The sequence below is a fragment of the Manacus vitellinus genome, unplaced genomic scaffold, assembly GCF_001715985.3.
Source record: "Manacus vitellinus isolate BGI_N305 unplaced genomic scaffold, ASM171598v3 scaffold_14_pilon, whole genome shotgun sequence".
NCBI classification, from domain to species: Eukaryota; Metazoa; Chordata; class Aves; order Passeriformes; family Pipridae; genus Manacus; species Manacus vitellinus.
The window spans coordinates 5,106,489-5,177,527 of record NW_021939063.1 but is presented as its reverse complement, the minus strand read 5'-3'; the positions used below and the strand labels follow the sequence as shown (position 1 = coordinate 5,177,527).

General features: G+C 41.0%; 4 protein-coding genes across 7 annotated transcripts in view; all 4 read right to left on the bottom strand.

Annotated features, from left to right (window-relative positions):
- TAFA4 (TAFA chemokine like family member 4) overlaps positions 1-5,952 on the bottom strand; it is a 77,716-nt gene extending 71,764 nt beyond the window's left edge. The window contains exons 1-2 of the mRNA XM_008925720.2: positions 5,941-5,952; positions 5,547-5,686 (exon numbers count right to left, since the gene is read on the bottom strand). The gene's annotated coding sequence lies outside the window, so the exon portion shown is untranslated. The remainder of the gene's footprint in view (positions 1-5,546; positions 5,687-5,940) is intronic.
- A 14,151-nt stretch (positions 5,953-20,103) lies between these two features.
- On the bottom strand, positions 20,104-39,323 carry EOGT (EGF domain specific O-linked N-acetylglucosamine transferase). Of its 4 annotated transcripts, XM_029958384.1 has the most exons (19): positions 39,297-39,323; positions 38,640-38,688; positions 37,566-37,790; positions 37,104-37,204; positions 36,446-36,554; positions 36,260-36,354; positions 35,061-35,165; positions 33,825-33,931; positions 32,398-32,501; positions 29,805-29,897; positions 29,022-29,093; positions 28,419-28,505; positions 27,254-27,322; positions 26,148-26,209; positions 24,958-25,077; positions 23,917-24,019; positions 23,410-23,535; positions 21,103-21,161; positions 20,104-20,438 (listed from the first exon to the last, which is right to left on the bottom strand). In XM_029958384.1, exons 3-18 carry the CDS (start codon positions 37,773-37,775, stop codon positions 21,105-21,107), a joined length of 1,620 nt encoding a protein of 539 aa, XP_029814244.1. In that variant the 5' UTR covers positions 37,776-37,790; positions 38,640-38,688; positions 39,297-39,323; the 3' UTR covers positions 20,104-20,438; positions 21,103-21,104. The 4 variants fall into 4 exon arrangements, with proteins under 4 accessions (XP_029814244.1, XP_029814245.1, XP_029814241.1 ...); XM_029958385.1 differs by lacking the exon at positions 21,103-21,161 and having other exon boundaries at positions 20,105-20,438; XM_029958381.1 differs by having other exon boundaries at positions 20,272-21,161.
- A 1,186-nt stretch (positions 39,324-40,509) lies between these two features.
- Positions 40,510-58,864, bottom strand: TMF1 (TATA element modulatory factor 1). The gene is made up of 17 exons (XM_008925719.4): positions 58,653-58,864; positions 54,997-56,234; positions 53,408-53,511; positions 52,398-52,524; positions 51,372-51,477; positions 50,593-50,735; positions 49,719-49,885; positions 49,406-49,562; positions 48,839-48,931; positions 48,065-48,221; positions 47,174-47,366; positions 46,846-46,915; positions 46,670-46,762; positions 45,529-45,639; positions 44,940-45,086; positions 44,433-44,558; positions 40,510-43,630 (listed from the first exon to the last, which is right to left on the bottom strand). Exons 1-17 carry the CDS (start codon positions 58,792-58,794, stop codon positions 43,487-43,489), a joined length of 3,318 nt encoding a protein of 1,105 aa, XP_008923967.3. The 5' UTR covers positions 58,795-58,864; the 3' UTR covers positions 40,510-43,486.
- A 785-nt stretch (positions 58,865-59,649) lies between these two features.
- Positions 59,650-68,425, bottom strand: UBA3 (ubiquitin like modifier activating enzyme 3). The gene is made up of 16 exons (XM_029958272.1): positions 68,287-68,425; positions 67,303-67,383; positions 66,456-66,538; positions 65,814-65,894; positions 65,104-65,147; positions 64,753-64,817; positions 63,790-63,945; positions 63,566-63,668; positions 62,968-63,081; positions 62,434-62,487; positions 61,963-61,999; positions 61,802-61,883; positions 61,205-61,305; positions 61,022-61,085; positions 60,862-60,916; positions 59,650-60,414 (listed from the first exon to the last, which is right to left on the bottom strand). The coding sequence occupies exons 1-16, from the start codon at positions 68,404-68,406 to the stop codon at positions 60,326-60,328; spliced, it is 1,329 nt and encodes a 442-aa protein (XP_029814132.1). The 5' UTR covers positions 68,407-68,425; the 3' UTR covers positions 59,650-60,325.
- Between the last annotated feature and the right edge of the window lie 2,614 nt (positions 68,426-71,039).

Sequence of the window (71,039 nt, the reverse complement as noted above, 5' to 3'; positions counted from 1 at the left end):
AGTGAAAAACAGTAAAAATCTCAGCAGCTTTCACACCACCATTCATTGTAAATTAATAATACAGGAGCAGACTCTCACATCCTGGATAAATTCATTTAGCCTGAAAGAAAGGGTCCATATCCCCTTAGCTCTCTATCATCTCATGTTAGCACAACTCAGCTATGCTCTTTTAATCAACAAGAGTTATGATACAGTTAAATATCCATCTCATTCCTTATATGAGGAGCTGTCACCTTCTTGCCTACTGCTCCTGGCATTTAACACCCCTCCAGACCTAGTGAGCCTAGAAAAGGGGACACAGAAAAGGCAGAGAGAGGAGGGAGCTCCAAGGTTGCATAAAGAAATGTGAGAAGTAGATCTGGGGGAAAGGGAGAGAACTGGATATACTAATGGGAAAGGGAATGATTTAGAGGACAGGAGACAGAAATCAGCAGAAAAAAGGTCTGGTCTTTCTGCCTGGAGTACAATTTGTTGAGACTGGTCAGGACATCAGACAGGGATTACACAAGATCAGCACCCCCTGGTATGTGGAGATGGAGCAGTTTACCAGCTGTGGGTGCTCTTACAAGTGGGCTGCTGAGCCACAGGGGACAGGAGTTCACAGCTCTCTCTGGCCTGGTGCTGTCCTGTGCTCACATTTCCTTCCACAACCGCCATCCCTTAGTCTCAGTTTTCCCATCCAGACAATGGAGGCAGCCACATTTCTTGTGCAGCATTGCTGTCAAAATGAATTAAGAGGTCCAAAGAGTACTTTGAAATGCAGATATTATGCTCACTGGTTTTAATGCCTCCAAAGCGGTCTCCAGATATCTCTAAATCCTCAGGATATCCCTGATCAATTCCTGTTTTACAGATGAGGAAGCCAAGCAGAGGGACGGATGCTTTAGTCCATCTCTTTTATGTCGGGTTCTGAGGGTCCCCCTGACCTTGCCGTGGCTCAGGTTCCCAGTTGTTGTCCCACAGTGTCCAATCCCCATCCAAAGCCACGTTTTGCTGATGACACAGAACAAGCACCATAGATGCAGAGCCTTCACACCTGGTTACTAACCCCCTATAAAGCTATTTCCTTTGAGAGGTCAATGCCCAGGCTTGAGCTCCCACTCCCTCCACCTGGTGTGACTCACATATTTATGGCATCCACTGTGCCCTGCAGGACACCCCTCCCAGAAAGCTCGGGCACTGTGGGGCTGAGCTGTATTCTCCTTGCCTTTGCAGGTGTACTGGGAAGGAGCAGGACACGGGAGCTTCTAGTCCCCAGGCCTGTGATCAAATTATCTCTCCCTCTGTCACACATCCTAATCATCACAGCTGGCAGTCATGCCAACAATATTAACGCTGCTGAGTAGCTTTCAGTTTTGCAATTAGCAGGGTTTTCTGCTTCCCTCAAATAAAAAATAGGCTTGTACTTCTTAACACTGCATGAACGATACAGATACATTCAAGGCCCGTGTTAGTGCCTTGTTGAGATGAACCGACATTAGAAGTGCTGGAGAGATTTTAAATCTTTTGGAGATTAAAACGGTTACAAAGCTTATTATTTCTAAACGTGTTTATCCTGCCTCTCTTTTTTGTTTGCAAAATTAGGTAAAGCACAGTTTAAATAAACAACTATTGTACTATTAAACATTGATTAAAGAAAAGGATTCCATTTAAATTATTAAATGGTAAGATAAAAAGCATCCCTTCTCTTTTGTACGCTACTTTATTCAGAAGTCAAACTTCTGTAGTCTCACTGAATGCTAATGAGCAGCATAATAATGCACAAGGGCAAGAGGGGGCTGAGTAATTAAAAACAGAGGCCAGAAATCAAAGGGCTTGAAATACACTTACCAAAATAATTCAATTATACATTAGAAACCTGGGATAATCAAGACACATCCCACAGTTTCATTCATCATTATGCCCCAATTTAATATCTCTACTGGTTTGCTGAACACAGGAAGCAGCAACTGGGACTTTCATGTGTGAGGCCTCAGATGAAGAGACAAAGACAACATGCACTTAGGTCCCATCCTCATCACTCTGCACCTTGAAAATGGCTTCACTTGACTGAGTATATTCTCAATTATCTGAGTTAGGGAAATATTTTTGGTCACCAGCTATTTCTGTACTTGTTGAATATTCCTATTTTCTCTGGGTTTGCAATTAATTAATACAAATCTCCACACCCACCGTTTTATCTTCCCTATAAGTCCACCTCCCACCTCTCTCCTTGGCTTCACCTTTTCCTGTGGCTTCAGGCTTTCCTGGTGGTCCACAAAAACCTCTGCCAAGCAAAGCAGTGGGCAGGTTTGTTCAGCAAACCATGTATTTAGCTGGGATGGCATCGTGGGACTCTGAGGTTTCCACGCAACACAAGCTGGGTCAAAAAATCCTGATGTAGCTTTGCAATGTCATCACTTTTATGAGCCAAGGAGTCCCAGAACAGCTTCTAGTCTCCAGGATAGCAAAGGGGACTGTAACATTTTTAGGAAATTCCAGTGGCATGTTATAAAACAAGGAAAAAAGAAAGTTTGATCTCGTTCAGTGACTTTGGAGATCGACAGAGGATTTATGTTATTTTGCCTTGATGCAATAAGCAATGATCAAACTTAGTCCCATTGCACTGGCAACAGCTTAATGGAGGGACCTGTAAGTGATGCATTGTCAAGAACCATGGAAAAATCAGAAGAACTGAACAGGAGGTTCCAGCTGACAAAGGAGAGTACTGTGTTCAAAAAGTTTGCAGATGCACAAATTGTTACCTCAGTTCTGGTACATAATTAAGGCAAAAACAGGGGGAAAATGTTGGAAACAACCCATTTCAGAAAAAAAAACCAAACAAAACAAAACAAAACAGAAATCTCAGCAAACCCAAGACTCAGTTTTCCTCAGCTTCCTGAGGAATGAGTCTCATTGTCTTATTATAATTTTTAAAGATTTAAGCACAGAGACTACTAGTTGTCTCTAATGAGCAATGAAGTCAAACTAAACACTGCTGTGCTCCACGAGGTGAGAGGGGACCATAGGCCAGCACAGGTCACAATATTAAATGGTGACAAAGGGAAACAAGATTCTCAGGTCAGGTTTTCCAAAACTAGGGGTCTTAATTAAAACAAAGGTTATGACTTCAGCAGTTGGGCGCTCTTTAGCACAGTCCCAGCTATTACTGAGCTTTGCTGCATCTTCCACTCAGAACAAAACAAAGGGCTGCACAGGAAGAGCGAGGGAGCTTCAGCCAGTGCATGACAGCAGCTAATGTGGATATCTCCAACTTTTCCCAGGCCTATCAGCCACATCTTCCTCAATCAGAAATAAAGCTCTTTTTGAGATGATTTGGCTTCCCCTCCCCCCAAAAAAAAACCAAAACCAAAAACAAACAAACAAAAAAACCCAAACAAACAAAAAACCAAAAAAAACCAAAAAACAAACAAACAAACAAAAAAAACCCCAAAAACACATTCCCTTGTTAAAAGGATGATCATTAAAACAAGCAAATCAGCCCATAATGTGAGTGGAGCAGTGTTTGCCAAAGGAGGAGAGGGAAATGTGCAAGTTAAGACAGATATAATTTCAACATACAGTGAGTTAGGAGCTCATTTTTTCCAATTTTTTCCCATTTTCCCAATGATGAATTCATTTTTAGAAGAGAAGACACTAACCTGCACATTTCTTGATTTTGCAGAGGGAGTGACTGAAAGGGGGGAGCTGTGCATGGGGGCAGAGCCTGAGCTACACCGGAGACCCACTGCTCAATATTCATTTCTCAAGTTTGTGGTTGAAATACTCTAATAGATATCTTAGTGACATCCTCTTCCGAGAAACAGTCCAGGGCAGTAATTCTGACAGGACAAGTCAGCTGTAATGAATCTTTTTCCTCAGCGCAGATGGGGCCTCGCTTTACTCACATGCATGGCTCCTTCCACTTCCTAAGACTACATGGAGACAAGAGAAAGTAGCTCTGGCCTCTTATCTTACCTGCCTTAAACAATATAGTGGAAATCAATACATGAACTACATTTTCTTTAAATATGCAATTACATGGAATAGATTACAGAAGTGACAAAACCCAGAACAACTCCACAAACACAGAGCTGGGCTCTGATTTCTATCAGTACAAGATGAAAGTTGTGTAGTTGCTCATTTACAGCTCAAAGCTGCGTTATTTTCCCTAACTCAGGCTATATTGGTAGTCATCTGAACTCTGTAAAGCAGAAATATCAAGCCATCTTGATATTCCTTCCCCAGTAAATAACGATTTACAAAGGAGGGGAGGAAATCTCCCTTCCCCTCCCTCTTTCAATTCATTAAGTTCAACTGTGATAACCAGTGAGGCATACAGGAAAGGGTTAGGTATCTCGGCCTCTGAATATTTAATTCAGGACTAAATGTAATGCACAGCATCCTCACTCCCTTGGGAGTTCAGCAGCCAATATGCCAATGAATATATCCTGACAATAGTGATTTTTTTCTGCACTTTGGAGGCATGAGTGACATTTGCTCACCACATATGTTGCATCGGATGCTGAGGTCTACACTTGTGAGAAATTAATCAGAATCCATCTGTTTCCTTCTCATCCTGGACAATTTCATTACAACTTAACCAAAGATTATAGGATTCCCATGTCTGTGTCCCCAGCCCCCAGCCCAGTCTTGGTGTTTCCACACTGAACGATTAAAGCTGCTTAGTTTAAGTAAGGTCAGAATCAATCTTCCTTCCTGCAGGGAAAAGCATAATGCTCATGAGCAGGGTCCAAAATCTGCTCTAAATTACATGTAGGTAAATCCAGAATATCCCTACTGAACCATGGGGGTTTAGATTTATCATGGAGAAGGATGTGGACCTTGATTTTTCAATGCATGTTTCTGGTGGCTGGTTTTGAACGACTTCAGGCTCAAAATGACATAAAGTCAATCACTGCAGGTCCTCTGTTATGTTTTCATTTACCTGCCCAGGTGGTGATCAGAGGGATGACTCAGCCCTTCTGTGGGGCTGGGAGATACTGTACCACTGTTGGGAAAAGTGCTCTGTCTTAAAATACTCCCTGTACTTAAATAGACAAGTTCCTTGCTTACTTCTTATTTACCAGTACTTCCTTCATTCAGTGTAATAGCAAGGGAGAACTGGACGTAAAAATTGCTTGGACTCTGGTTTACCATGCCAAATTTTGCACAATGATGGATGAATATCTTAAAAAGTGGGGTTTTCTGAGAGTTCTTTGGATAAGGCACAAATGGCACAGAAAGCTTCAAAAGCATAGACATCCATGGGAATCTGTTTCCCGATTGCTCGGTGACAGTTGCAGCCAAGTCTGTAAATGTGAGGTTTCTTGAGCGACAGAAAAGCCAAAACCATGAACCCAAAAGTGAGGTTTTCGTTACAGAAACCACGGACACAGAGATGTGGACTGGGATGTCTGGGAAAGCCCAGTAAAGAGGGAAATGAACTCCAGTGATAAGGAGCAGCTGTAGCACCCGGGGTCTACATGTCCGGGAGGCAAAACCTGATACAGGGGATCCAGACTGCACACAGGGATGGCAGGGCCCAAAAACTTTCTGCCACTTACCTATGAGTGCTTTGGCTGCTCAGCCTGTGTACTTTGAGGGTACTTGGAGACACGAGGTTTTCCACCAGCTTCAGCAGTTCCTCCTTGGAACACCTCTTCCAGTCGTGGCTGGTTCCACAGTGCCACTTGAGGTCCAGATCCTGTGCTGAGAGGTGGTAAAGAGCAGGTGCTGGTCCCTCTGAGCACTGAGCTGCTGGGCAGGAACAGCAGGACCCCAACAGGGTTAATGTGGTTGCCCTAAACTAGGCAGACACCCCCCAGCACTGCAGCTTCGTGGGGACCAACCCCAAAACCTGAGCGTGCTGGCAGAAGGAGAGGAAGGAGACAAGCAGGCAAAGCTGTGCAGGGCCGGCCAGAAAAAGCAGCTTTGAAAAAAAGCTTGTGGCAATGAGACCTCGAGCAAAGAAATTCATCCAGCTGTGGGGAGGTGGAAGCTGAAGGCAGATGAGATGTGCAAAGCAAAACACCACTCAGCAGCCTGAGATAGGAACCACACGAAGCTCCCTGACCCCGCTCGGAGCCGCGCTGCCTTCCCCACTTCTCACAGCCATTATTCCAGCTGACTTGCAGATACCCGAAAGTTATTTTTGAAATGAAGGTGCATTCAGATTGGGCTGTCACAGCCTGTCTTTTCAATCAGGAGCTACTTGATCAGATGCTTTTTTTGCTGTAACATAATCACATGATACCAAGGCTTTAAACAGGACCTAGATTCCAGCTCCAGTGATGGATACTTCCTTGCCAGAAAGATATCAACACATTGGGAGATAGCTATAAAAGAAAAGAGAGATCTTGCATAAATTATCTTATGCTATTTATAGACATGGATAGCAGTCTATCCATGGGACCATCTGCTAATCTATGTCCCATGGCAATTAAAGTCAACATTTCACCATATCTTCTCCATCAAGGGCTGAGATTATGCACTGAACTCTTTTTTTGTGCAACACCAACCTTACATCTGTGCTGCTTAGCATCTCTTTCCAACTTTCCATGCCACTTCCCGTATCCACTCTGTGAGTGCCTGCTACAAGAAAGGAAAAACTCAAATGGATTATTTGTATTAATATGTAGTAAAAGGGCCAGTAGGTGACAAAGGCTGTATTTAATCTGTTGGTTCTCAAGAACTTCTCTGTTTCAATAAAAAGAAAACAGACATTATGCACTAAATTAATGAATTTATATATTTGATACAAAGTGATCTTCATACAGCTTAGTCTTTTCAGTGCTCCTTGTTATAAATAAACCACATAGATTTTTAGAAGTGACTTATGATTTTAGACACTATGTTTTTAATCATCCAACCCAGGATGCTTCCAAAAATTATCCAAAACCTGTGAGAAGACCTCTCACAATCTCATTTTCTTCAAGGAAAGCTGGAAACCTAAAATAAATGGCATCCAAACATTTTGCTTTAGAAAACACATAAAGACAAAACCCAACTGTGCTTAATGTATAGTTTATCCATATTATAGATATAGAGAATTTTCTGAAGTAACTTAAAAGCTCGAGTCCTACTGCCTTGTTCTGCATCTTTTTATACACAACACATTTTTATTACTCCATGTAATTTTAATAATTTATACTGGCACCATCACTTTAGCAATTGCATTCACTACATTCAGCAACAGGAATTACTACAAAAGAAAGAAAATACAGAAGATTCGATTAGCAGGAAGATTTGCAGAAAGGCAACCTTACAACAGGGCTCTTGCTCAGGCAAAAGATATTATTTTACAGAAATAATTACAGAAATACACATTTCATGGACACTAACACATTTGGTTAATTTAAAAAAAAAAAAATGAAGGCTTTCTTGGCTAGTGAGTTGACCAGTTACACAAATAAGAACTCAAGCAATTCTTCACCTCTGTCACAGCTGATACCACAAAAAGCTTCTTTTCTTCCGGCTGTGTTGGGATGTGTGTGTGAGAGAAAGAAATGGAGACGTTAAGCAGTGATACCACCAAACATTATCCCACTGTTGGTCTGAAACTTACTGCAGTCACAAGACAATTAGAAGTTATGTGAGCACAGAGCTTTCCACAATTTATGCTGCCTGAGCTGCTCTGTGTGGGAATGATCACGTCCCAGATCTCCCACTCCCCTCCCTCCGGCTTTCCTTTCCATCAAAGGATACAAAAACTCTGGGAATGAAGAGGCTTCACATCCATGACTGTCTTCCCACAGGTCCAAACTCTCTGCTCAAAACCTAAAGGTTATTATTCAAAGTCCTAGAGGAGAAAAATGGTGTAATGCCTTCCCTCAGCATCTAAAAAGACATAACAGACCATTACTGACTACGGATATAAGATACACAGAGTATACCAGGGCATAGATGTAAGTATTTGTGGAGAGGTTTTAAAGCCATTGTTGTCCATTTTTGCACATTAAAACCCACAAAGAGTTTTATTTAGAGCACTAAATCCTTTCATTTCTCTCTGGCTGGATTTTTGACTATTAAAATATTCATCAGGCACTCCAAGAATCTTGATGCCAAGTATTTATTTTATTTTTTATAACCTTTTAAATAGTTTCTTTAAAATACCTTCAGGTGTACACACTGCTCTTTAAAAAACACTGAAAGTAAGAGTTTATTGTAAAACAGCGAGAAATGAGGCATCAGGCACTGCTGAGACCTCAGTACAACAAAGGGGTGGATTCCACGGAATTCAGTGCTAAGGGGAGACAGAAGGGGCATTTTTTCAAAATTGAAAGTTTCCAATGTGAAAATTCAGGTTTCACATAGGAAGATGTAATTTTCTGTTGCCAAATAGTGGGAGGGGTGGAGGGAAGGCTTCTACAAAAGGGGTATTTACGTCAAAATGTCCCATTTGGATTTCCTTTCAGATGGGCAATATTTTTTGTAAGGCAGGTTGCTGGCACTGAGACAAATCACTATTTTCTGTTTGAAAATTTCCCCCTCTTTTGCCTAACAGGAAACCCCTGGCCCTGAAATGATGCTTGCAGGCAGGGGGCTGACACGGCAGTGGTGCTGCTGCTCTCCCTGCAATCCCAGATCCGTGCCTCCCACTTCCTAACACAGCCAAACGGGGAGCTGCTCCCAGCTCCTGCTCCAGGCAGCCTGGGGTCGTCGGTGTGGAGCAGCCCAGGCTGTGTTTGTCAGAGACAATGACAGAGCTGCCCTTCCCGAGGTGAATATTGACTCTTGTTGCCCAGAAGAGCAGTGGATGCCCCATCCCTTGAAGTTCAAGGCCAGGCTGGAGGGGGCTCTGAGCAACCTGGTCTAGTGGAAGGTGACCCTGCCCATGGCAGGGTGGGTTGGAACAAGATGGAAGAACCCAAACCATTCAGTGCTTCTACGATTCATTCTCTGATTCTATGACTGTCGTGCAGTGATGCACAGGGTGTGCCCCTGCAGCCTGCTGGCCCTGCACACTTGGCACAGGGGCAGGAGGGGTCACGTGCCACGGGGATCTCCTGTCCACAGTGATGGGATCTCCTACCCACAGGGGTGGGATGAAGGGCACAGATGCTGCAGCACCATCAGTGGTAGCAGCTGGGCCTGTAGCTCACAAGCTCATCCCAGCACTGGTTTCCTGGCCAAAAGATCAGCAGCGCCACAGAGGCTCAGCCCACCTTGTCCTGTAGCTTTTGGGATGGTGGCAAATCAGGCATATTCTGCTTGGGAAGATGCCTTGGATGGAGCCTCTGACAGAGACCACAGCCAGGGCTGGCTCAGACGCCTTCACACCCCGTGACGTGCTGCTCCTCACCCTGCAGCCTCCTCAGCTAGAGATGCTGAATGTGATCAAATGCAATTTGGCAGCTGTGAAGCTCAGTTACAAACTGCCTGGGAAGAGATTACCTTCGGCTTCCAGAACATTTCTTTTAATCTGAAGAGAAGCAGACACCTCCCCTCTCCTCCCCATGAAGCCTCCGCTTTATGCATGGAGTCAACCTCATTCTCAACACCACATTTTGAACCATTATGTTCCCCTCTGTACTCCCACATGGGATTTAATTTCTTCCATGTGGGAGAAAAAAATATTTTAACTGTCCTTCTTTCTGTTTCTTCTCACAGAGGAAGGAGTCAAAGGGTGAGATGCAAACCTGAAAAATTATACCACACTTTTACCGACTGCTTCGGTACCTCCTCCAACACCACTGTGTCCACCAGGGCTCCTCAGAGGACATGGGTATGTTGCATCTTCAGGTGATTTCTTACAGAATTTGTGCCATTGCTTCTCTGTCCAAAGGGCTTTCATTCTGCATCTATATAAATATAGAAAGCAGAAGATAATGTTTACCACCTGTATTCTCCAAGGAGCAAGGGATGTGCTCGTACATAGTTATTCCACCTGTCTTGTTTTCTCTCCCAGACACCAAGATTAATGAAAAAAGGCAAGTAAGACTGCATTTGTAGACACTGACTACATGATTACTGAACACAGAGCTTAACACTGAACGTCTGGGTCATTTAAAAGGTGACATGCATTTGTGAGGAAACACATTTAGTTTATTTATGGACAAGAGAGGGACACAGTGGATCCACTACATCATAGGCTCCCCAAGCAAAACGCTCCAGTCAAGGCAGAGTAAGTGAAGATATCCCACAACTGGGGAGGAAGCTTACTCTTTTTCAACAAATTGCTGGTTCTCTGGCATATTAGCTATCATTAATGGATTAAATAACTTTTACTCCAACATGACCTGCTATTTCCACAAACAAGTCTCTTACCTTTACCACATTTATTTCCCACGAACTCTTTGATTTTCATTTAATGTCTACCTAAAAGGCTAAGGACTCAGGCACTCCACTCAGTTGCACTGACATTATCTTTTAATTAGCAGAGGTCACTTAATGCTTTTAGTACAATCAACAGTTGCTTTCTTTCCTTGATCAACTACAAGAGCATCACGGTTAATGCAGACTGATTAAAACCTGAAAATCCTTTAGCATAGAAGTATCTCAGGACAAGTATAATCAAGCTATTGCACATAGATCATTTTCCTTGACAGCTTTGATTGCAGCACCACCAGGAAGAACAATCCAGCACCTGTGGGTAAATGGCTTCTCTTACACTGTGGGTCTCACCAGAGACCTGAAAAAGCCATAGGTGAACTTAATCCCCAGGACCACCTCCAGCTGCATGTGTTTGACATCCATGGAGTGTTTCCAAAACCTTGCCTCAGAAGAGAGAAAACTAAAGTTAGGTCTCACATATGATTGATAAGTGATAAGTAAAGTTCACGCTGGAGAGATTTACACAGCTCCCTGCTTGGCATTGCAGCTGAAAGCACATATAAAAAAATTGGGACCCATCATTTAAAGTCTTGCAAGTATAAATCAGTCTCCTCACACTTAGATGAAGCTGGGATCCTTCCCTAATTTCAGCAAAGACCTATTGGGTGTTTGGTGGGGAGAGATTCGTCTGAAGTGAACGAGTTTTTTGGGGGTAGGGACTATGTTCAGTTCAAGACAGTGGCAAATCTTCTACTTCAGAGTCACCTGCCCTGTTAAGAGACAGATTTAAAAGCTAGAGGCAAACAGACTGGGCTACTGTCTCCAATGCCTAATAATATTGTTAATCCTTATCCTTTTGACCCATGCACAAAGAAAATTATTCCAGGAGACCAATGGTAACCACTCCTTTATAATCCCTGTATTATATCTGCTACAGAGGTTGCAAAGTCAGTAAAATGAGAAGAGCTCTTACCATGCCTGTTATAAATTAACAAAGGCTTTTAATCTTGGTAACTTTTTATTGCTAGACAAGGAGCATATGACAGAACACATATCACAAACAACAAAACCAGGATGAACCAGACCAAAAAAAAAAATAATAAAATAGAGCAAGCATGTCCTTTTAAAAAACAATTATATAGAGCTCCCTTGGAATGGCCATATACATCCCCAGCCCAGCCGCTTTCATCTCCTCCGCTGCATTTAGGTTATGAAAGGATTTAGTTTCCCAAGAAAAGAATTTGAGACACAAGGAAGGCAGGGCAATTTTAAATTAAACAGCATGACTATGGTAACATCTGCAATAGATTGGATGCCCTAAACACAGTGCAGGAGAGATCTGTTGCCTTATCTACGGTTTGGTAAATAATTTCTCCTACCTCAAGGGTCATTACATCTTCAGCTCTTTCTGTCATTTGTGATTCCACTGAGAGGCTGAAGAATAAAGTCTCTACAGGTGCTCATGGTGCAAGTGAGCAGCTATAAATAACATCCCAGCGTTCGGCTGCGCGGGATATAAAAACCTCATTCGCTTCCTGACGTCCCTTCATTAGACACCAACTTTCAGCCCTACAGATCTCAGCATCTCCTGACATCAAATTTGGCAGGTGGTCACTAAGCAGAAATATGAGCCATTAGGGAAAAGGTTTTCTTTCACCCCACGTCCCCAAAGCTCTACGGTGCTCTCCTGAGAGAAATGGGATCTGGAATGGGGGGAAATCCTGCCAAGTGGCACATTCCCAAACTGGTGATTCAGCACAAAAACCTTCCTCTTCAGTCCTAGAGTCTGAACCCGTTAGGTGGGGGATAACATCCCACGAGGAGGGAGCAGATCCCCAGTGTGGGGATGCACTCACATCTCTCCCCAGCTGCTGCCAGGTGTTTGAGCATGAGATTCCCTCAGAACCACCCTGAGCTGCCCTGAGAGCTGCAGCTACGGCTCCACTGCAGGCTGAGGTGTGTGAAAATAACCCCCTCAGTCTGTGGCTGGAGACTGTTTCTATTACTGGGGATGAGATTTAAGACTGGGGCTGGTGCAGCAGCATCTCCCTGCTGGTCCCCAGGGAGACGTGGGCTCAGCACTGCCTGTGGAAGGTACCGGCACAAAAAGGAGCTCAAGCACAAGGGCTGTGAGGGAATCTCATTGTATGGGTGCTGGTTTTTGGACAGTGTCAAAAAATTCTCTTAATTAAAGAGAAGAGGGAAAATCAAAATTTCATGTACAAGGTATTAAAACTAAAAGAGCTGAGGAGAAGGTGAAGGGGCACTTAGATCAGGCAGGCAGAGCTAGACACGTAAGCGATGCACAGAGGACCTCATGGGACAAGGTTAGGACAGAAGTGACAGCTGGTCTGAAGAAATAGCATTTTAAGATCCAAAACCCTGTCAGGAAAACCCAACCGCGCGGCCGATAGAGAAGTTCAATAAAAAATGGGCAGGCAGGAAGAGGACACAAGGTACATAAATACATGCTTATTCAATAAAGCAAGAAATGGAACAGCAAAATTGAGCAAACAAGGCTGCCCGGTGGCAGGAGACAGCCTGATTTATTTGCCTTGCTGAAACACGGCAGCGTGGAAAACACAGCGGGGAAACTGTGTTGTCTCGGTAGGAATTATTCAGCAAAGGAGGGTTTAGGTCATGGCTGGAGCACCACAAAGAGCCTCTGGAAGCCAAGTTTCCACAGGAAGAAAAATCACACCGACGATGCATAATTGATGCAGACGTACCAGGAGCGTTGAACGCTCTGGGGACGGAGAGGAAAATTATTTAAAAGAAAAAGAAAAATCAACAAACAGTTAATAATAAAGCAGTAGTGACTTCTAATTACCTGTACACAACTGATTACAGCCCATGCCACAGTGACAAGCTGTTTCTTAGCAACTCAGAGGCGGCTTTTGGAAGGGCTCCTTCCAGGGAGGGAAGCTCCCATCTCCAGGGGAACAAAGTTCAGCAGTAAATTCTGCCTGGACCATCTGGTTTTAGGGCCTGTGGGGCATTGTAGTGAAGTATTCTATCTCCTATAGGAAGAGAGCACACACCAAAAAAAAAAAACAACAACCCACAACCATTTGGGAACATGGACAGGAATCAAGCAGTCCTGTAAAGGAGGATATTCAAACCCTGGACTTGGCATGGGGGACACCCAGGAGTTTCTGGCAGAAGGGAGGTGCAGCATCTCCTGAGTCAGCAGCACAGGGGAAAGTGCAAATTCTCAGGGCCAGATGGCTTCACCCAAAATCTCTGCAAGGAGAGAGCAATTGAGCCTCTAGCACGGAGATCCCTTCCCGTTCACATCAGGTGTCCCCCTTCTTCAGGAAATGCTCAAGACAAATCCATTTCCCCGTCATGACTTTTTTTAACTCGCTGAGGAAGTTGATTACTTTGAGAAGTCAGTAAGTTACACACACCTTGGTGAACAACGTATTTCTGTAGAGAAAACTGCACGTTTCCACATGCAAATCTGAAAAATAATAAGGGAAACTCACATATAAATCATATGATATTTGAAAACTTCTCAGGAAAAGGCGCTGGAAGGGTTTGTTGATGAGCTGAAGTGTCCAGGAGAGAGGGAATATTTCCATGGCTCAAGAACTGGTTAAGATACAGGCATAGGTGGTTAATTTTTAAGAGGATCAAAGAACTGCATCACCGTTGATGTTTAATAAATTAATGAGCTGGAAAAGCACACAAAGAATAAATGTCAAATACCAGAGAGAAGCTAGGAAAACTCCAGGGGCTCAGGAAATCTGCATGAGCAGACACACAGAAAAATAAACACACCCAGAGCACGATGCAGCCCTACTGCATAGACATGAGGATTTAAATTCACTGGAAATTGTTTCCAATAATAATTAATAGTGAAAAAGAACAAAATTAACTGGAGCTGCCTACAACAGCCCTGCCAAAACTTTTCTCTGTGGAGTGCTGGCTGGGAGAGTGGCTGGAAGGAGCAATGTTCCCATGTTCAGTGACATCAGACCCCACCTCTGACACAACCTCAGTGCCACTGAAATCCCAGGAGGGGCGAGTTGTGGATTTCAGTGAGGGCCCCATCTGAGTCCTATATCTCAGACTGATGGCAAAAATTCAAAGCATAAAAAAAAAAACAAAACACCAAAAATAAGCAGTCTGAGCCTGATTAACTCCCAGAGTAACTGAATATACTGGATATAAATTGACACTTTACTCCAGGGAGAGAAACTTGAGATGTCTTCTTCATAAAGAGAAAAAGGAAACAAAATTTTTAAAATAGAAGAATGTAGATGGCCAGAATTTAAAAAGTGGTGGAAAGATAAGCTGGGGGGACAAAAAAAGCTGCATGAAACGTGCTGTAATTGCCTCACAAGTCAGCGTCCAGCAAGACTTTACCCATGGTGGGATTTGCACGAGGATCTACACAGAATCCACAGTCACATTCCTTTTTACCCTTCCTCATCTAAATGTTCCAAGCATAAAATTTGATAAGCAGGTCACTGTACTGCTGCATTCAGGAGTAACCTTTCTCACACAGCAGTGCTCTGACGTGCATTGCAATGCAAATATTCTCATGAAAGATGCTTTAATAAACCACTCTATTAAAAATAATCTGCCAGCAGAGGAGTATTGACTGTGCAAATATGATATTGGAGAGCTGGGAGAAAGTAAATATGAGAACAAGTAAACGTTACTTGGTCAGGAGGGGGCAAACCCCAAAAGCCCTAGAAATAAGTAAATTGTTTATTTTTTCAAAATAAAGGCAAAAATATTTAGCCACGTGCTGAGTCAGTGGGATCTGGGAGGTCCTCAGCCAAGTCCTTTCTGCTGAGAACAAGCTCCTGCCAGGCAAACAGGGATTGTGCTTCCTCCTGTTGTCCCCAAAGTGACAACAACATCCTCAACTGATGTTATTGCACAAAGCTAATATTAAATGCTTTCAAATATGATTAACAAAATGCAACTTACATTAAATGACCAGAAAGCTGTCAGTTTTGGTTTTCAGTCCTAGGCTTTCTCATGAGTTCCTAACTCAAAAGGAAAACATTGTGGCTATTAAGTAAGCAAAGATTGATTTATTACACAACATTCAGAAATGTTTTCTTTGAAGCATTAACAGGTTATTTAAATGTATTAACAGGTCAAATAGTTCCGACTTTTTCTTTGGTTGGAATGTTAAAAACACTCAATTGTCAATATCCAGGGCAGTTTTGCAACCAAGGGCATAAGCAGGAGGTTTGGAGCAGTTGTGTTCCTCTTAATTTACTTAACCTTTTTTTGTTGTTGTTAAATTAAGGGGTTTAATATTCTGCACTGAACCAACTATCCCGCTCTCTTTTGTTAGGGAAAAGCAGGGCTACAACCATGACGCCTTCCGGACCCCCCGTTCCCGGATGCAGACCCGCCTCGCAGACGCTGCACATGGAATCTGGGGGGGTGGAATGGCACATCTGGCAGAGGTCCAAGCACCATACCCAGGGAGCAAACAGGCTGCTGCAAGAATTCCAATCAAAGCATCGCTCAGGCTTCGCAATGTGCAGACACGTTTCTCAGCCGCAAACGCTCCTGTTGACAGTTACCCAACTTTGTAATTAATGACGAGACAGGGAATACTTTGTGCTCCAGGTGCACTTCCACCAAAGGGATGCCCTGCATCTCACCCACGCTAACTCAGCTGCTGCTGCAGGAGGGGCTGTGACAGTGAAATGGATTTTCATGGAGTCCCGGGAGTGGGACTCCAGGTCCCAGCAGGAGCGGGGGTTCCCACCCAGCTGTCTGGGTGCTGAGAGCTGCAGTGTCCCGTTCTCTGAAGTGCCACTGAGCCACTTTCTCTCTCAGAAGAGCTCCCAGGCTTCAAAGCAACACACATTCAAGCATCACTTCAGCACATATTCGAGTGCTTTGCTGGAGCTGCAGCGCTCGAGCTCTGGCTGCCCAATTCCTTTTGCTGCCAAGCCCTCTGCTCCTCACCGAGCAGGAGAGCTGGCGTGGGCACAGGAGGCGAGGGCTGGAGGATCAGCATCCCACCCACCCTGCCCCTTCCCTGCTGGATAGCCACCGACAGGGATACACAAATAACTGGTAACATTAAGGCACTGGGGAGGAGGGTATTTTGTAAAGCAGAACGCAGGCTGCTTAAATAATGAATTAAGAGGCATCAAAAATGCGTATGTAAAAGGACAGAGGGGGAAGGTTTGATATTTTAGACTATGCTAGACCACAATGAATAAATTATAAGAAAGGCTGAATACTTTACTAAGTATAAAGACGTCTAGCAAAAGAAAAGTTCTTACTCTTCTCATCCCCCACTGGGTCCCAAATGATGACAGAGCTGAGAGGGCTCAGCTGGTCTGTGAGGGTTTTTTTCCATGTACATTTTCATCTGGACCGAGGCATTTCTATTTAACAGCATCCACCCGTCTTTAAGCCTTTCACACCAGAGACAGCCTCGCTTATTTTTCTGACGCCGCTGAAGTTCTCCCAGTCATAACAAACTAAGAACACCCAGTCAGTTTGACAAAGATGAAGTGATAGGTAGGAGGCACATTTCATTACGCTATCAAGGCTCCGGCGCGGTAATTGGTGAGGAAACAATTCGGAGCTGTCAGCTCGGCACACACGCCTTTGTGCTGATGGATGCTCAGAGCCCTTGATGGGGTAATGAATGATGTCCAGTGTGGTCACCACTGCCCTCTTACTGGTGCCAGGATCCTCACAGAGCCCTGACCAGAGTGACCATCCCTCCCCACCCCGGGCACAGCCGCCTCCTGCACGTCCCAAGCACCAGGGCAGGTTACCACACCTGACACATCACCATGATGAGCATTTTAATTACCTCCAAGATGCAAAAAAATCAAATGCCAAACAGGGATAACACCTGCTGTGGTCTCCACCAGAGCTGCCCACACTTCACTGAGTGTTCAGGATCTGTCCAAGCTCCTCACCTGACACAGATCTGTGGAGAATGGCACAGAGATGCCAAGTTGTACCAGTCAGTTATTGACCTTCACTGTCCTCACCCTGCACCACTGAAAACAAAATGACAGTTTTGAGGTTTCTTCACACATGGGGACCTGATTAAACCCAATTCAACCATCAAAGCTGAGGATGGATGTAATGCTCTTGTGTCACATGTGCCCTCCTTCAGTGCTTCCATCATATTGCAAAACTCACCTGCTTTCCACCCTTCTTGCACGACAGTTCAAACAATTACTACCCTATATTAACATTTAAAGCTTATTTTTACTTTGCTCAGCTGTTGAAAGCTGTGGATCAGATGTGAGGCAGGGAAATCATCTCCACTGGCTTTAACCAATGTGCAGGGACAAGGCCAGACACCACAGCCCTCCCTGAGTCTGCCCAAAGCTTCCCAAACCTGCAAAGAGAAGTCAATCAACTCCCTTTTAAAGACCAACTATGGAACTGGAAAGTTTAGAAAGGGGGAAATCTACAAAACCAACCTATTTTTCTTTAAAAAAACAAATGTCTTCATGGTAATTGCTTTTTTTTATAAACCGAATAACAACTCCACCATTTTCCAGTATTTTCTAACTGTTTTCCAAGTGTCAGTGGTTTATATTTTAACGACACCAGGTGCATATGCACACACACACACACTCCAGTGCACTACATGGGACAAGTAATTAGGTAGAGGAAGGTGCAGGATATATGGTGTGACTGGGCAATGTGCTGCCTAAGTGGAAATCAAGATTTTGCAGCAAAACAGGAATTTCATTAACTACTAAACAAAAACAATTCAGTAAAAAGTGTTTTTAGAACAAAATGAGAAGCAGCATTTTGCAACAAAAGATTAACTGAAAATTTTTGCTGAACTGAAAAACAAACTGAAATTATTTTCCAACACCAACTAAGTTGCTTAAAGAAAACCCGGAGAAAAATATACCAATATTATAGCAGCTGAATCATCCTGGGCTAAAAGCTAAAATCTCCCTGGATTAATTTCTTCTGCAGGTATTTCCTTCTGCAAACAGGAAGGTGGAAAACAAAATCGTGACTGCAGGAGCGGTTGCTTTGTTGTGCTCCTCTGTGAGCGGCTTCTGCATCCGAAATGAGATTCCCCTCGAACGTTGGAAAGGGCTCTAGTGACACCTACTGCACTCTGCCACAATAGGTAGGGAACGCTCGCCTGCCTTACCTGGAAATCGGGCGTCCCTCCGAGGCAAAAGGCATTTCCAGTCTGCAGAGAGCCCTGGGACCAGCAGGACACCGGGCTGGCACCTCCCAGCAGGGCACTGGGTGCCAGTGGGCTCTCCTGAAGGATGCGCTGAAACAGCCACGGCACTGCCGGGGAGCACGTGAGCACAGAAAGCAGATTTCAAGTGCTGAGCTGGCATTAACCAGCATGAAAACAGAGAACCATTTAGGTTAGAAAAGGCCTTTTAGGTCACTGAGTCCAACCATTAACCCAGCACTGCCAAGGCCACCACTAAAACGTCTCCAAGTGCCACATCTACACATCTTTTAAATACCCACAGGGATGGTGACTCCACCACTTCCCTGGGCAGGCTGTGCCAGTGCTTGACAACTATTTAGGTGAAGCAATTTTCCCTAATATCCAATATAAAACCTCTTCTGGTGCAACTTGAGACCATTTCCTCTCATCCTGGAAGCAGAGCCCAACTCCCACCTGGCTCCCCTCTCCTGTCAGGGAGTTGCAGAGAGCCAGAAGGTCCCCCCTGAGCCCCCTTTTCCCCAGGCTGTACCAGTGATGTCTGGTTTGGTAAGAGTTCATTTTTTCCCACATGTTGTCTTTACTGAGAGCATTTTGTATTCAACAGCAACATTATTATCAGGACAAACTGGAAAATAACGGATCCATGCTGAACTTTTGCTTTTCAAATCACGACTGAACGTCATCTTTTCTTCAGTTTTCAACAAATCTGACTCTCAAAGACCTGGTAACCAGAATTAATATTCCTGACACTGCTTTGTTCCCAAGTGATGGGGAGCTGAGCTCCAGACAATTGATTTGTCACCCACTACTCAAAAGCTTTATAGACTTTATGTACTACATTAATAACACTTCTCTAAAGGCCCAAACCAGATCTGATTTTAAAAAAATACCCAAGGTAAAGAACAATGCCATTGTAGAAGTTATACATACTCAAAATAAATTTATTCTCTGTAACAGTGTCATTTTTCCTTTTTGCTACTTCTCCTTTTTGATTTGCCATGGAATGATTGGAAGGGGAAGGGAAACCAAGAAAACATAAATGAAATTAAGATACAGTTTGCAATTTGAGTTTTATTCACTTATCCAGAAGACAATGGTAATAACTGAAATAGTTAATATTATGTATATTTATATATTACTGTATTTTATTTATATATAAAGGTTATTTTGCATTTATATTATATTTTTATATTATAAAAATACTTCACTTTTCTAAGAGAGGACAACAGCCAATTAAACTATACATCTGTGAATGTGCTGTCAGGTCTATCCAACTGTGGCGACCACCCCCGGCCAGAACAAGAATTCATGAATGAACACCAAAAAGACCAGCTTCTGTGACCATTTCAGGGCCAAAGCTGGAGAGTATTTAATAGCAGTTCATTTATTTCAGACAAAAAGCCCAATCCATGAGAAATGTGTGTTCAGAGAAAGTAAGAGCGCAACTTGAGGCAAACATTGCAAATTGAAACAATTACTCAATGTTGAAATCAAACATTTTACCCTTCTGAGCACACAAAAAGCTCTCAAGGAGAACGTTTCCTTCCGTTTTTCTCCTTAAAAAAATACAAGATTAAGAAACATTCTAAACCCTGAGTTATCTCATTAATGGTACTGGTAAGATTAACAGAAAAATTAAATAATTCTATTATTATTTAACTGCTTTTAAAAATTTATTACTTTAATATTTATAATTGTACTCTTAAGATTAATAATCCTGATTTGCCACCTTCCCACAACAAACCATTTCTCACACTTACCCAACTTCTGCAGAACTTCCCAAAGAAAAAACCTGAAATTACACCTTGAAGCCTTCTGAAGTAAAAAAGAAAGACATCACGTGCATCCATAAATTATTTTTTATTTCAAATCCAGCCCCCAGTTTACACTGTACATGAGACACAGGCAATCCCATAAGTGTTCAGGATTGGCAACGTCATGTGAAGTCCCAAAATGAAATTCATCACGCTGATGCCAATGTGCCAGTTAAAAACAGACTCTAAACTTGGGTAAACTGGAGAGCAAAACAAACAAACAAAAATCAGAAATAGCAAGGAACAAGATTTCCATAGTCTGTTAGGAAAACATAATCCAGAGTTATATCCTGCCTAAAGAACAACAGGCCCAAAAGCCTCATGGATTCCTTCAAATTCCAGCTTCCAGACAGCCAGAGATGGCCCAGACCCTCTGGAAGAAAGCCACAAGCCAGATCTTTGCTGTTGTCCAAACTCTCTCAGGATTTATTGGCAAAACCCCATTAATCCAACCAAGCCTGTTCTGCTGCCAAGATAATTTTGTGACTATTTGTAGAGTTAATCAACAAAGCCAGTATTTTCATCCCAGCAATATTAAGCCATAAAGGCTGAATAATGTCCTGGCCATCAACTGTTGATGCTGCACTCAAATTTGCTGAAACTGGTGAACGTTGGCAGGATATTTTGCCCTTGGATTAAGTCCCTGCAGCCTCTCCTCCATGCATATGTTCAACCATTTGTTTTAGTGATCACTTGAAAGAGCAGCTCCTCATTAGCTGCTTCTACACAGACTCAAGCACATGCCTGCACTCACACACTGCCTTCAGCAGCATCACCTGCACCATTAAACATATACAACTACTTTCACAAACCAGTCTTCAAAAGCCTGGCACCAAAGCCATCAGTGCAGGATGGCAGCATTACCTCTAAATGATCCCCAGATGAAGAGATCCGAGTATCACTTTGGATCTCAGAATATCAGGCTGTCATGGAGGAGAAAGCAGAGACATGTGACTCCATGCAATTAATAATATTTAAAACATTTGCCTCTAAAACTTGGCAAACTATGACAATTTTTTTTTTATTAAAAAGCTTTATATTAAAAAACTCTCATGTGTATTTCATAATTAAATGTCTTCTTTATTTTGACTTGATTTCATTCAAACTCAAGCATTTTACCAACTTAAGTTTCATGCATTTTTTTCCTTTAAAAATCCCACAAGGTAAAAAACCCACACAGACACAAATACAGGAAATTGTATTTCTCGAGGGCTTTTTTCTTTTTCTCCATATGTCAAAAAGTGCAATTTTGCTTCTGTGGTTCTTTAAAGTGAAACAGTTTTCTCCCTCAGTAAAACAACACACTACAGGAAGAATTGCACCAGATACACAAGATATACAAAGGTCTCAGCTCTATCCAGCTTTCCCTATGCACTGCTTAAGGTCATGAGAGATCTATATGGAAATTGTGCTTACAGGAACTCATCCCTCCCAGTACAGCCAGGTCAGTAAATGCACCTACACTCTGTGGAATTGCCTACAACTGCTGGAGAAGGGAAGTCAATAACATCTACAATTAGACCAGTGAAATGTTTACATTCACTGGAACTCTCCTGCTTTTCCATACAAATGTGTGCTCTGCCTCGTGCCACCAGCACTGCATGGCTGAACTGCAAGTCTAGCACAGGAACACATTCCCCAAAAAATCTATAATTTAACATAAAACTCTGGTTTTTATCTCACTGACTTGATTCTTTCACACATCCTTCTGGATCCACTTAAGAGAACACAACTACTCCCTTTTTTTTCCCCACCAGCACAAACATGTCAGCCCTGGTCGAGGGGGGCAATTTCATAAAGAACTCAGCTTTGGCTTAGTATTTCCTTCACTGGAAACAGTGAACTGTGCTACTGGCTTTGGGAAGGTTTTAAGAAGTTTTCTAGATTGACTCTTCAACATTTTTAGGAAATAAGAATATTAACAAATACTCTTTTAATGACTCCAAGGTTCCTCATGAATTCCTTTCCTTTCAGCTGCAGCTGAAAGACACTGTACACATTTTATCATTTGTCATAAAAAAATAGAAGTCCATTCCCTTTATCATCCTCAAAAAGACTCAAGTTTTATTCCAATTTGATCAAGTTTTCCAATGCAACATGCTGGTTTATGTGAAAAAGTAGGAAACACCCAGTTTACCTGAAGCTTTAAGTATTCAATCAGGAAAAGATTGCCCTGCTCTGAGACAGAAGTCTGACTGAACCTACTGACCCGTTATATTTGAGCACTTAAAACTAAAGTGAGAGGAATCAAAGCTTATATTTAAATGTAAAAACAAAAGACTGTGCTCTCTAATGTGAAAATGTTTCTAAACTTAAAATAGGGAGTTGCCAGAGTCTCTTGACACTGTATCTACCCCAGAAAACCTTACATGAAATGGATGGACATATCTTTGTATAAAGATGAGTATTTCAGAATTTGGAATGCAAAAATACAGTGCAAAAAGAGTCCTGAAAAATAGAGGTACGATGCTAAGGAGTGGTCTGACAAATTAAAGACGGGTTATTTCCCTCGTAGAAGTTTACACATTTTACAACAGCACTTTGCTTCCTGTTGTTACAGTATTTTTATGGAGCATTATGAGGATGGATAAGGAGCTGGCTGTGTGGCTGCACTCAGAGTTGTGGTCAATGACTTGATGTCCAAAAGGAGATCAGTGACCTGCTGGAGCGAGTCCAGAGGAGGGACACGCAGATGATCCGAGGGCTGGAGCCCCTCTGCTCTGGAGACAGGCTGGGAGAGCTGGGGACATCCAGCCTGGAGAAGAAAAGGCTCTGGGGAGACCTTAGAGCTCCTTCTAGTGCCTAAAGGGGCTACAAAAAAGCTGGAGAGGGACTTTGGACAAGGGTGTGGAGTGACAGGACAAGGGGGAATGGCTTCGAAATGAAAGAGAGCAGGTTTAGATTAAATACAAGGAAAAAATTCTTCCCTGTGAGGCTGGTGAGGCCCTGGCACAGGTTACCCAGAGAAGCTGTGGCTGGCCCCCCCCGGAAGTGTTCAAGGCCAGGTTGGATGGGGCTCTGAGCAACTTGGTCTAGTGGAAGGTGTCCCTACCCAGGGGAGGGGTTTGGAACTGGATGATCTTTAAGGTCCCTTCCAACCCAGGCCATTCCGTGATTATTTAAAAACAGTATTTCAGTCAGAAATCTAATTTAGAATTCATCATGTTTTACCCTAAATGGCCACTTGGAATGCTGTGAAACATGATTTGCAGCCAGAAGCACCAAGTACATAAATTCTTCTACATCAAAGGAGTAGTTTGTAAATTTTGGATGTTCTCCCAGTGTTGGGTGGTGTCCCTAGAAAAACGAGATAAGGAATTTTAGACAGAAAAAAAAAATCAATGCATCTTTATTCAAAAATGCAAAAAAAAATATTGAAAATATGCCATTTTAATTTATTCTTTCTGATCCACTGATCTGCTCTGAGGCAAAAGAATCAGCAAAGTAACTGCAGAACAGCAGTGCTATGGATGGCTTGGATTAATGGCAAATTAATTTAATTTCTCTTCTTCCCTCAGCCATTAACATGAAATAATTTCGTTATCACATCAGGGGAGTTAATTTGGTCTAAAGAATGAAAACTGTATTTCAAATACCAGAACACAGATAGGTTAAGCAAGATAACCCTAAAATGCTTCAGTTAGAGCACTTCACCCTCCCAGCAGTGACCATCATTACCCGATCCTGAGGGAATACTTTATTCCTTTTCCTCCAAGTGATGTAATGAATCCCTCTCAGCCTTGCCAAATCCAGGTAACAACGTTCATCTTCACAATTGTATCTAAGGACAGGCATAAAAAAACATATTTACCTACACAGACTGTGCCAAAGGATGAAACAGGAAAAAATTCTGCAAGTTGCAACATGTTTTTCAGTTCTAAGGCAACAAAACCGTGGACAAATTTCTGCTCAACTGAAAACAACTGGCCTAGGAGGCAGTTTGAGGAACATCTGCATGTCAGGCATGTCCTTGTCCAGCTGCAGCAGCTCTTGGACATGTGAAAAAAACCTCTGGGTTTCTGAACTTTACCTGGAGACTGGACAAAATACTCTCAAGCCAAGACTAGGCTGCCAAACACCAGCTCTGCAGCCTTCCCACAGCAAAATTTCCCAGGATGGAGAATTCAGTGCTCTTCTGACAAGTATTCTGCATTTTTGTTCAGTTCTGTAGAACTGGAGTGTCTGTTAATACCCGTACTTCGTGACAAAATACATTTAAAAGGAAGCTACGAGAGGAATCTCAGCAAAACAGAATGACACAGGGCTGACCTTGGCCAGCACACTGGTGCTCATGTTCTGAGCACAAAAAGGGATAAAAAAACCTTCAGGGGATCTCTAACACCCTTGGACATGCACTTGATGTAATCAATTTACCTGGGTCACCAAAACACCCTTAGATCCCAGGCACACCTGCAGGATCTGAGCAGTGAAGTTTTCCCAATGTTTGCCATTTCCTCCAAGAAATTTCTGCATTTTATTTCTACCATGGTATATTAGGAAATCACAGACTAAACCTGTATGATGTAATTACACTACATTTTATAATGAAGGCTTCCTCTCTTTCAATACCCAGAAGAGGAGGCTGCCAAAAATTAAGTATAAACAAGGATGCAAGACAGACATTCATGGTCAAATACTAGCAAGGGAGAGGTTTCATTAACACATAGCAACAGACATGAGCAGTTGTGTACAATAGAGGGGAAAGACAGACAGACTTACAGCTCAAAAACAACAGCCCAGTCTGGTAGAAAGAGCAAATGGGTCAGTCCAGCTCCGTGCATCCCGATGAATATATCAGAGTTGTGGGTAATTCTCAATTGCTCCGAAAATTCAAGTTCCCTGCAGACAACACAACACAACTGGTCATGTGGCAGGTCTATCCACAGCAGTAAGGATCACATTGAGAAAGCACAAAATTAGCTTAAGGGAATAGAGAAAGACAGAACTGATTTTTCAAGGAAGAATACTAAGAATCACAAATGCTGCAGCCAGCAATAACTCAGCATGGAACTCGAAATGCAGGCAGGTTTCAAAACTTCACAAGGATCTCTTTCAAAAATATTTTCTTTCAAGTTAAAGTTTTTGTAAGTTTGCGGTTTTCTTTTTATTTGTCTTTAAAATAAATTACATCACTTCCTTAAAAAAAGAAAACCAAACCAGAAAAAAAAAACACACCTGAAAATCCAACATTAAAGACTTAAAACTGTTTCTGAACTGTATTCAATGTGATACTGAAGTACACAAATAAACTTCCTCACATTGTCTCTGTTTTGGTCAGAACACTGGTCTCCCACTATTGTTTCAGTATCCCACTCTTCCTGCATGATCCATGGAAGCACCAGTGAGTACATGGAGCTGTTGCCATTTGGCACAGGTATGCACTATTTGGGAACCTTTCCTTCAATCCATTTCTTACTGGCACAGTGCCTGCTACACCTGGCACCCCAAACTGACCTCAAGTGGTGTCTCCGGGGGCCACCAGAGTGTTAAATAAGGAGAGTTATTATTCCTTACTAAGCTAAGGGTCACATAAAATAAGGCACTGGCATCATACAAGAGAAATCCCTGTTGACCTACAGTTTCTGCAGGGCATTAGCAAATGTAAAAGGGTGATGGGAACACAGCTGGTTTGGGGAGAAGGGATGAAACAGAAAGAAAAGTGATTTCAAAACTTGTTCGTTGTGTAATAGCTTTAATCTGAACCTGCTGCTCTAGAGATTCAGTCCTAAGCAGAGCATCATAGAACAGGAGGGCTCGACTAGCTCACCCACCACTCCCTCAGTAACACTCTTCCTTCCCAGTCCTTGGATTTTGCACAGGTTGGACAGGAGGACAGACACAGCCCTGCCTGCAAACAGCTTCCCCAGCCACAGGCAGCACACACCAGATTCTTCCACCAACTTACGTACTTGTATTTGTAGTCCACCACCTTGACCTCCAACGTTGATACTGTTTTCAAAGCATTCACGAGCTGAGGAGGAGAATAAAAAGACAATGATTTGGTGTTCTCCTTCAATTAATTGCTCCCCTGCACTCCTGACCACTTCACACACTTCTCCTCCCCACCAGGGAATTGGTAACTAGAAAGATTTTCAAAAATCCATTACTAGGTCAGACTCTTACTGACATGAGAAGTGAAAACAGGTTAGACCTGGGCTTCAGAACTAAAGGGCTTTTGGAGAGTCTCCAATCCATAGCCAGCAGTAGAGGGAGAAAGAGTCAAGCATTTTCTTTTACAGAAGTATGGTAGAAATAAAACTAACTTCTCCCTTTGTCATGTGCACTTGACCAGAACTCACACTACATGCAGCAGTGAGTCATGAACTGAGGACAGCCCAGCAGATAAAGCACAAATCCTTTGTTCTGTCTGTTCTGTCACTGAGCTACTGCATCACACAAACCTCAGCTTCTCCCTAAATAAGGTGGGGATGATAATCCCAATTCATTTTTGTCAGGCACTAAACAGCAGGAATGAAAACAGGTGTGAAAATATTAAATATGACCATTTGACCACAAAAGAGGCTACACTGTAAGTCCAGTAAGTTGAATGATTCGAAAACATGAATCAATATGAGAATTCATTAAGTTTTGAGTGCACATACTCAAGTACAATGGCTTATGCATTTCAATCTGCAGACATTACAAAGGGTTTTGTTAGACTTCAGCACTGAGGATGCTGTAAATAAAAGAAATAATCTGAAAGCGAAGTAATTTAATTTTATTAGAAGCTCTGCAGTGTGTTTGCTGAGAGGAAATACTTCTATTATTACATTTGTAGTCTCCCATTCAATATTTAGAAAGGGCAGCAAGGTCCAGTGTCTGGTGTACAGAAATGGAGACTGGCTACAAGACATATTAGAAGAAATTAATATAAGCATTGGACATATTTGTCCAAGATTTGTCAGCAAATAGATGTCTTGACTCTACCCAAAAAAAAAAAAAAAAATCAATCCAACGAGCAAAACTTAACTTCTAATAAATCTGTTTTTAAAAATAAAAATAAAAAGGACCACACCTCATTCTGGTTTAATATTTTCCTGTAATCTGTACTGCGTGCAAGTATCGTGACTCGAATTTTCCCATCCTGAGAAGAAAGAAGGAGCAGTGTGTTAGCTGAGAGGCAGACCTCACAAAAACAATCCCAGACACTTCCATATTTACTTTTGGCAAATATTTGAGCAACCAAATATGTTCCTTCCACATGTAATAAACAGATGATGTAACCATCTTAAAATTCACATCCCATTTCCCAACAGACTCAAAGTGTCAAAAACTTTGTGAAAGTCTGATTATTAACCAAGAATGAAATATTTTCTGAAAGGTTTATTTTATTCAGTACAAAAGAGCCTTTGTATTACACATTATATGGCAGTTTTTGAAAGCAGGAGAGCAGCTTTCAAGATGGCTTGTGCACAAGATCCTTGGGAAAAAAATATTTTACTTCTCTAACAGTTCCTCCTTTTGCCTCTTTTAATTAATTGGACTCACAGGGGTAAGCATTCCAAGTGAAATAAAGAGATTTAACTGCATGACTCCCATTAGTGTCAGCAGAAGCATAACTAAATGCCTGTGCAGAGCTCTGAATGGTGCCCCTCAGCCACAATACACAGGCTACCCTCTGGAAAATCCTTCAGCCAGCCCTGAACTGCTGTGCCCATCAATGCCACGTGCAAAAACCACCAGTGGGTACAACAGTTCCCTGCCCAGGGCCACACAGATGGTGCTGGGCAAGGATGGAAGGACCAGATTCCATCGTTTCCTCCCCTGATCCGAGCTCAGCAGTACCTATGAGGGTTGATAAAGGGCACTGCTCCAAGGGATCCCTTCTGCTGGACCCAAGGGCAGCACCTTCTCAGAACATGTAACACGTATTACTTAACCAGGAAGGACACCAAGGCCTTTGGCAGAGAGAATGGATACAGGGATGAGACCCTTAGAATGTTCTAAAGTCTGTCCTATGGAAAAAAAGACAAAAGGGCAACTTTCACAAATACACACAGTTTGCTGAAGGTTTTTACAGAACAGGTTGACTTACTAGGCAAAAAATCCCAGGTATCACAGGAAAAGACAAAAAGTGCACAATACACCCTCATTCCCCACTGGCTCCTATTTCCTAATGCTGTTTCTCTGTTAAGAGCCATCAGCTCCACATTACAGTTGCCATTATTCAGTTATCATACCTTGGGTCCTTCTTGTGTAATGTTTAACCTGTGTAACACATGCTGAGAAAACGCTCTGAACAGCCCTGTACCGTGACAGCCAGAGATCTGAAATTAAAAAAGCAATTGTTAACATACAGAGTTATTTTGCTCAGAAAACTGTGCTTTGTGATCAGTTTTTTTGCCATTCTTGTGGAACAAAAGCCCAGTATCATGCACTGTGCTAAACATGTCACTATTCACTGTAACACAAGTGGCACTTTCATTTAGAAAGAAATATAACTCTCTCTAGTGTTAGAGCCTGAATGCATGAGCTAATACCATTGGGAAAGTCTGACTGTGTTCAAGGTCTTGTGCTCTGCAAAAATACCAGTAAGTTCACAGTGCTCACCCATTAAAGAAGAACAATATGCATCTCCTGAGCTGTGACAGAGGGGACTGCACACAACCAGTTAAAGAACTTCAAAATCCTAATCTTCAGGGGAGATCATTCCATTTGGAGTTGGACCTTCCCTGCGGTACATTCCATGATAGCTCAGCTGGATATTGGAGGGATTCATCAGCTCAGATTTCACACTGTCACACACACATCCAGTTAACAGTGGATGGCTAAATGGGACTCACCAGTGGAGTGTTGTAGAACAAGCCATATCGCATCCGAGGCAGCAACGAGAACACTGCTTCTTTAAAGCACACCTGCAAAGGAGATCACAGGGAGTTACACCCCACTGCCACCTTCCACTGCCTCCTTCACTGGGATCCCTGCTTCTAATGAGCCAGCAATTACTGCTCCCATCAAGAGCAACCCCACTTCCTTGACTGTGCAAATGAACAGAACAAAGACAATCCTGATCCCAAAAGAGCTCTCACTTGGGACCCTATGGATGCAAGTGTGGGGAGAGGAGAAAAAAACACCCTGAAACAGAACAAACATGAACTAAATAGAAGTAAGCCAGTTAATGAGTTTAAGACTGGATTTAAGAGACTAAAATGAGCTGTGAATGAATGGTTACATTTGGTGGTGTAAAATTTTTTTAATGATAAGCAGCAGGTATGCCAGAAGTTACAGGGGAAAAGAAACACCTCGGGAGGAGTCAGAAGACTTAGAAAGACAGAACCCTTAACTTCAGTAATGGGTCCCTGCAGAAGGAAACCCCACATATGAATACCACCATCTCTCAGGACACAAAACTAAGGTCCATCTACATAAAGGATAGACACACCACAGAATTAGGTTACAGCTCTGACTCTCGTTTCTAAGGTAGAATACTCATATTACACAAATTAAACATGCATGGGAGGTATTAATGCTTTCATCTGAAACACCCATAACCACAAGCAGCTTGAGAAGTTGTCATATTTGCTCCCTAGTGACTATGCATTCAAACAACATATAAAATTCCATACCCTTTTAGAGTCAAAGGTTTTCAAGTGTATTATTTCGTAGTCAGTAAATGCCTTCCATGTCTCACTGAACAGGTCACCGTAGCCATACGAGCTCTGGGAGGAAAGCAAAAAACACAAGGGCATAAGGATTACATAAATACATATTAGAACTTCTCTTCATGATTCAAGCTCTGTATACAAGTTCTAATACACAGTTAATATGTGCAACACCATCACAGTACCCAAAACAGCCTAGCACAGAACACAGACATGACACAACACCAAACTCTCTCTTTACAGTGACAGATAACTCAAATTACCTGTCAGGTAGTTAATTTTTAATAAAAACTTCTATAAATTAGCAATCTAGATGAGTACTTCAGTAGCAGATTAAAATTTCTGAGTCAGAGAGAGAATACCAACTACTTTTCCCAGAGACAACAGAAGACAAGTTAAATTTGAAGTAAAAGAAACACAGGGATGGTAGAGGGTGCAAACCACAATTCCTGAGACCTAGTCCTGAGACTAAAAACCACCTGGGAATTCACATGCAGCAGTAAGGTTTGAGGTAAAAAGTCACAACAAGCTTGTTTTGCCTTTGCCTCTCCTCTGGAATTGTCACTTGCATATTGCACATGTATCACAAACCAAAGGCAATGATGTGATTTGATGGGAGAAACAGCTCAGAAGTTTCTATACAGGGCAGTAAAAAACTTTTCCCTTTGCAGCAACACTCTGTGGAACCTTTAAAGAGCCATCTACTCCCTACAACATCAGCCTGTCCCCAGGGGCTCTTGCCTTCCAATCTGTCACATTTCCTGCACATCCCAGGGCTGAGTCACCACCCCTTGCTCTTTGAACGCAATTAAACGTGCCCTCAGTAGCCCTGGTGCAGATTCCTCACTTAAAGCTTCCTTTCAACTCCGGGGCTGGTTCAGGCTGATGGGAAAGTTATGTGGGAATATTCTCGACAAGAAATTTGAAAATCAGACTACAAATGATCACAGAAAAGAACATATATCTACTGAGATGTAAAAATCTAAAGGGCACCAGATTTCCTTCAGCTGACAAGGCGCTTTCCTTCCCCTTCCTCTGCCATTAGGTTTTAATGGATTTTACAATCCAAACTACTTTCTGGTCATCTGTATCACAAGAACTGCTCTTCCGGGTTAAAAGTAGAGAACTGATGAAAGTACCACTTTCTAACCCTCTCTGCTCTCCTTAAAAGTGCTTCATAAACATTTCTTCCCTGCATTTGCAGAGACGGTCTCCAAACCAACCCCCCCTCGTTTTCTGCTTTGTTTAACCTACATCTAAGGGCACTACTGTTTAATAACAGTAGCTAGGAAGTATGGCCAAATCTAATTGCATCAAGCTAAAAAAAGAAAAAAAGAGAATGAATAATAAGCTCAAGTCCACCTTTTGATCAGCACAGACAGTTGACTGGTGCCATCACCTGGCTGTACACAGCAATGAACTCGAGCAGCCTGAGCAGGTAAAGCTCATTTAAAATGATAGTACTGTGACAGTACTTTGAATGGGACATTTGAAAGAGTTATTTGATTCAACAATGAGATATAAGACAAAGAGCTGCTTTTCAAAGTAATTTACAATGCTGTCTGACATCTGATCTTTTTGAAAAGTCATAAAATCTGGATTAACAAGTCCCTGTATAACATCTAGAGAGCTCACTTATCTAGCAGATGGCATTTTATCTTTAAAAATGTAATAGAACAAAAAAAAAAAAGGGTCTCTTCCAGTCAAAGAGGTTTCTCATTAAATAGCAAGCAGTTCTCTATTGAATTTTAGCTGTCCTAGCAGTAAATACTCAGAAAGAAAACACAGCACTTCACGAGCACAAAACAGACATGTGACAATACCATACTCAAGAACTGTGTTATTTCTGGACCTGATTATACACATTATCTGGCATATTACAAATTCCTCAGTTGTTCATTATTTAGTTTAACAGTCTCTTATACCACCTAAATACTGGGCAGTAAAACTAATATTACTCTTAAATACAGTCATGGTTTCAACTCAGCAGTACAACAGAAACAGCCCCACTTAAAAACTTGTTTTATATGTCATCAAGGTATTCTGAGAGGTGATGGAGAGAAGTAACTGCAAATTCTTTAATTTAAAGAAATTAAATATTAGACCCTGTTTTGATACATATACAAGGATTTAATCTAGTTGTTTTCTTTATTACAGGCTGCACATTACTGATTTAGAGAAATGTAAGACTGAAACAGTTGAGTAAATCTTCAATATTCTGAGAGAAAAAAGCCTACAGAAAAGAGCATGAAATGTTCAAATGCTACAAACTAGAAAAAGTGATCATATTATTTTTGAGGTCACACCAAAAAAAGCCATAACTACACACCAGCAAAAGCTGAGCTACAGAGTAGTGTTCCAACAGTACATGGTTTATCAGGGAAAATCTGTTCCCCAGCTCTTGTTCATGCACCTGTATTAAAAGTGTCCAAAAATTTATCAGTTCCACATGGTTAAGCCCACAGGAAAGCCAGGGATTGGCTACTAAAGCCTTCAGAGTCTCTACAAAGCAGAAATACAACTCATTACAAATATGTCAAAAGCACAGCAGACTTACAGTGTCCCACATGACTATGTTGACATCAGTACTGAAGGAATTATTGATATGTTGAGTAATGTAAAGATTGACGAAATCACAGAAGTGATGGTACATGTTGACACCTGAGAAAGACAGAATTGTTAGCAAAGCACAGGCATCACTCCTTCCACCTTTATTGGTTCATGCATTTTTCCTTAGCAGTATCCTGTATTTTATGTTAGTTTTCCCCTACTTCTGACTGAATGCTTCTAATATACCCTAAAAAAAGCAAACTTATAAAGGGACGGAATCACGGTAAAAAATCTGAAGTAAACCACGGTTTTACAAAGTACAGAGAAGTTAGTAGAGTGGCCAAAAGAAAGCATAAGAAACAGATAAGTTTCATGTGCTATTTCTCATTACAGTCTGCAGCTGCTTTCTGAAGGATATGAAAGGAACTCCTGCTTTAAGACAAGCCAGTTTGACACACAGGAAACATGAAAGCTGGCCCTGGGCACTGATCTTGGTTCTGCTTTAGTGGGGCTAAGGAAGCTCTGTCTGCAGAGCTGCAAGACAGAACTTGTACTTGCACACAAGCCAAAGCCCAATTAATTCCTCAGGTTCTCTCTCAGAGCATTCTTGTTCATTCTTGGTTTCTTAAGCTTAATACCTGGGTGCATAAAAAACTACCACGAAACAAAGGAGGTAACGCAGTCCAGTTCCTTACAACAGCTTTGCTTAAAAGGGAAGCCATTGGCACGAGAGGAGGATGAATTCAGGTTACAGTTTCCATGTGTCACAGGGACAGAACACAGCACACAACCATCCTGTTCAAACCACAGCTCACCCCAGTGCAGCTGCTTTGTCTGAACACATCCTGAGCACCCTCTGCCATTAACAGCTGTCTGCAAACTGTGCTGTACCAACAAAAAGGCTGGTGAAGCTCAAAAAATGTCAGATACCACTGGTTGATTCCCAGAGGTGCCTGAGTGCTGCCCCTCCTGAAATACCACTTCTCTTCCATATCATCCAATACACTCAGAATCCTGTTACTGAGCACATACTACAAGACACAGACACCCACAGGTTGTGTTTCACAGTATGAAACCTGTCATAAAGAAACATAGCCAAAGACTCTGTAGAGAACAGACTCTGGCACAAAGACAAACACTCTCAAACCACAGTCAAGAGAACCACTGTGCAAGGCAGCAGGAAATTATTTTGATTTTTTTAAAATCATCTGTGGGAAAAAAATAAGATTTTCAAATTTAAGTTTCCGAGTTCATCACTGGAACTAGAAGGGGAAAAAAAGGAAGGAAAAAATCACACCATTTTTCAAAAAAATAAAAATATATTACAAGTGAACTTAACAATCACAAAGGCATAATGTAGATGGGCAAGTTGAATACGGGCTTTTTATACTGCAGTACTGTAGGATAAAAAAATAAACTAAAGATACCAATTACCTGCATCTAATTTCATGAAGTACGTTGGCTTTTCAATAACAATGTCACACTTTTCATCTTCTAGAGGCCTGAAGTCTAATGCAGTAAATGTCTGGAGTTCTGCAAACCTAGAAAGATTCAATCACACAGAACATGTTCTGACATTAACACACTTAAACAAATGTAGTTCATATGCCTAAGGTTTAGTAACTGTCCATCCAGTCCATTTGATTTAACAGGACTGCTGAAAACTGATAGAGTCTGACAATTAAAATGATTTGAAATTATAATGGAGGGTTCCTCAGTTTATGAGCTTCTGGAGGTTAAACACTGCCTTTGATCTCAAGAGTGAACAGCACCTTTGATCTACAAATCAAGGCAGCAGAGATGTAACAAAGAGCCTTAGAGCCTGGGTCTGTGGGTCCATCCAACTTGATCTGCATTGACAAAGACACTCCAGCAAAATCTCCATGCTTTGGTCAGAATAATGAATGTAGATGTAGTTTTTTTTATTCCTGGATCTAAACAAGGATGAGCAGTTGCAATGACAGTAGCAGGTAGAGAAGAAAAGTCCTTTCCTCCTCTGCAGCTGTTCTCGACTGAAATTAGCCATCAAGGCAAAACCAGGGGGGGAAAAAAATCCAAACATGAGAAAAGCACAAAATGGATTATAATATGGACCTTAATGGCTCCGATTCCTTCATCTCTCATCAATTAACTGGCAATGCAGCTTTGAAGTGCTAACATGCAAACTGTGATACTCTGCACTTCCTACTCAGCCTCAGTGTGTTGCCCATCTCACGTTCCAAGCACAGGCTCCCTGGGAACACTGTGTGAACACATCCAGCTCAGGCGCTGCATTGGCCCCATCACCACCACGGACTGTGTGAACTAACACACAGGTGCCAATTTCAAGGCATTTCACAACAAAACAATTATCTCCTCCTACAGGCAGGTTAGGCTGAGAGCCAGCATCTTGCCCAGAAAATACTTGAAAGTTAGAACTCCCAGTTACAAGACATTTTCAGATCTTTTGCTGCTGTAAATTAGGCAGGACACAATTACCCCCAGTTCAGACATTCTGCATGGACGCAATTACCAGAGGTATCTACTATGAACTCTCAAACTGACCCTAAAAGGAGCAACTCTTTCCTCAGTATGAAATCCCCTACACACAGCTGCTAATGCCAATGCCAAAAAATCAAAAATAATTAATGAGTGAACTTGGAAGCAGAATCCTTGACAAGAGATTCTTACCAGGACTGCAGAGGGCTCTTGCGCTGACCTTCAGCCAAAAACGCTTTAACGTCGAGGGTGCAATGACCTCCAATCTCTCCCTTCTGGAAAAAGTCTTCTTTGAATCTAATGCAAATTAGGAAAAGTCGATCAGCTTTGGTGCAACAGAGCTAACTAGTGCCCTGCAATCTCAATTACATACTCAAGGCAGTGCTGGTTAGTCTCAGTTCAGCAAGGCACTTCACACATATTTAAAACCTGAGTGTTTTCTTAAATAAAGGATTTCCCACAATTCCCACGTAAAGACAGTGGTGTCCTTGAAGTTCTAGAAAACACAGAAAACAGCACTAATCCACCCAGACTGTTATTGGGAATCATTTTCACATACCTGAATGAGTAACTTAATTAGATTTTGCTCCATGATTACTCACAGAAGCACGTTAGTTGGAGTTTTTGTTTGTTTTTAACATCTTCTAGCTGAAATTCACCTCAGATTTCACAACCCAGTTCGCTATGCAAGGATTTTATACAACATATGAAGAGTGAGGTGCAAGAACAAATTTCATGAAAACAAAATGCCAACTAAAAGCACTGTCTAAATTAGCTTTCAGGACAGGCTGAGAAGAGACAAAACCCATTCTGAGGGGTATTGTCAGTCATGAAACACCTGCTTTGCAGTCATGTGCCCCAAGACACTGACTTCAGAAATAAGACAGGAGGTGATGCCAGCATCAGCAGTATGATTTTTATCCAGTTTTCCAACATGTAGCGTTTTAAATTGGGATATGGAAGACCCAGGTTCAGATCTCTCTTCAGTCACACTGCGTCTAAAAATGCAGTTCCTGGATCTGGTATAAAGGTACCCAGCACAGGAAAGGTCTTGGTGGCTCAGATGGAAACTTCCTGTTTTGCATATCATCTGATCAAGAAAGGACATGACCGAAGACACAGAAAAGTCTTCCTCTCTTCTATCATAAGGGATTATTTCAATCACCCCTCATTACTCCATAAAACTGACCACTTAGGTTTTTAAACAACCTGTACTGCTGACAGCAGCAGCAGACAGCAGTGAAGAGGTGTACCCCTCAACGAGACTTCATCAACAAGTCTCTGACCAGCAGAAAAGCCCACAGCAACAAGCACACCAGCTTTGTTAAGCAAAGTCTCAAATCCTTTTCCCTGCCACCCCGTTCTCACTATAACACAAGCAAAACAGACACCTGTCATGGTTTCTCTTCACAGTCCTTAAATCAATGTACAAGTTTGTTGCTCTGCAGTGCTGAAGGTACTGGGAACAGGTCAGAGATGAATCCCCCTGTTAAGAAAAGAACAAGCAGAATTCTGTCAATAACAAAAATTATGTCTGAAAACAAGTGCAAAGTATCACATCTACCAGAAACACCTACTGTTGCTGCAGGCTTACAGTGGGTCTTCATTTCATTGAGCCTCTCTCGAACATAACCAAAATCAGCTTGTTTCCAGAATATCTGCTGGGCTGTCTCAATGTCACTTGCCCTGATGTGTGAAGGGCAGAGGAAAAAAATCAAGGTCTATTGCTTATTTCTAGTAATAACTTTTAACAGAAAACATTTTTTTTCACTGAAAGTGGAAGAGAAGAACCAGCCAGTTACTTTATTGGCATTTAAGATGCAAAACAGGAAGCACTTATCAGCTCCATGTAAATGAAAACATCAATGACAATTTAAAGCTATTCTCCCGTAAAAGGGTATAAAATTTTTTTTAACATTTTTTTCCCCTCTGTTTTTAAAGCTAAGAAAGGAAATACACAGTTATTTTAGGAATCTGAAATCAAGGCTAAATCAGAATAACGAAAACATTCTGGCAGCAAGCATTTCCAACAGTATTTTCTTCATTAAAAAGTTAAATTTTTAAAATCATGTTATGTATAAATACACACATTATACATACACACAAGTCTCTACAAAGAATCATCCTTTAAATTCTAAATATCACAACAACGTTGGCTTCACAGCTAATATCAAAGTGACCACTACACTCTTTTTTTTACCATAATGGACAGTATATTTTTAAAATTAAACTTACCATCCAGTTTCAACATAATCACATACTGGGTAACTGAACCTGTTATCTGATCTGCAAGATTTCTCATAACCCCAGCAGGATTTTAGTTTCTTCAAGTGTTTCTGTAACAAAGAATAACTGAATTGGTTTTGCAACAGCAAAATAGGAAATGACTTAAGTTAGTTGTTAGATTTTAAACGACCCCTTGCTCATAAACCTTGCATAAAAGGCTTTTGGTCTGGTTTGTTTTCAAACAATTTCAGAAAGAACATCCAGATTCTTCATCCACAACAGAGGTTCCAAAGAGGACACACATCCACAGCAACTTTATTCTTGTCTAAAACGTGTCTGTTCTAGGCCAAACCCTTTTCCTGACTAATTGGCAAGGAGACCAATTAATCACCATCTTTAACTGCTATGACTCCAAGAACAAACCACCTCAGTATAAAATTTAAACAAACAAACAAACAAAAGTAAGCTTACTTTATATGGGCAAAGAGCATCCTGCTTACAGATGTCAGCAACATGCTGGTTATTGTGCAGAAAGTATGGAATATGCTCATCTGGCAAGTTGATAGCTTTGTAGTCATACAGTGGCTCCTCCGGAATGTTTCTGAATTCAGTAAGATTTTCAGCTTGGGAATTAGCCAGAATTTCTTGCAGTAGCAATGCAAACACAAGCAACATAAACATGGCAACCCGTGAGTTCTGTATTTATTAAGAAACAAAAAGACAAAAAAAAAAAAAGACGTTTAACTTTTCTGCAGCATTTCAAGCACACAAGACGAATTTCAGTCAAAGTCACATACTCAAAGAATTTGTACTTGCATTTCTGGAGTGGTTTCTTTTTCCTGTGAAGAGCAAACTTTCACTGAGAGACCAGACTGTACAACCTCAGGATTATCTCTGAATCATTAGTCATCGAGGGTTATTACGCACCACCAACTCCCAGTCAAACTAAAAGGGGTGTGTTTACTTTAGCTAATTCCCAAGGGATCCTGAGAGTTCAGCGTGGAAACTAAGTATAGAGCATGTAATATCCAGTCAGAAGGGAGAAAAATGTAGAACTACTGGGGGGAAGGGTGAGAAAAGAAGGATTTTTAGTTTCAAAATAAGTATAAAAATATTTTCTCCACTTTGAACTAATCATTAGCTGAAGGAAATCTACACAGTCACAAATAAATGGTCACAGATAGGTCTGTTACAGGATGCCTGGTTTTAGTGCTTAACATCATGTTAAAGAAACTTGACTGCTGAGTTATGTACTTTACATTTAAAAGTTAAATATATAAAGAGTATATATATATATCTTTATACACACATACTTTAACTACAGGCCCACACATATCTGTATACTCTAAAGCTGACTGCATACCTTTCTGGTAATACAACCTTCTCATCAAACACCCCTGCTCTGAACCATTAAACTTCCTGAGGTAAAAAATGCGTGGCCTGTATCTAAACCCCACCTTTTTTGGCATTATAATTTGCTAAAATTTGCATGCTTGCTTTCAACCGAAGCCTTTAGCAAAATTCCTACGATACAAGTAGTTTTACCTGTTTGGTTTGAGGAGAACCGTTTCAGATTTCCCAAGTGCAGAAACCTAATGCAGGAGGAGGAAAAGTGGAGTTAGGTATGTCCTGTAAAAGGAGTTTTCCTTGGGACACTGTCCTGCTTCTTGAGACACATTCCCAGCAATGAGAGCAGCCTTTCACAGCTCGGGAACGCTGCTGACCCGTCGGGTGGCTGCAAGAAACCATTTCTCTTGCCCTGTGGGGCGGGAGGGGGGTATCGGGAGGATCACACCGTGCCCATCACAGCTCAAAGCCATCAGTACCCTGCGGTGTCCCCAGGGCTGGGTGGCCCCTGGGTGCCGGCTGAGAGTCTGTCACTTCGGGAAGGCGCCCGGCACCCAGTGCCGGGCCGTGCTGGTGCCATGGGGGACCCAGAACTGGACCCAGAACTGGACCCAGCCTCCGGCCCGGCTGGACCCGGGTCTGACCCACGTTGCTCATGCCCCTGCTGGACCCGATGCCGGGCCCACAGCGAGCCCCGTGCGGCACCCCCGTCCCGTCCCGTCCCGTCCGTCCGTCCCACTCAGCGCACCGCGTGGTCACCGTTTGCACCGCGGTCACGCTGCATCATCACACCCCATCGCGCATCCTGTCGTGTCATCCGCTCGCACTCTCATCACACCCCATCGACCGCACCATCAGCCCCGCCGGCCCCGGCAGCCCCGCGGCCATGGACGCCGCTCCTCCGGTATCGCGCTTCGCCGACCGGCCAATCTCATTGTCCTGGGGGGAGCGCCCGGCCCGGCTCCGGGGCAGCTGCCGTGTGTGAGAGCTGCTCTCCCGCGGGTGTGAGGGAGGGAGGGAAGGAGGGAGGGGAAGGAGGGAGGACCGGGCGGCAGCCGCCGCCCGCGCCTGGGTAACAGCCCAGCTGGCCGGAGCTCTTGCGGCCGCCGGGACCGCCGCCGCCCGGGGGCGGGTCGGGAGCCGGGGAAGGAGTGAGGGAAGGTAGGAGTCGAAGGACGGAGCCGCTCCGGCTCCCGGAGCGAGGCGGGGGTCCGCGGTTTCGGGCTCCGAGCGGCGCTCAGTGTTTGGGCCCGGGCGGGGAGGCACCTGCCCGCGGGGGATTCAGCGGGGGTATGATCAAAGCGGCGCGTCTTCCTTCTGCTGCGGTGAAATCCAGCGCTGCCGCCCCGGGAGCGGCGATCGGCAGTCGGTAGGAAGCAGGGCGCTTTTTCCTGCCGCCGCTCGGCAGGAAGCGAGCTTCCCGGCCAGCCCCATTTTGTTCCAGGGCTCCCCACCGAGTCCCGGGAGCGGGCCGGCTCCGGTGGCACCGCGCCTGCGCTCAGACCACTGCCCGCCTCACAGGGAGGTGGATGATACGCCCTGCGTCCCCTCTGGGTATTGCGGGGCAGGCACACGACAAGCGCTCCTGCCGGGATTGCGAACCCGCAACCTCCTGCGGTTTGACCCAATTCCTGCAGCGCCGAGCGCCGGAGGGGGCACAGGCGACAACACTCAAGGGCTGTGAATCCTCCACGCCAGCACAGAGCTCTTCTCCCCTCGTTCGCAGGTGGGGAACGAGGAACAAACGCCCAGCCTGCCACAGGAAACCTGCGGGAGAACACGGGACAGAGCGCGCCGGCAGATGGGCTGACACCGCTTACCTGAATAAAGGAATTTAGTCTGAATTTCACGTTATCCGTAATCACATCACTGCAGTGCATTTATAAATAAACCACCCTCTTCTACCTCAATACCCGCAGCACCACAAGAATTGAACTGGCATCTGTAATTCCAGCTAGATCTGGTATCTCTTGACTTGAGTGGTATTTTCATTTCACACCACCAGGTTCACACCCATCCACCCACTACGGAACTGTTTTAAGTCTTTTCTCAAAGAGAACCAGAGCACACTCTTAGCACAAAATTTTATTTTACCCTGACCCGTGCTTTTTACACACTTATAAACATTTTACAGCTAGAAACCAAGGGGTTTAATTTTACCGTGCAATAACCATTTCGCCTCATACTCAGGATCATTATAGCCCTTAGTAAAACATAGGCATGTAAATTAAAACAAACTTTTAGGGAAAGAAAAATAAGTAGAACTAACCCTTCTCTCATGGGATTCTGAACGTGTGTTCTTAAAGGAAGCAAGTACCGAGGAGTCTATTCCTCATCCACACCCACCCACATCCACACAGGCCTTTCCATTACTAAGGCTGGGAATTCAGCCCCCTCTGAACACTGTACTTTGAGTAAACCTTTAAATAGCATTTCTTCATACTTGCATATGCACTGAAAAATGAGATCTAAATTAGTTGCATTCAGAAGGAATGTCCTAAAATAATAAATTTGAACAGACATGGATATTAGAATTCTGACCTAAGACCTTTAATTTTGCATGTTACTCTTCTAGGCAAACTCAATAAGAGCAATGAACAAAATGTGTCCACGCAGACATTAATGTTTCTTCAAAACAAGCATACAAGAATTATGCCAAAGATGACCAAACCAGAATACTTTAAAGTCTATGTTACCTTCCAACAGCCACCTTGTTTTCTAAGGCTTTGATGATTAAGACACAGAAGGCCATCTGATTCTCAGGTGATAGTAAAGGTTGCACTAAATGGGAATAAAGAATCCAAAAATAGTCAATAAAAATATTTACATCTACTTTTGTAAAATTTAAAAATCTAATACCTGTCAAATGTTTTTACATTGAAAACAGTTAATGCTGACTGCATATTAAAATTTCCCATTTACAAAGCTCTTCCTGAAAATCCAAGATAGCCCAAGATATTCTCAGAACTGCCTGTGTCAGCCCTTCAGGAGCATCTACTCACAAATTACACAGGAAATGTTACCTTCAAAAGCACTGGCAGCAACAGATCACAATAAAAGTTCAAAGGATGATTTTTTTTTGTTTTTAGAGTACTGCATTTGTCTACCAAGATTGTAAAAAAGTGCTGAAAACAAGCCATTTATTGATTTCCTGTAGCAGATAAAAGCTGAACAGAATTGCTAATCTTTGACCATCATAAGAGTTGTTTTCTTAAGAGAAGGCTGAACTAACCTTTGCACATCATAATTCTAATACACAATAAATCAGTAAAGCTCCAGAAAGTGCTTTTATAAGGAGTGGTTTTTTGTTTGGGGTTGGTTGGTTTGGGGCTTTTTTGAAACTTAGAGCAACCAACTGTGCTTCAATATGAAGGAAAAGTGTTAAATTCTGAGGTTTTCAGGAAAAAAATGAAATCACCATGGTTTCCAAATCTGAAATGAAAACAGTAAGAGGATAGTTCCCTCCCACCTCCCCATTAAAAAAAAAAAAAGGAAAAGAAAAAAGTATTTAATATTAAAGCAGTTAAAGTTTCTGTGACAGATGGGGAGTTATAACAAATTTTAGTGTTTTTGCTCTATGGCATTATTGAAATGTTCAGAGTAACTGCCTGAACCTCAAGTTGGACTAGGATTTTACAGGAACATACCCTTGCCTGTGTACCTTCAGTGAATTAACTGTTCTCCCAGTGAGGAATAAATCCTTAACACCAATAGTAAAACCATGTTACCGAGAGACTTTTCTCCAGAAGCAATTTCTCATCCTTTACATCCTTTGTCTCTCTCAGGCCACCGAATACCCAAGCAGGAAGAGAGTTCCCAAATTACAATGTGCACAGATCTGGGAAAAAAAAAACCCTTTCCCAACAGAGGCACTGGTATGATAAGCAAAGAATTTCGACTGCTGAATATTTCACACGAGTAGGTTCCGAAATGCAGCAAAATATTTGGCCTCTGGCATGCAGAGAGGAAGGCGAAAACTCCTTCCCGCGATTCTCAGCATTCCCAAGGGTCCAATTCAAACGTTTCCTCTGACATTACCAAAAATGCAGCTCAACTCCAAGTCACATGGATGCTGTTTGACCAATACCTTGCTTAAGGAATGGCATGAGAAATACTTTGAAGCCACTGGAGACTGGCTTGAAAAGTATATTAAGTCGCAGTACAATTTTACAGAAAGTCTAAACCCTGCTACTTGTATACAAGGGACCATGAGAGCTGCAGCAACTTATTTTTAAAAAAGAACGAGTTTTCTGCATTCTTCTGAACTGTTTTAGCTACTGTTATAAAATCAGCAACTAAATCTAGGATAAATATTTAGTAGTTCCGATTTCTGGTGTTAAAATTAGACACATTTACAATTACAAGCAGAGCTGTTGTCTCTACACTGTTCATAAGAACATGAGCAATATACAAGATGAAGCTGTAATATAAAGTGTCATCTGAGTCTCACACTCTGCTTTAGAGGACTTAGTGTAAAATAGTCAGACTAATCTGATTTAAGAATAATCACCCTAACATGTTCAGATGTTGCAAGTACAAATGTAAGATTCTGCTGTCATAAAAATATCCACCAATTATGCTTCAGACAGCAAGTCACTGCTATTTTGTTATTAAAAATTAACTGATCAGGTTTTAGAAAAACTCATATGAAGAACACTTAGGAAAGACTTCTAATGTGATTTTCATAGGTTTACAGGAATTATGAATCAAGGGCTGTTTTAGTACAACTCATGCCTTCCAGTGCTGTCTCATGAGGTAACAACCATCATCTCTGCTACTGTTTACAAGTAAAATGACCCACCATTTAGCAAAGACTTAAATAAAGGGATGACTGAAAAAAAAAAATTAAATATTGCACAAATAATTTAACTGCAGACAGAATGGGACACTTAAAGCATTGATTTTTCTGTCAACATAGGAACTCTATGATATAGTCACATTTTCTATGATACAGTTATTTTTTACAAGACATTTAAATTCAGCATTTACATAAACAGTTATCTTTACAGTCTGTTAACATATAATGTTAAGAGTTCCAGCAGGAACTAATTTTGTCTTTGTCTTAAAAGTTCATCTATCTGAGTCTTGTACATGTTTTTCACATCTTCCAGATCCAGTCGGAGTTCCTCAGCTTCCTCTGCCTTCTCTCCATACATCTGGAGAATTGTGTTGTATCTTTGATCCAAATCCTGCAAGGACAAGTTTGTTATCTGACTGGTTTTCAACATTAAAAAAGTTGCTCCTGGGACAGTGTTTTACACTACTCAGGGAAGTAAGTGTAGCATTGCTTTATCAAAATATAACTACAGTGAAGCACACCATAAACTCTTCAGAAATACTTTGTGTTTGAACATGGCTAGATTTATACTCCAGATATTAAAAAGAAGATATTCCAAAGATCCTACAGAGAATTAGTGCTGGCTTCAGAGGCTGTACTAAAGCACCTTTAGTGCTATAAGCACTAAATACAGTTAGAAAACTACACAGTTTTACTACAGGAATTACCAGTTTGTGAAATATTTCAGCAGAAAACTGAACATTCTGTATGTATAGAATAATGATAATTCCCAAATATTTCCATTTAAATTCTTAAACATGAGGATTAAACTATTTGTCCTCTTTCCTGTATTTCTACCAGACACTCATTCAGCTTCTGCATCAACCTCTCAAATCCATGCTATTTATCAAAACACCCCCTCTACTAAAAAGTCCAGTTCCAGCCAAGTGTCTTAAATGACAGAAACAAGAATGTCCCCTCCCTGATTTAGCACAAAATCTTCTGCACAGCACACATTTCCAACAACTGTGTTTTGAGGTCACTACCCAGCTACAGAGTGGGCATTTTCAGATTTTACTCTGTAAAAATCCCAAATCCTCAGTCATTTATTATTAGGGAGAGACTTGAATATAATCCTAAACTGATAGAGGCATTCCTAATAAAAACTCCAGTTACATAAATTTGACATGGATTTACAACAGAAATACATTTACCTTTAACTGTGTGCGTAATTTTGGTATTTCCTTCACTTTTTCTTCCAGTTCATCATTTTGATTTGTTAATTTAACCAGTTCTTCTGCCATTATTGATCGAGTTTTCTCAAGGTTTCCAATTTCCAGCTGAGGTAAACACATACAACAATAAGGAGAAGGAAAGAATTTACTGTATTTATTTAAAAAAATACTTTGATGCAGTAATTAAGGCTTTTTATTGTGTCAGACTCTGAGACAGCACACCTTGGAAGCACTCTCGCTTTCTTCTCTAATCTGAGCAGTGCTTTGGGGTTTTTGCCTTTTTTGTTTATCTGACAAGTTTTCTGGATAGGTCCTTGCCCAAACAAAGGTGCTCATCCCTACACATACCTCCAGCAGCTCCTCTGGTTCACAGAACTGCCATAAAAGTGACCAAGCTTTCTGAATAAAAACCCACAACATAACATCAATTGCATTAGTATTTACACTTGTAAACGCTGTTTGGGTATGTAAGAGTGACCACAGTACCTGTAGATGTGAAATCTCTCCTTCTCTTAGTTTTAGCTGTGACTGAAGGTTTTCAATTATACTTGAACCTGCTCCCATCCTTATGGCATCATAGAGGTTGCTCCCACTAGTAGCTATTGGTCCAAACGAGTGATCATGAGGATCATCCTACAAACAGAAGGTTAGAGAAGCTTAAAACTAGATTAAAACATGCACACTTTGAAATCCACCTTCTCCTAAGTATTGCATCCTTTGAGATTTACAATTATACTGTGCTAGGCAAGCATTTTGATGTTTAAATTTTGTTTTTAAAACAAAACCTTAAGGTAAATAGGCACGGTTTGGGATAGCTCCTTACATGTGAACTCAGCACCAATACATGTATATATCACTCTGCAATAAAAGTTGTAGTTTCACCTGCCTTTCACATGTGTTTTACAACCACAGACATCTTGTAAGCAGGTTTTAGGTGTTTGTGCACAGGAAGTTAGCTTGTCTAAGGCCAATACACTCTTCAAGAGTTATTTTCTACATTTAATAAGACTTCTTGAGGAGCAAAATAAGTAGTCTGTCAAAAAAAATAAAAGGCAATATAGGTGATATATCCTACCTGTGAGAGGAAAGAGGTTTGAAGTCCTGCCATTTCCACCCCACTTATGGAACTAGAGCGTGACATTGATGGAGTACTTGAAACAGTTTCAACTGTAAATGACTTCCGATCCTTAAACACAAACAACAACAGACAACATCACCAGTTACACAAAGAAAAAAGTTCACAACATTGCAAAAGACAGATTCTGTAAAAAGACTGCCTTTTTTCACCACTATAGGACACTATGTGATAGATAAACTTTCTATTTCCTTTATCCCTAAAACATATGAAAGTTCAACAATGAAGAGTGTCTGTGCTATAACACTTATAGTCTCTGACCAAGTTCTCAGACTTTTCTGGAAATGAAGACAGAAGCTGCAAATTACACCAAAAGAGTTCCTCTCAAGTAGCCAAGGGAGATTCAGAGGCAGTTTTGTAAGCCCAAATGGAAGAGTATCTCACACCCAGAAGGAAGTCTCTTTTTACAGTGAATGTTAATACTTTTTTTTTCCCAAATAAAGTGTATGAATTAAATTCTGAGATTTCTCACATACTTTACTAATATACCTTCCTAATAGACTGGCCTCTTTTTCCAGGCAGCATCTACAAGAATGCTGGCCTCTGAAAGATAAAGAACTTAGATTTTAGAACTGGAGAAGGTAAGAAACCAATCATACAAACAGTTCTACTTGAATACCAACTGCTAATTAGCAGTAGCAAAGTTAAGGACTACTGAGGACTGCTCTGAGACTTGTGACTTCATCTGGAAAGCATGTGGTAATTACACACAATCATGTGAAACAAAACAGGAATTGAGTGGAAGCAATGCTAGTAGTCTAAGCAAAGAAAACAAGTAACTTCAGAAGAGAGAGAATACAAGAGCACTCAAAAACCTCAGATGATTAAAACAATCATTATCCATATTTTCTCTTCTCAAGTAAATAGTCAAAATGTATTTCAGTGAGTCTAACACAACATTTATTTCACTGGGAATAAAAGGCAGTCACAATAAAGAGAGAGCCAAGTCCCCAGTGCCCAAGCTGACAGCATGTGCTGTATATACTGCCAGGTATAGATATCTACTCTAAGTTTCAGGTTATAGATATCTACTAAAATAATGATAATATCAATAAGACTTCGAGATGTTGGGCTTTGGTACCTTCTCCTTTGCTGCTTCCTGCACGAGAATTGCCTTCTTTCTTTCCTGTTCCACTTTCATCCTCTCCATTTCTAACTGAGTAGCCAGCAGTGTCTGCACAAATAAATACAGGTTGTTAACATCCTGCTAGCTCAGACTTCAATGATAACACAGAATAAAGATGCACTAGGCAATACCTTTTCTTTCTTTGCATCTTCCAAGGTTTTTGCATACTCATCTTTGAGCCCTTCTAGTTCAACCTCATACCTACATTGAGGAAGGAAACAGGTAGAGAAAGTCACTAAGTATTTTCTGTTTACTTAAGATTCCTAGGTTTTTAAAACAAACATAGCTTCAGGGCTATAAAACATTATGAATGTAACACCCTCCAATCTTTAGCATGAAACACAATATCCTTAAGAAGTTGGACAACATCAACAGCTGCCAACATTTTGCATAGTCATATCAGCACTCCATTTCACTTCAATTTTAACGAAATGCTGTTTAACCAAAAATGCAACTCACCTACTGTTTTCGTTTTCCATTTTCTTCAATTTGGTTCTCTCCACTTCCAGCTGAGCCTGAAGGCGTGTATTTTCTTGCCTTAAAAGACTATTCTGAGATTCAGAAGAAGACATCTGAATTTTATTAGCAAGAAGTTCTTCTGTAGCAGCCCGTTCTCTCTCAGCAGCTGCTGCTAGAAGAGTTTGAGACTCACCTAATATTAGGAAAAACACGGAATTTAACATTTTTTCATCAAACATCTATAACAGGGGCCATTTACTTATGCATCAAAACTGAATTTGAGGGGTTTTTTAAAAATATATCTTGTTTTCTTTTGTAAAGGAAATTAGGTATTTTCCACCACAGCCAGAGGATCAGAGCGACACAGGAGAGATTTCATACTCTTTCAGAATGCAATATACAACTACAGACTGTCTCCAGAAAAGAAATAATTTCTCTTAAAAAAGCCCCCACCTATGGGCTTTTTAAGCATTTTTCATTTAAAGCTATAGGTTACTACTGTATCAACAAATATATGTATCATCACCTATGCAGTTAGGTAAGTAAACGATTCCAAACTTTACAATTTGGAATCTAAGCACCAGCCTCCATGCTGGGATACCTTCAGTGTCTCAGTGCCCATCCTTCTGTTAGATGCTGTAAGGACATGAAAACCTTAACACCTCCATCTCATCTTATATTGTGTTTTAAAGAGAAACAGTGGATTACCTGGCCAAGAACCTTGGCATAATTCCCCCCTCACCATTTCCTTAAAGGAAAGCATTTTGTGCTCATCTTTTCTGGTCCACCAGCTACGCACCGGGGAAGTGTCAAGTCCTTTACTTTTAACTTCAGGCATCTCACATTTTCATCAAGAGCCCCACAGCTCAGTAAAAGCTAAAAATATCTTACCCAGTCTGTCAGAAAGGTTCTTTTCCAGTTTTTCCCATGCAGAGGTCTGTGCTCCCAGCGTGGCCTGAAGATTTTCTATCTGCCGGAGCAGGGGCCGTGTAGCGGATGTGACACTTTGGCTCAGTTCTTGGTTCCTGTTCTCTGCTTCTTGGAGTCTCTGAAATCACAAATCAAATATAACTAAGCTTTGAAATCATATGATGGATTCAAAGATTAATAGAGAATTCAACTAAATGCACAGCAGCTGCTTAACATTCTAAGATTATTGCTTTACAGCCAATGTTTATGGGTTCAAACTCCTAGCTGTCATATTCCAAGAGAGAAGTTTAACATTTTTACATAAATCACAGAGCAAGGGTCCAGAAATGTCCAGCCCTCTGGAACATCATTTGAAACATTTTGGCAACAATCTATCTCCTGGACCTGAAAACCATAAAAATATTTTTAAGAAGCAGCTAAAGAGTCATTCAAAACACATTTGTCAGCAATTTTAGATGACTACCACAAACTTCATGTCTGTACTTTGTCTTATATTAAAAGGACTGCATTACATTTAAGAGGCATCATAAAAAAATACTATTTTGTCCACCATGTGATTTAAAAAACCATTTCCTTTAATATTTTTATTTTTCCTCTACACAGGACAAATCATGCAGGTAACAAGGAAAACAAATGCTCTCTTTCAGGCTATTAATGCCATGGTAGCATTTTACTTTCAGTTTTTAGAAACCCTCCTTGCAGATACAAGTTGGCATCACCTCTTTGTTATAGTACCTGTTGTAGTTCACCAATTTCCTGGCGTAAATAATCTTCCTTTCTTGCTGCCTGCTGCTCTGCACGTTGCAGTGCCAGCCTCAGGTCTGCCACCTAAGTAAGCAAGTAATTGTTACTAAACTCTTGCTGAAAGTTATAGTATCACCTCTTCAGTGCCACAGTCCTACACCATTTTTAAACACTGTTAGACAGGGTATGTCTGTTTATAAGCAAAGGCTTTGTTTTTGCGTGCAAATAGTTACACTGATTATCACTAAAAAATTCCATACATTTCTTGAATTTTGCACCATGGTAAGGCTATTACAACCTCAACACAGAGCCTGTCCAAGTAATTTCATTTATACAATTATAAGTATTTTGAAATAAAATTAGTATTTTAAAGCTTAGCACAACTACTGCTCAAGACTGAACAAATTCAACTGGAAAGAAATCCACTGGGTATTTGCCAAGTAAACAAAAATGAGTTCCACCTCATATTGCAACAGGTTCATGATGTCAGGTGCACACTCCACCTCAGCACAGTCATTTGTTCAGTTAAAAAGTTTATTGACTGTATTCAAGACCCACCTGAATTGCCAAAGCTTCTTGTTGCTGCCGAGCCTCCTCCTGGGCCTTTTCCAGAGCTAACCCAAGCTCTTCCTTTGCTTTCATTTCCCTACTTAAGGCTGCTTCCTGAGCCTCACTGTCCTTTGTAGCATTAGCTTTATGAAGATCTGCAAGTTCCCTGGGGAGAAAAACAAACAAACAAACAAAAAAACCTCAACGCATTTACAGTTTATACAATGCCAACAGTGACTTTGCAAATAACTTTTTTATATATAAACATTTCACAAGCATTGCACAAGAAAGAGGCACAGAATCTGCAGATGTGATTGCTTACTTGTATGCACTGTCAAGTGCTGCCTGGACACTTCTGTTCCTCTCTTCAAGGTCTTCCACCTCTGCCTGAAGTTTAGCAAGATCCTTTTCTTGTCGCTCTACAACACTGTTCAGTTGTTTAATGCTGTCTCGATGCTGCTTCTCAAGGTCCTCCTTGCCATCAAGCACCTGTCAGAGTGCAAACAAGAAACATGAGACAGTCCCCAGGACCTGGGGCAGGCCATGCTGCCTGAGCACAGCAACAACTGTGGCAACCAATTTGGGATGAAGTTACATAAAATGACTAAACCCATCTGACACTTTGCTAAAAGGGAAAGGTTTTGCTCCCCCACCTTCCTCATAGGAGGGGGCTGCTCTTCACCAGTTTCACATACTTACTGAGTCTGCTGCTTGTAAGATCTCGATTAAATCACAGCCCAAATTTTGCTGGTGCATGTTTTCCAACCAAAATTCAGTGTATTGAATTTGGGTGGCTCACCTGGCAACAGCAGTGCAAGTGCAAACAAGCAGCTGGAAAGACACCTGACTGCAGTTTTAATGAGAATATACACATAAATCACAACCCAGTGTTCCAATAATGTGAAATGGTGAGGCCCTGGCACAGGTTGCCCAGAGAAGTTGTGGTTGGAAGTGTTCAAGGCCAGGTTGGATGAAGCTCTGAGCAACCCAGTCTAGTGGAAGGTGTCCCTGCCCATGGCAGGGGGGTTGGAACAACATGATCTTTAAGGTCCCTTCCATCCCAAACCATTCTATAATTCTATGAAATAGGGAAGTCTCCCAGAAACGAAAAGAATATTCAGTCTGTCAAGAGCCCCTCTGAAAGGCAACTCTGCAGTTAATATAAAAAGTTGTAAAAAAAAAAAATCAACAAATACCTGTTTTAAATGCTGCAACTCCTCTTCCAATTCCTTAATCTTTTTGCTCTGTTTTGTGTTAATATTTTCTCTCTCTTTCTCTTTGGCTCTTAATTTCTTAATAATGTTGGAATTGTGCAGCTGCTGTTTGGAAAGCTTTTCTCCTGTGAAGAAAATCAGTATAAAGCTAATGCATATTGCTGATATTCTATGGATTCTCTCTATTCACACCTGCCTTGCTCCTCAGTCCCATGAAAATAATAACCAAATAAGGAAGGAAATGCTTATTCTTGCATTTTTTCATGGAAGTTCCTAAGTTTTAAATCTACCTTATCCCAGGATGACCTTGTTACACTCAGCTATAGTGAAACAGGACGTGAATTGCTCTGAAAGTAAAGCAAATGAGCTCATCATATCAGGAAAAAAATAAAATGGTCTGTTCATTTAGAAAATAAATTTTACTTTCAAAATTAAACAGTATTAAAGGAGACGGTGTAGAAATGCCTTAACAATGCCCTAATTAGATTTCTGCTGAATGGAACACGGTGTGTTGTACTGCACACACTGGTTCTATCTCACAGCCCCTTTAATGCTCCCTGCAGGAAGCACCTCTCCAGCCACCTGTACCTGCCTGACCCCTCCTGTTGCTCTTTGCTGTTCAATGAATGCTTTAAATGTTCAGAAACAGGCAAAAAGCTTCCAATTTTGCATTTTTTGCATAAAGAAGACTCATATGCAAGAGCAGTACATTTCAAACTACTCTCCACATTTTTACTGTTTAAAAAAAAATTAATTCTCACCTTCCTCCATTAATCCTTTGATTTGCTCTTCTTTTTCTTTCAGTAATTCAGCAGTTTCATTGGTATTAAGTCTAGTAGCCAGTTCTTCTTTAACAGTCTTTACTTCCTAAATAGTAGGATAAAATACTTAGAACCATTTATTACAATACATTTAGGAAAAAACATGCAGTGAGCTCCACTGATCACCTTTTTATTCTCACCCCTTCCTCTCAAAAAAGGAGGAAATTTTCATGGAAAACAATTTAGGTTGAAAGAGAACTCTGGAGATTATCTGATCAAAACAGATTGCTCAGAGCCTTATTCCATCAAGTTTTAAAAACCTCCAAGGATTGAGAGTCTGTAAATCCTCCATACAATTTGTTCCAACTCCTCCATCCATTTAATTTTCTATTCTTGAAACTTCTGCAATGTTGCAAAAACAACCTGTACTATTCATACACAGGTATTGGGTAATTCTATTTCAACTCACTACTGTGTCAACAGAGTGACACCTACAGTGACAAACAACTGTGAAAAATATTTGTATTCCAGTCACAGATTTGAGTTTCCTTTTTTGCATTAAGCTACGAAATGTAATGCTGTGATATCAGGTCAGGAACGTTTAAACCCCATAAACTTTGTTGCTGCAGATTTCTTTGCTCATTCCAAATCAATCTGTCATCAGCCCTTAATTTTCCTACCAGTTAATCCTCTAAAGAAGCTGTTCTCATTCTTCACCACTTCCTCACTTCCTCACATCCTCAGGCCATTCTCCCTCACACCAATGCAAATGCATATATGGGTACAAGGTGAATGAGAGCAGACCTTAAACCCTTTTTCTTCCCCAAACCAAACTAACTTAAAAACACCAAGGAAATACCAAGCAGCCTGGATGGCTAAAACCAGCTTATGCTGGTTTCTAACAGCATCAGACAGCACCTGTCAGACTCAGGCTTTTCCCTATCTTAATTTTTAGCAATTAAACCTCAAGAAATTTAACTGTGTCCTAAAATAATAAGTATTAATTTCACTAAAAAGCCAAATTACCTTTTTAGCTGCATCTCTCTCCTTGCAGGCTAGTTGGAGTTTCTTCTCAGCATCTGCAATTCGCTGAGCAAACTCCTCTTTAAGAGATGAAAGGCTACTGCTCTCTTCTTTCATTCGAAACATTTCACTACATTTAAAATTAACAGTTCAGAACAGTTGCATCATTATGTCACATTCCAAACAGTTTGCAACAGGTTGTCTTAAATGCTTTTAAAAAGTGTTTTGTTTATTTATTTTACACACATTAAGTAGAGGTCAAAAAAACCCCCACATCCATACTAGAAATACTAATCAAAGACCTTTATTAATTCTGTAATTTACCCATGAAAACAAATAAATAGTTGATTTATCTTAAATGTTTTGCCCCTTAATAAAGTACTTTGTAATTAACCATAGTCTGCACCATATATAGAGCAAATTATTTAATGTGTTTTTTAAGTTTAAGATCAATTTAGTCATTAAACAGTAGCTTCACAGATCATCTTCAAATTTTTAAACTTGGTATTTGATCAGTGAACTGGTAAATACAACTTTCCATTTTTTCCCCTTTTAATTTTAACCAAATTAAATAATGAATTCAGGTTTTTCCTAAAACCAGCCCTTCTACCACTTTCTACCACTTTCACTGCCTACATTTTAGTCAGCAAAGTACTTAGTAAACTGGGTTTATACCTCTGTATCAGAAAAGTCAGTCTCCCTTAATAGCTGAATCCAGTGATATTATAAAGATCTTTATTAATAACCAAGCCTGACTCTACATGTTTGTCATTCCTACTGCTTGCTCACTGAAAAATCTTTCCCCAGCCTCTTCCCAAAAGAGATTTTGGCCCCAAGAAACAACATTATCTTTAAAAAAATCCCATCACAGCATATGCAATTGTTATTTCCACCCTTCCCAAGCAGTGCAACCTTTGCTCTAGACATGAAGCTACTTGGTTTATGTATTGTCTAAGATTGTATTACAGCAAAGTCACAGTTACACCCACTACTGTGTGGATTTTCATACTTACTCTTTTAGGTTATCATAAGCTTCTTCCAGACGTGCCTTTTCTTTACTAGCACTTAATAACTGTATTTCCCTCTTCTCCAGTTTCTCAGTTAATGAATCAATCATCTGGACAATGTTTTTACAGATAAAGATCAGATGAATGGGACAATTAAAACACAAGAGGGGCAGGCTTCCCCTTTCCCCCCCACCATTCCCTCCCAAGACCATTTAAAGCTCAACTTGTCAAAGCTTTTAAGAATTTGAGGTAAAAGTCAGTGAGGATTACCATGTTTCTGCCACATTCTTTTAGAACTAAGCAGTATCTAAACACAAAGATAACTGTTTTCTACAGCTGTAAGAAATCCTACTAAATCAGCACATGTGGCTCAGTTAAGTTCCTCAACAAAATCATCAACAGATATATTTAATTATAAATGAAGTTTTTAAGGAGAGTTGACAGCCTATAAATCTATAGCTTACATTAAGCATTAAGACTTCCAGGGTTCCTAATACCATTCTCTACAGAATCACAGAATAACTTATATGGGAAAGTCTCTTCTGTGAAACGTGAGCACAAAGCATCAGAACAGAATCAGACGGGGGAAGAAAACTTTCAAGCAGGGTTAAGAGCTCTTAGATCACATCATCAAAGTAATTTCTTAATACTAGAGTTTTGGAAAGCTGAATACAGAGAAATAACAAATATACAAGCAAATGTACAAATATGAACAAATGGAACAGATTCTGTACGTGTAGCTCAATATGGCCAATGAAAGACAAAATTTGCTGGGGTCCACTATCACTGTTCTCCACAAAATATAAACAAAGTGGTCATAGAAAATGGGAAAAAATAGTCACTCACTAAATTAGCAGAATGGGACAAAACACACTGCTTCAAACTCCAGTTTAGCCTCCACACACTTGAGTATTTTATTTTGTCACACTTCTAGTCATTCCATCTATCTAAACTAGCCATGCACATTTCATTGAATCAGTTCACTATCCATATCTTCTTTAAAAAGTCTGCTCTGCCTCCTTTTTAAAAGTAAAGATTATTTTTGCTCAAAACAAACATTAATTTATCTAGTAAAGATGACTTATTTACACTAACTACTGCTATCCTCAGAAAACATGCATCATACTCCTGGAATGTAATCCAATTTTGATAGTTGTCTGTGGGAAAAAAAAATGCTTGCAAAAAATTTTCTGGATTATTGCTTAAATACTAAAGGCTTGTAGTTTTGTAATTCAAATCAAAATATTCCAAGGAATCTCTTCCACCTTTCACAGAAAAAAAAATTACACTAAAGAATTAAAATAACACATTTGACTTCTCAAGCTCTGACCTACTGAAGTGCTGTTTGCCAGCACTACTCACACTTCACAATTATGTTAAACAGGTGGGTCGGGTGTAACCCAAAACTATCTGACCAGAAATTTCACCAGTATTGTTCTTCTGCAGGACATCAAGCACAGTTTTCTACAGGGTGAGATAATTCATTCAAATATGGTGAAGCTGATATTGAGATATAGAACAAGCTAATGTAAGGAGATGTCAGGAGTTTCACTTGAAATTAAAGGGTGTGTTTGCAATACATGTTTCACAGTTACCTTTTTAAACTGTTGCTTTTCAGTGTCCTCTTCTACCACTTGCTCCACAGCATCCTGCTGCGGCTCGGCCTCCTCCTTCACCACCTGTTCTTCGGGAGCCTGCACAGCAGCAACCAGAACATCTGGCTGTTCAGAATTAACAGGGGTTGCACTTCTCCCACTCTCTTCCATCTCAGCCTCCTCAGCGTGTAACACAGGAGCATCACTCAAGATTTCAGGTTTATTTTTCAGGGCATCGACCGTTTCTGTCTTTGGCCCAGCAGGACTGACAGCAGCAGACGCTGAGGCAGAAGCCCTGCCCGATAACTCATCATCTGAGTTTATTTCACTCACACTTCTGCTGTCTAAGGACTGGACACTGAATGAGTCAATCCTTTCGAAAGCATCAGAGGAGCCACAGCTCTCCGTCATTTTTTGGAAGTCATCTAAACGATTATAATCCGCACAGGCAGAGGTGGATAAAAGCTGGAACGACGTCTGCATGAGGTGAAGGCTGGATTTGGAATCTGCAGCTTCTTGTCTTGAACTCACAGAGCTCTCACTTATCACACTTTCATGGTCCAGCACTTCAATGTCACTGGTTGTGGAAGTGCCCGAGGAGAAAGTGCTAATGGGAGGTGATGGGGTATTGCTTTGTCTGTCCTCAGTCTTTCTCTCCTTTCCTTCCAAACCCATGTCTTTTGTACCTGCACCAAGAGGCTGTGAAGTGCCCTCCGGTGCACCCACTGCTCCTTCCCCTCCTACACTGGATTTTTCACTAGGAGCATCCTCAGGTTCTTCCAAATTTAGAGCAGATGCCTTTTTGTCAGTAATTTCATCTGTGCTTGCTTCATGCTTACTGTCAGATTTCAGCCCAGAATTCTCTTCTGATTTCTCCTTGGGAATATCGAGGCTTTTTAAGTCCAGGCCAGCTACAGAGGAATCCTTCACTTCTGCCTCTGTGGTCACCGGCACTTCCAGCTGATTGGGGTGCTGAGACTCCTTCAAAGTGCTTTTCACCTCCTCTTTGGGTCGCTGTGATTTGGCTGGGGGCTTGGACACCACTGGGTTTTTCTGTATACTCTGAACGTCCGTTGGGGAGAGAAAGGCACTGAAGAAGTTTTCGGATTCATCCACTACCGTCCTCCTCACCGGCTTGGTGATTGCTGTGGGCGACACCGGCTGATTCTGGGGTTCTGTAGTCGAACTCAAGCCCCAGGAAGATGTATCCCATCCTCCACTTATGAGGGAATTTGTTCCTGAAACAAGAGATAAAAAAAAAAAAGGAGAAATAGGCAAAAAAAAATAAAATGTATTCTTTTTCAATATTTATCTTTTTAGATGCAACAGTTCAAAAAAGAACATATTCAACATCATACAACTTAAAGTGAATACTATACACAAACAGCATCATTTTTGTTATTACTTCCTTACAAAGCTTAGAACCAATTTTTAAACAAAGCAAAAGAAAATTACTTCATGTCTCCCTTAAGCTTAAGACTTAAACTGGACACAGACACCTCTACAAAGCAGGAGTACCTGAACAGAACCAACTTGCTCCCTCCCAGTTAAACAGTAACTTTAAAGCAGAAAGAACCCAAACACAAACTGCACCGGTAAATCCAAGAGTGACAATTCCAGAAAGCAGATGGAGAGAAGTGTCAGGGAAGGGGAAACAAGCCCACAGAGCATTTTGAGAGCTGTAAGGGCAGGGCTGTGCTATCTGGGCACAAAAAGCAAGCACTGCTTTTGCAAAGGGAACCAGCAAAAGCAAATGTGGTGTCCTGCTTCCCACAGCGTGAGGAGGCCAGGCAAAACAACCTGAAAATCTGTAGTGAGGAGAACATACAGATTACAAAAGAGAAAACTATTACTAGGTCTTAAAAGTTATCTGCCAGTAGCACACAAACACTTCACACACCACGGCAGAAAACAGAGGGGAAAAGCTTTAAATATTTACAGAATTTACACCAAGAGAAGGGTTCTTGCCCTTTCAGTTTGTGACAGGCTTCATATTTTTCCTCACACACCAAGCACCAGCATGGAGCTGACAATACACATCATCAGCAGCCCAGCTGAGAGTGTTTTTCTCCTCCTGTGGAGAAATACTGAATTGTTTAGTTCTGAAGCTGCTCTAAAACAACATCCTATTATTGTACTTCTTGCAGGTTTTCCAGGACTTGTCAACAGCAAGAATAATGAGAATTTCAGCATCAAATTTCAGTGGCATCCCAGGTAAGAAAGATAAATCAAAAAATTATACCAAATTTGACTTTGTACCTGCAAATATAATCTGGGTAATGCAATTATTTCAGGCTACTTAAAAACAAGCTCACTTTATACAGCAGCACCTATGAAAAACACCAAGTTATAGTATTTAAAACTGTCTTCCACTTTCAGGAACTGTTGATAGCTGTTGGCCTCAAGTCTCAAATTCAGATAACTACTGCTCTCACTGCCCAAAATACTACAAATGTGTGATTTATTACCACAAACATCTGGTTTCTTACTACCTTGTCCATGATTCATTTGCTGCAGAAAAAGCTCTGAGTGAACTGTTAACACTGAGAACGTATTTTGACATCTTTTAAAAACAAGTATGTTTTTCCTGAAACCAGATGCATGCTGATCTTTGCTGCTTTCCTTATGAATTACAGGACTACTATAAATACTCAGATATAAATTAAAATTAAAAAATGTTTAGACAAGTCTAAAATTTTAATAAATTAAGCAGGACACCGTTTTCTACAAACAATTCCAGTGATTTAAGACGACACTGGACTACTTGACTGACTGCCAAGCCCACAAAGGGACAAAGACATGCAAAACTGACCTTTGCTGAGCAACCAGCTTGGAAAACACTTTCAATTGCTACAGCTTTCAGTTTTCAGAAATCTCACCCTGATGCAGGTTCACCTGGAAATAATCTTCTCCTACAAATACATACACATCTTCTACATATAGCTGTAATAAGGACACTGATTTCAGATGGATTTAGTTTCCCATCCTTTCGTTTATTTATTCTTATCTGTGAGATATTATTTATGGAACAGAAAAGAAGTTTCTAATGAGAGAGCTCCTTTTTGCTCTTTCATTTCCAAACAGCAACTTAGGACTGACCATTCCTTCAGGTTCCACATTAGCACACGTAAAAGAGAGACACTCAGGGCCATGACAACTTTTCCACCAACACATTCCTTTCAACAGATATTAGAGGATTATGAACTTGATGCCAGGGAAAGTGGAACCTTCACTTGGTTTATGTGGACCATCCTTTCAGCTCCTATTCTGCTGTCGCAAAGAGCAAATCCATGAATGCCTCTGGAAGGGCACGGCTTCTCCTTTTTTATTACTGAGCAGGTTTTATCACTTCTTAGCCCCTCAGCCAAAATAAATAACGCCTTGAGGAACACGGATGTGAAGCTCAGGGCAATACAGGCAGGACACAGATGACAGCAGCGGGGCACTGAGCTGAGCCTGCCCCAGCTCTGTGTGGGTGTCACCCTGCAGGGGGGCACCAGAGGACCAGGGGGTGGGTTATATAAACCAGAGGGGGCTTGGGACGGAGGGGGCGGGTTAAACCTCCCCAGTTAAGGGGTTAAACGGGAGACAGCGGAGGGGGAGAGCCAGGGAAGGGGGCAGTGAGGGAGGTGAGGGGGTCGGCCGGCTGCCCTTACCGTCACCGTAGTCGGGGATGACGGCGTCGGGCCAGGGGCTCTCCTCGGCCTGGATGTCCAGCACCCGGTCGATGGACTTCTGCGCCTGCGACAGCGCCTGCTTGGCGAAGCTGGACAGCTGCGAGGCGTTGAACCAGCTCATCCTCGGCGGCTCCGGGGGGACCCCCGCCCACAGCTCAGAGCCCTGCGGCGCTGCCCGGCGGGGCCGCGGGCTCGGCTCGGCGCTGAGAAGCGGAGGGAAGGGAAGGCGGCCCCCGCGCAGGCGCCGCCGGATCCACGTCGCACTCGGCCCGGGCGCAGCCGCGCTCCGGCCCCGGCACGGCCCGGGAGGAGGAGCCGGAACCGGCCGGGAACCGCCGGGAAGGGGCGGAGGGCCCTGCCCTGGGTCCTGCCCTGCCGGGGGGCTGTTCGGCCTCGGTTCCTGCCCTCCTGGCTTCCTGCCCGCGCCTCCAGACTCGCCGATAAACACAGCCTTAGTTCCTGCTTCCCAACGCGCCCTTCGGCCGCTCAACGAAAGGCACTCACCGGGATGTGGCAGAATCGTAATCACAGGATGGTTTTGTTGGAAAGGGGCCTTAAAGCCCATCTCATCCCAGCCCCCGCCATGGGCAGGGACACCTTCCGCTAGACCAGTTGTTCCAACCTGGCCTTGGACACTTCCAGGGATGGGGCAGCCACAGCTCCTCTGGGCAGCCTGTGCCAGGGCCTCACCACCCTCACAGCCAACAATTCCTTCCTAATATCTAGCCTGAATTTCCCGTTTCAATTTGTACCCATTACTCCTTGTCCCCATCACTACTAAGCTGGAAAGCTGACCCGCAGTTCATATTTTAACAGATGTAAAATTTAAACACTGTTAACACATAAAACCAGAATTCAGACTGAGGTACCCCGAGTTGCTTAGAGAGATGTCTCTGACCAAAGCAGCCAAGTGATGCCCTAGAATTTTTAACTGAGGCTATAAACACTCTTGAATGTCCACAGATTAGTCAAAAACTCAGGTGTCTTTATGATTTTTATTAATAAATACCTTAACAGCACCAATGATATTTGAACTTAATCTTGCAATGCTGTGCATGGCGGCTGCCTGGGGACAGTGAGGAGACTATTTTCATGTACAGCTGATCATTTTGTCCTTCTGTGTTTTCTTGTAAACAAAGTCATCTCTCCCATTCTTAAAACCTTTCATAAAATCAATATCTAATAAGAGGAAAATGCTCATTTTAATTTACTGCCTCTTCTGGTTTAAGGTGACTCAGCAAGTCCAAAGGAGTGCTACAACTAAAAACCAGATCACTGTGGTTCCTTTTAAAAGGTCCTTTCTTTGCATATACGTGTGCAGATGTGTTAAAAACGAGACTTTTAGCCACCTTAAGTTCCATGTGTCTGAAAGTACATTAACATGAACATTTTGACCAAAAAAAACCAGGAAAAATGTATTTCTATACATCAGAGATCTGTACATGAATAAGCATTTATACAAATATAATCCACCAAATATTGGCTTCTACGTACAATTCTGAAATATGGTGATTTGTTTGGATTTCCTAACCTTCAACCATGCTAGCACTTACAGGAACATTTCAGGCTGCTTTAACACCCACAGAGTATATTTGTTTTACAAGGTGGGCACAGATTTCTCTTACTGTATTTGCACTTTACTTATGAATAAATTAAGTGGTAAAGTGAAGCTTGAACAACATAGTCTGTGGTGTTGTAACGTCAGCAACTGCAAGTTCTTGGCCATCCACAAGCCCCAGTTCTGAAACAGAAAGAAAAGTTTAATCAATTTAATTAAACCCATGAGGTTTGCTGATTTTTTGTTAATTTTAAAAACACCAAAAAGTTATGAATGCTATTTCCATGTACCATAAATATGATGAAATAAAGCTGCAAACAGCTCACTGGCTAAATAAATATTAATCTAATTTAATCAGGAAACTAAAAAACCTTGTCAAGAAATATATATAAAACTCTGCTGAAGTATGTTAATTTACAGCACTTATCTGCTTGCTTCATTGCAATCTGCTCTGCACCTGCCTGCACTTCACCTTTAAACAATTCATATACCTGAGAAAGGTGTATTGCATGTAAAAGGACAATGAACCACATTTTACTGCACAGTGCAAAATAAAACTAAACATCCATACAGAGGGATGGAACTGACTTTCTGTAACTTGAAAATCCACATGTGACAACTCCATGATACCTTTTAGTGTCTTGGAAAGATTTGGCCTTGTTCGTTCTTCAATTGAAGCTACTGTCTGCAAATTAAAAACAAAAAAAAGCCAAAGATTTCCTTTCAAGTTCTGAAAAATAACTTTAAATACATTAAGATTATTAAAGATAATTATTTATGTTCAGATTACCTGTAAATAAAGTGTTTTATTTCCCCCAAACATAGTTGCTGTGATTGCAGGAGATTTCATTTGCCTATACATAAAACATAAAAAAAAAAAAGAACAAAACAGACAATAAGGTAAAAATACATTTACAAATTATCTTTTTGAAACACTAAACTACCAAAAAAGTTGGCATAGTTGCATACTTACAATGAAGCATTATTTGTCAAGTAATCCAAGACCTCCTGCAATTTAGCTGATGGGGAAATCTCTATCTTTTGGGGAAGCTGGCTGCAGGCTGGACAGTTCTCCTATAAGAAAGAATACATGTTATGATAGATACCATTTTAGAAATGCTGACAATAAGGTCTCAAAAGTGTTTGTGTTGTGGTTTTTTTTTAAAGTTTTAGCTCTAGAAGTATTAATACTGTTGCAAATACTAATGACAAAACCCAATTCCTCATGAAGTTTGTCACTGTTTGACTGACTCCCAACAGCAGCCAAGTATTTATGAATGACAAATTTCAACTGACAAAAAATCTAACACTACAAACCTTGAAATCAATTGTTGTCAGAACCTCTTTTTGAGAAGATTTGCCTATGAGTCATCTTAAATTTGCATATCATTTTGTATTTCTACTCTGTAGAAGTAACAGACTGGTAACATAGATTCCACTTTTTAAACTTCAGAAATATTATTATTCAGTGCTAGGGGCCAAGAGATTCCATATTGGAGTTCAGAAATACACACAAACTGCATAAATAAAAATTATGGAAACAACCCTTCAAGCCCTTAATGGCACTAACCTTCCTTTCAGCTTCAAAGGTGTATGTATATAATCCATCCACATCATTAAACACCAAGTAGTTGTTGAGAGGAACGTATGCACTGCAATGGCAAACAGGTTAGTGTTGATACATGGCATTATGCTGGAAATCACATGTGTTATTAATAAGAAATTAAATACCTTGTGGCTATTTTGAAAACTTCAGTGGCGCAAACAGCTGAAATGAGAAAAAACAAATCAGTGTCTTCACTTTCTAGCTCTATCAGACATTAGTGCCCACAGCTGTACCAAAGAAGTGACAAAAAAACCCAACTTCAACAATATGCAACAAGAAAAAGAAGTATCTGAAGGCAGCTGGTAGTTCTGTGCATTAGATTTGGCACTAATCTGACACTATGTTGAGACTGTGTACTATGTTTCCCCATTTTTTTCCCAGTCTCAAATGCTTTGCTCACTCCCACAGTCAAACACGAGCTTAATGTTTATACAGTCACATCCAGTTTCTCAATGGAAAAAAGAAATGAGACTGTAAGAGTAAATCAGACCATTTAAAAATTACTATTATCCTTACCAAGTTCTCAATTACAAATTTTTGTTCTACAAAACTCTCAAGTCAGTCAAGCAGAAGTGAAATGAGCTCTTCCACCATACCTGCAATTACTGCATTTGTAGAAGCTACTGCTGGAATAATTCGTTTAACCACCCCTGTAAAAACAAAACACACAGCTCTGTTATTATTAAATGACTGTCAGCATTCTGCACTTGCCTGTGAACAGAGGCATGGACAGCAGTGAGGAACAGATGCCAGTCTTAACCAGCCTAAACTGGCATAAATGTTGCCATTGCTAAAATCACATTCTTTTGTTGCTACTCTTTGACCCAGCAAAAGTGGTCATAGTGTAATGTAAACTGTGGAGCTGCTCCAGGTTAAAAATAAAACGGCAAAAAGAATGTTCAGTTTTGTCCCAGATAAGTTCCCCTGATTTATCATAAATGCCTCAACATCTGATTCATCATAAAAATATTTGTGCTGGCACAGGAAATGAGCTGCTTATTTCTGTTTTAAGGCAGAAAAGAACTATTTCTTTCTCAGCAGAGCTGCCAGCTTAGTCGTAACAAATACAAAGAATGCCAATCCAGCCTAAGTGCAAATGTCACAAACCTGGTGAAATGCCATCCCCTTACCTTGGGTGAGTCTGTAGGTAACACCTTTAATATTAAATTGTGATGCTCTTTCTAAAGACTTCTGGTAAATCCACTGTATATGTTCAGGGTCATCTCCATCCAATGCAACACCTTCTACAGTAAAGTTAAGAATTTACAGGTAAGTTGCAATTACAAAAGTTCTTCAGAAATACAGCATTCTTATAGTCTAAAAAGAGTCCCTTTGTTTTCACTGGAGTTAAAACAAATACTCCATGAAGCTTTTAAAACTTGACACTTTAAATAACCAAAGTACATTTCTACAAACATCTTTAGTTTTAACACATCCTATACACAAACTATCTTAACTGCACAGATTTATAGAGCTGTTACAGGTTACATTTTAAGTCAGGTAAGAAATTGTGCAGTGTGAGAAACACATGAGCAAATATAGAACTGGACAGCAAGTTCAAGGAGTGAAAATCCATCTCCAGCTCAGAGGAGGCTTAGATTCAATATGACAATGAGTCACATGAGGTTGAGAGGTAGGATTGTTTTATTAGAAGTAGCTGTATATTCCCAACTCAAGTTAGTTAAAAGGAGAAATGGCAATTTAGCACCAGTGTAATACACTAATTACCTCCAAAAGGTTGCTCCTTTGGCCACTGTAATATCCTGACATACTCAATACAATGCTCTGGCAATCTGGGCATGGATGCAATAGTGCACATGGGAAAATTGACCTGGTTGGGCAGGGGAAGAAAACCATAAGAAACCAGGTAATACACTATATATAGTATTAGGAAAAGAAACCAGCAAATCAGAAGAATACATAAAAAATGGAAATATCACTGGTTGAATTACCTGTGGGGGATAAAGCTCAAGTGTGCACTCAACACATGCTGTCATACCAGGAATGATCACACGAGCGTTTCCTTTGAAACCTTCCGTCCCTCCATCTATTAAAGGTATGATGGAACTTTGATCCAGTGCCTTATCTTCATAATTTAAAAAGGACATCTAATGAATAAAGGTAGGGGGGGTGTTGGTTTTTGTTTGGTTGGATTTTTTAAACAAGTTGCAGGAAGAAAACATATTCTAAAAATTTTATTCTTAAGGCTACACCGTAAGATTGAAGGCCTAATACACAGTTTATTTTAAGGGTGCACAGTATATAAAACACTACTTATTTGTCAGTGCATAAGACTTTTATCTACCACCTTCACCCTCCATCTCCTCCCCTGATAAATGCTGTTATTTCCTTACAGCATATCAGAACAAATGGTTGGTTGGTTTGAAGGATTTGGGGTTTTGATGCTTGGTTTGCTGTTTTGGTTTTTTTAAATACCGGTACATACTCCAGATCCTTGTTTTGTAAACAAATTCACAATGATAAAACTACCTAGTTCAATGACCAGCTTTCTGAACTGGTCTGAACTCTGTAACACTGCAGCTCCAAAAGATGGCATTTACAAAAAGCACTGTTTGGGTAACGAAGACAAAGTTCACAATGGGAGCATCCAGAGAAGAACTCTCCTTCATATGACTTTCAAAAGCTGGCTGCACAAGGCCACAAACAATGCAATCTAACTCTGAAATTACCCCGTAGGGCACTGCACAAATGTTGGCTAACACTCCTCAAGAAAAGGGCAGGTAAGAGAGCATGCATTTCACCCTGTTCAGAGACAGAAAACAGAAATAGATACAGAAAGCTGTGAGCATCAACAGCCCTCATTCATTTTAATGACATGTTCTACATCAACATGTTTAATTTTAGTTATCTATACTCAAGCAATAATCAGGCCTTAAAAAGATTGAAGAGTTTACCAGCATGCCATTTATCCATCTTCTTGCAATTATGGAGTCCAGCCCACAAACAATAATATGGAACTCTAGAGGGAAAAAAACATTTAAATCTATACTAATGCATATTTCTGAAAACAAGCAAATATTCTGTCCATAACAGTCCACAGACAGTGACTGTGGTTTAACTATCTCCCCAAGATTACCTGTATCACAGATGTATTTAAATTTTATTTGCTACTTTTATTTCCACTATATTGTAGAAGACTAAAATAATTAGCAATCTAACTCCCAGGAAAAGCAGTGAGCAGCAACAACTGCAAGGTTCCCCTAAAGCACTGGTGGGTGTTTGGCAGGAACACAAATTCCACTTACGTCGATAGAAGCTTTCATCCATGTCCTGGATCTTTTTAAAATACCTGAATGTAAGCCCAGTAAAGGAATTTATAGTTAAGTTTACTGTTTCCTATTTGCTAACCTAAGGCCAAAATATTATCTGATTTATTGCTATAGTTTTATACAAGACTTTTTTAAAAAAAACTATTGGATTTGAGATTCAAAATTCCCACAGCTGCAGCTGTAATATCTGACAAAACAAGTAAGAGACACAATCTAATAGTCACAAACAGGAGAAAGTTCAGTAGGCAAAATATTTAGGAAGCTCAAAACAAAGCAAACAGGAGAAAGTTCAGTAGGCAAAATATTTAGGAAGCTCACAAAGTCCCCTATCAGCAAGTGCTGCTCTAAGTTTATAAACTAATGTCTCCTACCAGTTAGTACTCAAAACACTCTGGTGAAAAAACCTGTAATTCCAGTATCTCAGTGAAAATTACAATATTGCATTTGAATAGAACCACTCAGTGGAAAAATACAAAGCAGTTTCTTAAAGCTGAGCCTTTCCCATGCATATTCCCTGGATGCTAATGTCGCAGAGAAAGAATTCTCAATCACCAGTTGAATGAATCTGTTCTCTATTGTACGAAAAAGAGAGGATGGCAGCAAAATACTTTAGATACTCTTACCACCTACAGAGTTTTCTAGGATTTTAAAGCCTTCAGGGCCACTACTTCTCTACAAAAGGATACGGTACAACGGCACAGTTGGGAATGCGGCTGTTCAGGAATTCTGCTGCAACTTCAGCTTTTGGTCGCCCCACATCCTTCGGTCTGGGAAAACCCAAGCAATTCCAAATGCATTATTTTAGTAGATTCAATCTCTCCAGTCTCTATGCATTACAATACCAAATTAAGTGACCAACTGTTACTTTAGGACAATTTACTGACGTGATAATATTAAAGCGTCCAACCCAAAGCATTCTATGATCCCTGTAAAGCATCAGATACGAGATATTCAGAGTTACCTGAATATGTGCATGTAACTACAGTTTTCAGTACCAAAAAAAAATCCAACAATTTTTCACTGTGCTTAGAAGAAAATGGCATAAGAAAATCTGAGATTTCAGTCTGTGTACATTATTTTTTAGTGTGACTTTTTCCATTAGCTCTACTGCAATGGCAAGGAACAAGAATTTTCTTCACACTCAAACTATGACACCACAGATCCCCAAAGAAGTTCAGCAACATTTAGTTTATTCTGAGTACTACTGTGATATGAAGGTTCAGTAATCTTTAACGACATCTTGTCCAACCAAAATAATGATCACAGTCACGTGTTTTGTTTAGGTACATTTAAAAATCCAGAAGCTGAACTGTGAAAACACCACTTACCGAAACAGAAACTGCCGGTTAAGGTTAGAGACATCTATAGTGTCCATGTCAATTACATGGATCTGTCTGAAGCCAGACAGTGCCTGTGAAAAGAGAAGAGGAAATAAAAAGCTTACAGAGCCCCGGATTTCATTCCACGTGCCAAAAAAAGCAAGTTTTAGAGGAACAAAGGTATTTGCTCCTCATTCCGTGTGCAGACAGGTACCTGGTCATTCTTTGTTGGGCTGTTAGTGCTGGTACTTACAGATGGAATTACTAACACTTCAACAGTCAAAGACAATGTTCTACTGAAGGCAGTATTGCTTTATCCTACCTAATCCTAACACAGGGAAGCCAAGAAAACTAGAGAACACCTCCTGGTATTCTGTACAGCAGGGAAATCCTGTGTTAAGGTTGTGGTTGGACTCAGTGATCTTTTCCAACCTAAACGATTCTGTGAGTCTGTGATTTTCACCACTGTGTTCCAAACAGTCCTTTCTTGTACCATTATGAGCATGATTTGTTCTTAGTTCACTTTGTTTATGTGGATCAGGTAATTATGGAGAATCACCAACATCAGACTCTCTCTAAGGCTGCACATGAACTTTTGGCTACACTCCATAAACAGCAGCATGTTGTCCCTTAGGACAAACTTTGAGACAGCTGAATAAATAACATGCAACATATTAGACCACCACCTTTCAAGCTTATTAACAACATTCTTCAAGTTTATTGTCTGTATCATCATCTATTTTACACACAATTAGAACTTGGAAATCTAGTAGCTATATATAATAAAATATTATATAAATTCTCTAGTTAAAAAGAGAAGATTCTAAGAAGCAAAGGGTGAAAGCTGTGTAATTACCAGATTTTTCAGGAGTTCACATCCTAATCCTCCTGCTCCAATGACTAGTACTTTACATGTGCTTAGCAAAAAATCAAGGGCCTGCAGAAAACATAAAACAAAAAATTAATACAATTTGTCCTTTGTTTCATAACCCTTATAAACATGTCACCATAAATTTTCAGTGACTAGTGAGTTACAGATAAAGCAACTTTATGTTTCAAGGACTTTAATCAGCAGTTCCTATATCCCAATTTAGAGTAAAGCAAGACCTTTATTGGTATCAGTATTATCTTTATATTAATTTTGACCATGAAAAAACCAAGCTCCACTTTTATTATTATTTGGCTTAAGGAGGTAATGTTTTCCTCCTTGAAATATTTCACTGATATACATATATATACACATTACTAAATAAATCTAAACAGACAGGTAACATTGCTGGCCAAAAAGAACTGAAATCTTTAACTATATAACTGCTTTCTGTGAACTGTTCCACTACACCCCAGCCTCCAACTAGTAAATAATGGAACAGTACATTAAAAAGATAATAGTAAAATACTTTCAACTGCAAGCTCTAAAACAAAATGTACAAAAAAGAAAAAGCAGAAGAAATAATTAAAACAGCCTAAATTTTGCTTTTGCTTACTAAACATCTTTCTCAGTTCTCCAAGTACCCATATTAACAGTAATTTCTTCAAGTACAATGAATTTCTCACTGTATCAAATTATTTAAAAATGGAAGATAAATGCTGCTATTTTTCATGTAAAACTCAAAGACAGAGCATAATTCATATGCTGTTATATATTTACATATGATAACAGCAAGCTTAAAAAAAGAGCACAGTATGTTCTTCTGGAACCACAATGTTCAATTGATTAAAATACAAGTTCTTCATGCAGTTTTAGTACTCACACATTGCTGGTGGGTCAATTAATGACCCTGTTTACATTACTTTGCAACACACACTACAGATTTTTTTATTGAAAGTAAGTGTTTCTCACTTGAGTGCCTGGCTCGAAATCGGGATGTCTGAATGGTCCAGATCGCTCGAGGAACTTCTTTACATGGTTCCAGCGACCTCCCCAGTCTCCAGTGTCCCCACACCCACCATCAACAGCCATTCTGCACAGAACACAGTAAATTCAGCTGCAAAATCATAAGGAAAAAGCCACACCTCCAACTCCTCTATATTAAAAAACACCTAAATTATTGACCACTCATACAAATGCACCTGCATGTTCTGCGTGTGTGTCATGCATGTGAGCATTTGCATGAGTGGGTTTTATTTGTGCAACTAGAAAGCAACAATATAAATAGGCATAGAGGGGGAAAAACCTCAAGCATTTCAATAAACCCGTTGATTTAACTGCTACTAGTAAAAGTTGACCTGAAGTGAAAAAGGGGTCTAGTCTAATTCCTTTTATTTCCCTCATATTTAAAGAAGACATAGAAAAAGAGCTTGTCCCTTTAGATTTTGAGGGTGTTTTTTTCATCTGTAAAGTCTTGTATCCTTTTTTTGACTGATTTTTTAAGTTCATAAATTTAGAATTACCAGTATGTAACACCAATTGTGAGGCACTGAATAAATAACAGTAACGTGCCCCAACATTGTCCTCTGAATCTTCAGAGTAGTTAATTTGAACAAGTGTTAAAAAAGACATAAATCTTGAATGCTCTTCACCCTCAGATGGTACTAGGTGATTTAGAACACGCCCATTTTTCTGTCATCCCTGAGCCTGTCAGCAGTAACAGTCTCACTTGCAAAAAGGAAAGTTTGTAGTTATCTTCCTTTGAATTTTCAAGGCAGATTTTTACACAAAATACCCCAGTACCCTTTTTCTGCTTTTGCAGGTCACTTTTAGTAGTACATGAGTATAAATTTAAACTGCAGAGACTTACTGGAATAGTTTAAAATCAGCTCTCAAGTAATTTTCTAGTGCAAGACCATCAGCTACTCCCCTTTTTAAACAGAAGCTTCACTCAATACATATGATTGTGTTCTACATTGATACAAAACTAAACTTCTTATAGAAGAGCTTTCCCAATCCTGAGTATAAAAGGTTGTGCCACCATTGATAAGGAGTGTTATTTGCCTCCTTCTGTGAAGCCCTGTGAAAAGCACTTGGCTAACAACTGTTGGGTAATATTTAGAATTTATTACAACTTCCTGGTGACTGGAAAATGTAGTGAAAACATCTAGAGTGAATTCCTTCATCTTCACAGCATTCAGAACATGGACAACACAGCATGTCCACAGTAACTTCAAGTTACAGACAACTGATTTTACAAAAGATTTTCAGTAACAGGGAAAAAGTCTAAACTGCAGGAATAAATAAATCATAATTCACCTGTTTTGGGCAGCTGTCCCTGGCCAGGGGCTGGAATGAGATGATCTTTAAGGTCCCTTCCAACCCAAACTATTCTAGGATTCTATGATATTTTGACTGCAGACTGAACTCCTTCCTGATTAACTGTCGAGATAAGTTAGTTCCTCTGTGAGCAGTTAAATAAAAGCTATAAAAATTATTTGAATTCATAAGGGGATTTTGACCTGTTCTGCACTTTTGTACCTTCTCCAGTTTTCACAGTAATGTGAAAATACACATATTTCACGCAATGGGAAATGGTGTAAATAAACACAACACTCCCCCTACAGAACCCCTCACCTGTTGTACACCAGGTTTCAGGACATGCACTAAGCACTGACTTAAGCAAATAAAATAGGTCAGTAGACATCACAAAAACTGCTTCTGTGGATATTATAATTTTTAGCTTTTCTGTAAATGAGTGCAGAAGCTGTGTTTGGTGGCACTGAGAACAACTTTTTCTCATCCTTTTATATAGCCCCTATAAACAGCCATTAAGCAGCATCATTCCTTGTGTGTTTAAACATCTATATCCCTTTATAAGTAAGGTAAAATAGTAAGATCTAGTTTCACTTTTGCAATTGTACTACAGTTTGGTTTTTGCAGGGTTGGACATTGTGGAGATCTGAAAAACATCAATAATTCAACCTGAGATTTTATATTTCAGAGACTTTTTTAAAAGTGTTTATTTTCTGTGCTGTTACAGCATTACCAAGTATCACGAGAGTTTACCAAAATTCATAATTATTTCACCGAGTTGCTTTCATTTTAAATTTCGTTTAAGATCTCAGAGCACCACAGTCCTTATATTGCTTTAAGCTCAGACTTTTCCCTGCCACTTTCGCATCTCCGAAGCTCCATGCTTTTGAGGGACTTGGCATGCACCCCTCCCATCCAACATGCCCAGGGATTTTCGTGACCCTCATCCCGACACACACATGCACTGCCTGCGAGCCCGGTGCTCGGGCAGGCCGGCTTTGTGATCCCTGGGAGGAGAGGCACGGGCAGATGGAAGGGAGCAGCTAAGGGACGGAAGCAGATGATGCTGAAGATTTCCCAGCATTAGTTTTTAAGGCAGGTGCATAGAATTTAGAGCTTTTAACAAGCAGAGGCCAACTGTTCCGCGGCCTGAATTTTTTTAAATTTTCAGCCAAAAAATTTAGCCACCTGCTTCTAGCCTGGAGGCCCCCCCCGCTCCCTGGCCGGCAAGGCAGCTCCCCCCGTGTCGTCCCCAAGCCCAAGAGCAACCATCCAAGCTGCGAGCCCGCAACTCCGTGAGAGTCCCCCTCGGCAGTGCCCTCCTCCTCAGCCCCGCCGTCCAAGCCCCGCCGCCTCTGACATCCTTCCTGGGGCCTCCCTCCTCTGCCGCGCGCCTCCCCCGTCCCTCA

Bases quoted from the DNA above. Each gene is read 5' to 3' on its own strand.
- EOGT (XM_029958384.1), bottom strand. From the start codon at position 37,775: ATGTTTATGTTGCTTGTGTTTGCATTGCTACTGCAAGAAATTCTGGCT. The intron at 29,898-32,397 runs GTAAGTCTGCTG...CTTTCCTCCCAG, and splicing joins ACATAGTCATGTGGGACACT to AGCTCGTATGGCTACGGTGA. The intron at 28,506-29,021 runs GTGAGTCCCATT...TTTTAATTTCAG, and splicing joins TGTTCTACAACACTCCACTG to ATCTCTGGCTGTCACGGTAC.
- TMF1 (XM_008925719.4), bottom strand. From the start codon at position 58,794: ATGAGCTGGTTCAACGCCTCGCAGCTGTCCAGCTTCGCCAAGCAGGCG. The intron at 53,512-54,996 runs GTAACTGTGAAA...AACATTGTCCAG, and splicing joins AAAAGCAACAGTTTAAAAAG to ATGATTGATTCATTAACTGA. The intron at 49,886-50,592 runs GTATTTGTTGAT...GCACTCTGACAG, and splicing joins AGTTGCAGCATTTAAAACAG to GTGCTTGATGGCAAGGAGGA.
- UBA3 (XM_029958272.1), bottom strand. From the start codon at position 68,406: ATGGCTGTTGATGGTGGGTGTGGGGACACTGGAGACTGGGGAGGTCGC. The intron at 63,946-64,752 runs GTAAACTCTTCA...TTTATTCATTAG, and splicing joins GATGGATAAATGGCATGCTG to ATGTCCTTTTTAAATTATGA. The intron at 60,415-60,861 runs GTATCATGGAGT...TTTCTGTTTCAG, and splicing joins TCTTTCCAAGACACTAAAAG to AACTGGGGCTTGTGGATGGC.